At 46.9% G+C, this 68,126-nt stretch overlaps 7 protein-coding genes, 1 long non-coding RNA gene, 1 other non-coding gene and 2 pseudogenes across 14 annotated transcripts in view; 4 read left to right on the plus strand and 7 right to left on the minus strand.

The window, feature by feature from the left end:
- The first annotated feature begins 7,407 nt into the window (after positions 1 to 7,407).
- Positions 7,408 to 11,987, plus strand: LOC117843247 (eukaryotic translation initiation factor 3 subunit C). Its single transcript, XM_034723818.2, has 4 exons — positions 7,408 to 7,552; positions 8,278 to 8,349; positions 8,478 to 10,301; positions 10,792 to 11,987. The coding sequence occupies exons 2-4, from the start codon at positions 8,323 to 8,325 to the stop codon at positions 11,737 to 11,739; spliced, it is 2,799 nt and encodes a 932-aa protein (XP_034579709.1). The 5' UTR covers positions 7,408 to 7,552; positions 8,278 to 8,322; the 3' UTR covers positions 11,740 to 11,987.
- A 1,794-nt stretch (positions 11,988 to 13,781) lies between these two features.
- On the plus strand, positions 13,782 to 26,260 carry LOC117844309 (protein STRICTOSIDINE SYNTHASE-LIKE 10-like; annotated as a pseudogene).
- On the minus strand, positions 22,931 to 25,020 carry LOC140221708 (uncharacterized; annotated as a pseudogene).
- Positions 26,261 to 26,591: 331 nt separating the features above from the next.
- Positions 26,592 to 30,367, minus strand: LOC117845847 (uncharacterized). Of its 3 annotated transcripts, XR_004638166.2 has the most exons (4): positions 30,201 to 30,367; positions 29,723 to 30,117; positions 27,845 to 29,232; positions 26,592 to 26,955 (listed from the first exon to the last, which is right to left on the minus strand). It is a non-coding gene; the product is annotated as an uncharacterized lncRNA (long non-coding RNA). The 3 variants fall into 3 exon arrangements; XR_004638165.2 differs by having other exon boundaries at positions 26,592 to 27,338; positions 29,723 to 30,367; XR_004638164.2 differs by having other exon boundaries at positions 29,723 to 30,365.
- A 4,180-nt stretch (positions 30,368 to 34,547) lies between these two features.
- LOC117846648 (small nucleolar RNA Z247) lies at positions 34,548 to 34,686 on the minus strand. The gene has a single exon (XR_004638377.1). It is a non-coding gene; the product is annotated as a small nucleolar RNA Z247 (small nucleolar RNA).
- A 1,920-nt stretch (positions 34,687 to 36,606) lies between these two features.
- LOC117843049 (large ribosomal subunit protein bL9c) lies at positions 36,607 to 39,410 on the minus strand. 3 transcript variants are annotated; one of them, XR_004637596.2, is made up of 7 exons: positions 39,164 to 39,409; positions 38,461 to 38,588; positions 38,033 to 38,078; positions 37,305 to 37,402; positions 37,175 to 37,222; positions 36,897 to 37,076; positions 36,607 to 36,802 (listed from the first exon to the last, which is right to left on the minus strand). XR_004637596.2 is itself a non-coding variant. In XM_034723610.2 (7 exons), the coding sequence occupies exons 1-6, from the start codon at positions 39,317 to 39,319 to the stop codon at positions 36,956 to 36,958; spliced, it is 597 nt and encodes a 198-aa protein (XP_034579501.1). In that variant the 5' UTR covers positions 39,320 to 39,410; the 3' UTR covers positions 36,607 to 36,802; position 36,955. The 3 variants fall into 3 exon arrangements, 1 of the variants encoding a protein (XP_034579501.1); XR_011897370.1 differs by having other exon boundaries at positions 36,870 to 37,076; XM_034723610.2 differs by having other exon boundaries at positions 36,955 to 37,076; positions 39,164 to 39,410.
- A 2,649-nt stretch (positions 39,411 to 42,059) lies between these two features.
- Positions 42,060 to 42,832, minus strand: LOC117843050 (glucosamine 6-phosphate N-acetyltransferase 1). Its single transcript, XM_034723611.2, has one exon. The coding sequence runs from the start codon at positions 42,806 to 42,808 to the stop codon at positions 42,299 to 42,301; it is 510 nt and encodes a 169-aa protein (XP_034579502.1). The 5' UTR covers positions 42,809 to 42,832; the 3' UTR covers positions 42,060 to 42,298.
- Positions 42,833 to 43,014: 182 nt separating this feature from the next.
- On the plus strand, positions 43,015 to 45,979 carry LOC117843048 (uncharacterized). Its single transcript, XM_034723609.2, has 7 exons — positions 43,015 to 43,441; positions 43,531 to 43,743; positions 43,815 to 43,967; positions 44,201 to 44,320; positions 44,415 to 44,501; positions 44,580 to 45,025; positions 45,682 to 45,979. Exons 1-6 carry the CDS (start codon positions 43,082 to 43,084, stop codon positions 44,991 to 44,993), a joined length of 1,347 nt encoding a protein of 448 aa, XP_034579500.1. The 5' UTR covers positions 43,015 to 43,081; the 3' UTR covers positions 44,994 to 45,025; positions 45,682 to 45,979.
- Positions 45,980 to 46,112: 133 nt separating this feature from the next.
- LOC117843047 (uncharacterized) lies at positions 46,113 to 50,638 on the plus strand. The gene is made up of 4 exons (XM_034723608.2): positions 46,113 to 48,040; positions 49,138 to 49,421; positions 49,610 to 49,834; positions 49,936 to 50,638. Exons 1-4 carry the CDS (start codon positions 47,584 to 47,586, stop codon positions 50,386 to 50,388), a joined length of 1,419 nt encoding a protein of 472 aa, XP_034579499.1. The 5' UTR covers positions 46,113 to 47,583; the 3' UTR covers positions 50,389 to 50,638.
- An 11-nt stretch (positions 50,639 to 50,649) lies between these two features.
- LOC117843046 (IRK-interacting protein) lies at positions 50,650 to 53,267 on the minus strand. Its single transcript, XM_034723607.2, has 2 exons — positions 52,427 to 53,267; positions 50,650 to 52,332 (listed from the first exon to the last, which is right to left on the minus strand). The coding sequence occupies exons 1-2, from the start codon at positions 52,700 to 52,702 to the stop codon at positions 50,818 to 50,820; spliced, it is 1,791 nt and encodes a 596-aa protein (XP_034579498.1). The 5' UTR covers positions 52,703 to 53,267; the 3' UTR covers positions 50,650 to 50,817.
- A 10,843-nt stretch (positions 53,268 to 64,110) lies between these two features.
- LOC117845570 (lysine-specific demethylase JMJ30) overlaps positions 64,111 to 68,126 on the minus strand; it is a 4,158-nt gene continuing 142 nt past the window's right edge. The window contains exons 1-6 of one of the 2 annotated variants that reach the window (XM_034726633.2): positions 67,651 to 68,126; positions 66,936 to 67,158; positions 65,898 to 66,029; positions 65,671 to 65,814; positions 65,076 to 65,168; positions 64,111 to 64,575 (exon numbers count right to left, since the gene is read on the minus strand). The exon at positions 67,651 to 68,126 is cut by the window's right edge and continues 142 nt beyond it. In XM_034726633.2, the coding sequence (XP_034582524.1) occupies positions 64,384 to 64,575; positions 65,076 to 65,168; positions 65,671 to 65,814; positions 65,898 to 66,029; positions 66,936 to 67,158; positions 67,651 to 68,126 (1,260 nt within the window). In that variant the 3' untranslated portion in view covers positions 64,111 to 64,383. The remainder of the gene's footprint in view (positions 64,576 to 65,075; positions 65,169 to 65,670; positions 65,815 to 65,897; positions 66,030 to 66,935; positions 67,159 to 67,650) is intronic. The other variant, XM_034726634.2, reaches the window with a different exon arrangement.

The following is a 68,126-nucleotide window of genomic DNA, read 5'->3' on the forward strand; positions in this document are numbered from 1 at the left end:
CTGCAGTAACCGTAAACCGCCTGCCCATCCGTCTGCACCCGGGGAAAAACCACGGGCGCTTTGCGTGGCGGCTCCAGCCTGTTTCCACGTCGCCGACCCCCGGCGGCCACAGGACCTCTCTGACAACGGCGGCGGAAGTATGGATGAAAGTCGTAGGAAAACGGCGGCGGCCTCGGCCTTCTCGTGGCTTCCGTTCGTCCCTGCTGTCGTCGTCGATCGTGGCCGTGCCGTAACGGTTTCTTCCCGCTGACCGGAGACTCGCCTCATCTCCTTTTCTTGATTTTTTTTTCTAGTTTCTCTTTTATGACTCGTCCCTTTCGAGTTTGGGGTCTGGATGCGCGGCCTTTTGGATTACTAGCTTTCTTTGCTAATCATCAATTCATCATCGTGCAAAGCAAAGCTAAGTATGGCATTAGAGCTTGCGGAAGGGCTCGCTTTCTTTATTTAGATTTTGTATGGGCGCTTTTCGAAAGGATGGTTCACTTTTGGAAGGGGCTGTGTCGACCGTGAACACCAAAAGACACCATGACAGATACTCCACGGCACGGCACTAGTCGCTTTCTTGTACACGTCCATGTATGGCACACAACAGCGCGCTGTCCACAGTGCTTAATTTGATTCAGGAGGGCGGCGTACGCATGGATGGTTGTCAGCAGCTATAGAGGTCGCAAAGCTTAAATTGATCCACACTGTGCTGAACATGAACATGGCTGATCGGTGTGTCCGTTCCGCGCTTGTACAGCTCTATACACATGTACTGCAAGGAATAAGAGGAAACAACAGAGGAGATCGGTAGATAGGTCAGGGGTGGGATCACGTCGATCGTCAGAAATTAAAAGACGCTGCCGCAGACCGACGACGGGCCTTCGCCGCGTTTGCGCTGCAGCTCGCCGGCACGGCGGCACCGACCGTCGACCGACAGGCCGCCCTTTTTCGTCTCGCCCAAGGGGCAACCCAACCCAACCCGGCCGCATCCCGCATCAGCCGTTCGTGCGCGCGCGTCGTCCAAGCTCCAAACTCCAAAGTCAGCTAGCATCGAGTTCGGCCGGCTAGTCAGTGCAGAACCATCGGGGTCAGTCCTGCTCTGCTCCAGCCTCTAGCATCACCGCCAGCAGAAGGAGCGACAGTGACCTCGCACACAGCCAAACGAGCCCACACCCACACGGTAGATTCTGTGTGTTTGGTTGGACTCTGGGCTGTGAAAAAGTTGTTGTGGGCTGTGAGCTATGAAAAAAGTTGCCTGTCCAGGCATCCACTGCTGCTCCGCCGCTCTTGCAACATATCCACTGCTGCTGCTGCTTTGCCGCGCCGCTGCCCATCCATCGTTGTGGCAGCTGCCTGGCCGCAGCTCCTCCGCTTGGCCTGCTCGAGCTGAGCAAGCTCCGCTCACCGGACAAATACTCCGGTCGTACTCCACCATCATCAAATCGCCCACACCCACGCCCACACCCCCTTCACCTCACCATCCACTACCTCGACGCCACCCGAGGCACTACTAAGCACTTTCCTGTCGAGGATTTGAGTTTTCCCCGCCGCCATTGCCCCACGCCTAGAGCTCCTCCGCTGGCCAAATTCCGTCGGCTCCGGCAACCAAAACCAAATCGCCGCCACCCGAAGTTACCTCACCACCTGAGCTCCGGGGTTGTCGCTGGAGAGGGGCGGCCGGCCAGGAGCTGCACCGCCACCGGAGCCCGGGAGGCGCACGGCAAGGTGGCCTTGAAGCGGGCGCCGCAGACCTTGACGGCGAAGTGGTGCCTGCGGCGGCGACCAGCGCCGGTATCCTCCCCCTCCCCCTCCTCCTCGTCCTCTCCTCCGCGGGTGCCGGTACATGACAGAGGAGGAGGAAAAGGGCGGAGGAGTTGCATCACTGCCGGCCTAGGAGAAGGAGAGTGGATGCCGACCTGGGAGGAGGAGAGTGGACGGAGGCGGAGAGGGGCGCTAGAGTGGGGGGCGGGCGCCACCGGAGTGGGAAGCGAGAGCCGCTGGAGAGGCAGCGGGAGCCGCCACGAGAGAGAAACGAGCGAGTGAGAGTTGACGGGGAAGAAAAGAAACGAAGGGGTACATGACTTATGAGTAGCAACGTGGGTAATTTTTTTGAAAAGTTAGAAGTAGCAGCCGGTGGAAGTAAGATCTAAGCTGCTGTCAAAAATACATTAGAAGAAAGCTGCTTTTGACTATGGTTTTAAGTGAAAGCCAACTTTTTTTATTAGCTTTTAACTTTTGAAGAAGCCACAGCAGGTTCAAAATATCAACCAAGGACCCTCTTCTCCAATTAGGCCGTATCGCCGGCAATGCTCTAACGGTTTCCCTTCTCCTTTCCTCTAAAACAGGAGTCTTTCGATCGATGTTGGGACGGGATCTGGATGCGCGGCTTCTTTAACTGTAACTTCTTTTGGTAATCATCACGCAAAGCAAAGTGCAAAGGGAAGGGCAAAAGGTCACGGGCCGTGGACACCGAAAGACACCATGATAGAAGCTTTTCTTTTCGCTCATTTTGTGCTTCGTTCCTGTCGAACTGTGCTCCATCAAGTATCAACTGTTCATCAGCATCGTTACATGTGTGGTCAGCAGGCATCTGAAGCTTAGATCGACGCTATCTTGTAAGCGAATGATGGCGTGTCTCTCCCCCCGTGTGGAACTGAATTTCCAGGCAAGTTAACACGCACAGGATGACAGGAGTCAGCAGAACGGCCAAAACCCCGTGCAGCTTACTACAGGCAGAGTAGCTACCTCAGATGATCTCGGACCTAGCAATGTCAGCATGAAGCCCGTGAAGCGATCAGTAGGAACCTGCAACTTGTCTCGCTAGCTTTAGTTGCTACATGCAATGCAACAGAGTCATGCTGTTGGTTTCCGTTGGCCGTGCGCCCGTGCTCGTGCAGCGACAGCCGACATCAGCCGTCGATCGCCCTCTTTTCTGCACCGCCTGGCTCTACTAGCGAATTAGGTTCGCCCTATATAGAGAAAGAGTGGTGAGGAGACGGACAGAAGAATCATCCATGCAGGCGCGCCGCGCGCGAGCGCGCGCGCGAGAGAGAGACGCAGAGGTCAGAGCTGATATCACGTCACGTCAGAACGATGGAGCCACAGATGCGGTGTGCCGTGCAGGTGCGCGCGGTGGCCGGTGGGGTAATCGGACTCGGGAGTGGAGGGCGGACGCCGCCAGCCTCGTGCGCAATGCCGCGGGCCGCGGCGGAGTGCTCCGAATCATTGCCGTTCCCAGCGTTCCCCTGCTTCCAGGACCACGACGGCACGACAGCGCGCGGCCGTGCAGTGCAGGCCTGCAAGGGGTGCCGGGCGGGCATGAGCTTCCACCGCGCGGCAGACGAGCGCGCGAGAGGGTCGTCGTCGTACGCGTGACCGAAGTGCGTGCCCGTCCAAATGCGATCGATGCGCTCGGGCCGCCGCTTTTGCTTCGCCCCGGTGGTCCGGTCCGGTTTCCAGCCGCGACTACCGGCTCTGGGGCTCGGTACGGCGTGCTACGGATGCGCCGGAGCCCGGTGGCTCCACCTGATCCCGGGACTGAGCGTTCGCTAGCTGGAAGCCACGCCGTACCGGGGAGACCCGGTGACCGGTGTCAGTATTAGGGACCGTATCGAGGGTCCAACTTGCAAGCATCTTGCGAGGGCGTCTCCTAAGGTGAGAAATAATACAGCATCGAGCTCGAGCTGATGACCTACCCTCGAACGGCTTGCTTGTCAGACTGTGAGGCTGATTCTTCGTATGAACGTATCACTACAAGATTGTGCTGTACGCAACGACCTTGCTGCTCTTTTGCCGTGTACAAGGACTTGCACAACTGCACAAGAATCTCACCTTGCCTACCGCCACCAGCCTGACGAAAGTGTGGCAAGCAGTTGAATAGGTTTGGTCGGGTGCAGACGAATAGTGCTAGCTTTGGCTGAGTTGAAATGCACGACGTGGTAAGAGATCACAGGCGTGCCACTAGTGGGCAGAGATGACCCAGAAAACCACTGCAACCGCCGCAGTGGACGCCAGAAAAAAGTACTCGTCTCACATCTCTGCAGCACTTCGGGCAGCAAAGTTGCCACGGCCACGGCGCCACCAACCTTCCAAGACCAAGGCGCATGCAGTGTACAGCTTAAACAGCAGTAGCACGAGAGCCGGTAACAGGAAGGTGACTCAGGCAGTCAGGCTTGCCCGCCCTGATCAGGGAAAGGGACGATGCGGCGGTGATGCGGGTAGCACGAGCGCGATGCGGTGCCTGCAATACCACCAATAATGCCTCCACTCTCCAGTCCTCCACCATGGGGGATTCTGCTGCAGAATTTCTGCATGTGAAAAGGTCGAGGTTCCAGGCCGCTAGGAGATGAAATCTGAAGAAAAGAAGCCACCTTTGATGCCACGACACACCGCACTCGCACCTACGTCGTGACAGAGGCGAGGCTATCTTTCGGAATGGCACCGATCTTTGCAAGTAAGACATGAAAGAGCAGAGTACTATACTCAACTGTAACAGGGACAGGCAGCAGCAACCAGAGCTGTTGATGGAAGAAATGAATTTGGGGGACCTGGAAGAGCACCAGGTAAGGGTACAAGAAGGCAAAAGATGCAGAGTCCAGCACAAGCTGATTCAGGGATCCACTAGATCACTACCACCCAGGCACCCACCATGGCACCATTCGAGTAGTTTGACTTTCACGTATCATTCAGAGATAATTTCACCTTACCCTTCTCTAAGTGAAGGCCAACTCTCAGCGTGTTCTCCCCACGACCCGCTGGTCGCGGATATTCACCCAGATGAGGACTTTTAAAAAATTGCCTGACAATCAGAAAATATTGATTTTTCTGACAATACATAGCGACACTTGAAGAATATTTGATTTAGAGGTACTTCCATCAACCCGTGCGGGAGCACGGGCCAATATCTTTAAAAGCCATTGTATTTGAAAATCATTGAGAGATTAAACTCCTACCTAATAATCAAAATTGTTTACCTACTATGCTCTAATTTTTTCGATACTTCAACAAAATACTCATAGATCTATACTTATCTTTGTCCATTTGTGATTTTTTTAATTAATAATTACTCTATACACCTTTTCATCCACGTTCACACTTTTTCATTTTGTATCGCACCTCCATACATTATGTTTAGCATAAAAATCATTATTTTTTATCACTTACTCACATACATGGGTAAACGTTCTACATGGTGACACTCATCATGCCTATATACCTTAACTTAATATTTCTATATTAACAATAACATACATAAGTAATTTAAAATCATATATTAGTTATCTCTAGACATTCCAGTATGATGCACGTGAAAATAATTAGATCAAGATTTAGGTATTTACTTTAGATTATTTTTAATAACGACATACGTGAGTAACTTAGATACAAATTTAAAATAATATTTTAAGTTATGTTTTATAATCGTATGTATGAGTAAATTGGATGAAGATTATGGTGTTACTTTAGATTACTTTTTATAATGGCAGAGCTTGGTAATTTAGATATAGGTTTAGGGTTTTTCTTTTAGAATATTTTCATAACGACAGTGGTGGGGTGGTGGGTAAGTTTTTAGAAATATAATAGACCATTGACTATGATTATTAGAGTTTACAGGATTGATGTTTGATGTTTCTGATTTTTGTGAGAATTTCTAAGATTTGTATTTCTTTCTAGCGTGTCTCGTAAGAACTAATGCGGAGTCTCCAATGAAAAAAAATGAGACCACATTACTAAAAAACTATTACTTTGAGAAACTTCTTATTCGTTAACTGTTCGAACTCAATACTTATATATATATACTTATTATTTATATTCGAACTCAATACTTATATATATACTTATTATTTATATTCGATTGTGATAAATTTTAATTAGTAATTAGTCTATAACATTTTCATCCACATTTATAATCTTTAACTTTTCACTTTGCATCGCAGATTTGCGCTCGAATTTGTTTAATGGACCCTAAGTTTGAGTTATAATTTTAACATAGAAATACATATTCTCACCACTTCCTCTATATCTTTATAAATGGCAACACACATCATGTCTATATACCTTAATTATTATATCATATACCAATAGATAATTTAGAATCATATATTGATGTATATTTTAGTTTATTTTCATGATGGCATAGGTGGATAATTATTTTAGAAAACATAATAGATCCAATGGCTGTAATGATTCGAGTCTACCGATTGATGGCCAGATGTGTTTTTTCTCTTTTTTCTAGAGTATCCACCTAGGATCCTATGTGGCTTCACCTAGAGGTTTCAAAAGGAGCCTCCACTTAGTAATAGTAAGATGCGTAGCGCAGGGCTCCTATGTTTTTAGGGGGGAGGGAGAGCGGGGCTCTTATGTGGCTTGCGGAAGCCAGTTAAGCCATAGGCCTATCTAGCACAACCGTTGCAGCCCATCAATCTTTCTCCACGAATACTATTCAACATTTTCTTACACTTGATTCAACAATCCGTAAATCTCATGTCAAAATTTTGAATAGGCTAACTCAACATTGCACGGAGATCAGATATTATTTTGACTTGCTCCCACCTCACATTGATTTTCCGACGTGTGATACACGATTCAACATTTTCTTAAGTTATAACTGATTCAACAATCCGCAAACCCTAATACAATATTTCTAATATGCTAATTCAACATGTCACGGGTCAGATATTATTTATAGTTGGCTTAGGGGACGAGGTATTATTTATGGTTGGATTGCTTCCCATATTTTCTTAGCCATATATATGCTATAGCACTGATTTCAAACACCCGAAGCCATGTAAAAAAACTTGTGGAAGTTATATAGGTTTCCCGTGCATAGCGCCGTCTCTGCTCTTGGGCCCAGCAGCAAATCAGGCCTTTGCTTGTGCGCGGCGGGCCCAGAGGCGCCGGCGATGTTTCTAGGCCCCTTATTCGGTCTGGGCTGGCCCAAGCAGGTTGCTTGTCAGGTTTGTTTCTTCTGTGATGATGACTACTTTTTTCTCTTGGAGCTGCAAACACTAACCTTGTTTGAAGATGCGTTTTGGAGTCCCCGAATTTTCTGAAATATGACTTAGCTTGAAGCGTACAGACTTAGCTTGCAACTTGAAACATGACAACGAAAATCTTAGATGTTCGGACCTATCACTCCAAACTTTGTGACAGACGATAAGGCAGCCTCTTTTTTCTTATGAAACTCATGGTTGCTTTGATCGCTCTTTATTCCGCCTGCGCATCAGCCAGGTCACTAATCAAGAGTCTTGATTACAATGATAATTGATAAGATAGCCTGAAGCACACTAACCATATGGGGTGCAAGCAGCAAAAAAGACAAGACAAAATCTCTAACAGGTAACCATGATGTCGGCCGAAAATCATGTATCTGGCCCAGCCATATTTTCTTTAGGCCTGGCCCAAATAGCCTGCCTCACCGCCTCTCGGCCCTCGATCCGCTAAAAGGGGCTCTGCGCCACTCGAATCCAACCCACGCGACGCGACATCGCCATCCGCTCTAGGGTTTCTTCGGTATCCCCTCCCGTCCCGCGACGTCGCCGCCGCCGCCGCCGCCGCTCCCGAACTGCCGGTGAGCGGTCGCCCTCCCTCTCGTCCAATCCCTCCTTCCAGAATTCGTATCCCTCGTCGGGAATCGTCCCGGCCGGATCGGTTGTTCCTGGTGCCTTGCGTCCAGCGAGCCGTTCCCGTTCCCGCATCTCGGTTTCTCCTCGATTGGGGCGAGTAATTCCTTCGTTCCTGGGCCATGTGGTTGTATGTGCCATTTTTATCTGTGCGATTGCCGGTAGATTCTTAGGTTAGACTTGGATCCGCAAGTCCCGGGCTCGTGTGTCGTGTGACATGTTAGAGCTTCTAGGGAGAATTGATTCGTGTTGGTTCTGGCCGGACGTGAGATCGGGAGCTCGGTTTGCTGTTCTCGTTCGTAACTTGTTGGAATTGGTTTTGGGCTACGAATCTGTCGTTCCATTTAATTCTGCGAATATCTCGCAGTGTTATTAGGGCTAAGGGCATATTTTTATTGCCTTTATGGAGATTGGCTAGCGAAAATTGCAGCATTCTTGACAGATCGATATGGTTTTTCAGTTGAGCAAGCCCGCAGTTAATTGTGAAGTGTCTAGTGCTGAGGTTATCTTCTGTTTTGTAGTTATTGCTTCTCTGTACTTTTTTTTAAAGAATCCTTAATTCCTTATATGGGGTCTTACTACAAAGTTTGTACTTAAGAATTGTTTTGCTTTCCTGTTAACCCTGCCTCAAGTTTAAATGCGTTTGCCATATTCCTCATTGTACACTTTGCAGAGCTTGAGCGAAGTAGAAGTAACAGCAGCAGCAGCCGCCGGCGCCATGCAGTCATCCCGTTTCTGGGGACAGGTACTTGCTTTCTCGCCTGCAATGACCCCAGCATGAGGGCATATTCGTTGTGTCAATGCTACAGTATTTGATACTTACTGTGTTGTTACTTATTGCAATATTCACTGCTTGGTTCTTTGCAACTTCAGGGGGACAGTGAATCCGAGGAGGAGGAGGAAGAAGTCGAATCAGAACAGGGCAGTGATAGTGAAGATGATGGAGGTCGTGGTACTGGGGGACGTGGAACCCAAAACCGCTATTTGAAGACCCAAGAAGATGATAGTGATGAGTCTGATTCAGGCCACCGCGTGATTCGCTCTTTGAGGGACAAACGCAATGAGGAGATGAGATCTATTGTTGATCAGATGCGTAATGCCATGAAGATCAATGACTGGGTTAGCCTGCAGGAGAGCTTTGAGAAGCTCAACAAACATCTTGAGAAGGTTGTGCGCGTCAATGAATCTACTGAGATTCCAAAGATGTATATCAAGGCTCTTGTGTTACTGGAGGACTTTCTTGCTGAAGCCCTTGCAAACAAGGAGGCTAAGAAGAAGATGAGCAGCAGCAATGCAAAGGCACTCAATGCGATGAAACAAAAGCTCAAGAAGAACAACAAGCAGTACGAAGAGCAGATCCAGAAGTGCAGGGAGCATCCAGAGAGCTTTGAAGATGAAGCTGCGGATGACAAGGATGATGATGAGACGGATGATGAAGATGGGGATAGTGACGCAGAGATTGAAGATCCTGAGAAGATAGTTATGTCGGAATCAGAAGGGGAAAATTCAGAAGATGATCCTGACAAGGGTGATGGTTGGGTGAGGAAGCAGACCAAGAAAGATAAGATGATGGACAAGCAGTTCTTGAAAAATCCAAGTGAAATCACATGGGATATTGTTGATAAGAAACTCAAGGAGATTGTGGCTTCAAGGGGAAAGAAAGGTACTGGAAGGATCGAGCGTGTTGAGCAGCTTACTTTTTTGACCCGTGTGGCCAAAACACCTGCTCAGAAGCTTGAAATCCTCTTCCATGTGATTTCTGCACAGTTTGATGTCAACCCTAGCTTACTTGGGCATATGCCAGTCAATGTGTGGAAGAAGTGTGTCAATAACATGCTTCTTGTTCTCGATATACTCCAGCAGTATCCGAACATTGTAGTAGATACCTCAGTGGAGCCTGATGAGAAAGAAACTCAGAAGGGTGCAGACTACAATGGAACAATACATGTTACTGGTGACCTGGTTGCATTCCTGGAGAGACTGGACACTGAATTTTTCAAGACCTTACAGTGCACAGATCCGTACACAAAAGATTATGTTCAGAGGCTTAGAGAGGAGCCCCTATTCTTGGTTGTTGCACAGAATGTCCAAGATTACCTGGAAAGGGTTGGGAACCTCAAAGCTGCTGCCAAGGTTGCACTGCGTCGAGTTGAGCTAGTGTACTACAAACCCCAAGAAGTTTATGATGCAATGAGGAAACTGGCAGAGCAGCCTGAGGACAGTGTGGAGGAGGGTGATGCCGAGGCTGGTGATGAGCATCAAGCATTGGATGATAATAGGGGACCACCGCCATTTGTTGTGGTTCCAGAGATCGTGCCCAGGAAGTCGACTTTTCCAGAGAGTGGCAGAGCTCTGATGGATGGATTGATGTCCTTAATTTACAAGTATGGAGACGAAAGGACCAAAGCCCGTGCAATGTTATGTGACATATATCACCATGCAATTTCTGATGAATTTTCAGTGGCTCGTGACTTGCTTTTGATGAGTCATTTGCAAGATGGTGTTCAGCTTATGGACATATCATCGCAGATTTTATTCAATAGAGTCATGGCACAGCTAGGGTTGTGTGCTTTCAGGGCTGGTTTGATAAATGAAGCTCATGGTTGCTTGACTGAGCTCTACTCTACTGGAAGAGTGAAAGAATTGCTTGCACAAGGTGTGCAACAAAGCCGATACCATGAAAAAACTCCCGAACAGGTAAATCTGAACCCTGCTCGCAACTTGCCCTGCTTGTCCGTAATTGCTGAGCACATGGCCAATTCACACATGCAGAACACTTATGTGGAAAAGTTTTAAATATTTTCAGTTGCTAATTACTCACACAGGAGTATTTCAATATCTTGCATTTGCTAACTATCTATGTTTCTGTTGCTCTTTAATATGTTAATATAATACTTAATCCTGTTTTACACAGTAATTCTCTAGTTGTTTCGAACCTTTGGTGGTTTTCCCATATTGGGCTGTGTTTATATATTTTAAAACACAGATGTAGTTGATTTCGGTGCAGTAACTTTTTTTTGAAAATACGGTGCAGTAACTTTTCGCTTTACTAATATTTAGAGTAAACCTCACTTTCATCTATGTTCTGCACATTCATTTAATTGTAGAGCTTAATTGGGATATTTAATACAACAATTAAACATTTTGATTACTGGTGCTAATGATGCAGCCACTCTAATTCCTGCAGGAAAGACTTGAGAGGAGAAGGCAGATGCCTTACCATATGCATATAAACCTGGAGCTTCTGGAAGCCACTCACTTGATTTGTGCGATGCTGATTGAAGTTCCCAATATGGCTGCTAGTACGTATGACAAGCGGAGGCCTATGAGCAAAACATTTCGCAGGCTTCTCGATGTGAGTGAAAGGCAGACTTTTGTTGGGCCTCCAGAAAATGTGAGGGACCATGTAATGGCTGCCACAAGAGCCCTCAACAAGGGTGACCACCAAAGGGCGTTCAGTGTCATAAGTTCGCTGGAGACCTGGAAGCTTCTGAGGAACAGGGAGCATGTACTTGAGATGCTGGAGCTTAAGATAAAGGAGGAAGCCCTTAGAACCTATCTCTTCTCATACTCCTCTTGCTACGAGTCCTTGAGCCTTAACCAGCTCATCACCATGTTTGATCTTAGTGAGCAGCATGCTCACAGCATCGTTAGCAAGATGATGATGCATGAAGAGCTTCATGCTAGCTGGGACCAACCAACAAAGTGTATCGTTTTCCACAGTGTGGATCAAACTAGGCTTCAGGGGCTACTCTTCCAGATGGCAGATAAGCTCTCGGTCCTGGTGGAGAGCAATGAGAGGGCATATGAAGCAAGAACTGGTGGTACTCTTGAGGGTATACCGCCCAGGCGCAGGGGTGACGGTCAGGACTCATCCAATTTGGGGAGGTGGCAGGATAACTTTGTGTCGTCACAAGGGAGGCAGGGTGGTGGCAACCGGTCTGGATATGCTGGCAGAGGTGGAGGTCAGGGTGGTGGATATCAGAGGGACAGGGGAAACCAGGGTTCCCGTGGTGGCTACGGTGGCGGTTCACGGTACCAGGATGGAAGGGGTCGCAACCAGTCTGGTTCCTCGGCAAGAGGTGGTGATGGTGGTGCACGCATGGTGAGCCTTAACAGGGCTGGTAGAGTTTAGTAGTGATAAATTTCAGCTCAAGGTTTCTCGCCTGAAGGTCTTCCATCAAGGTCTCCAGTTTTGAAGCACTGCTTTTTCCATAATTTAGAAACTTGCAGTTCTAAACTCAGGTCGTTGTTTGCTATATTTTGTTGTAGCCTTTTGATTTAAGTATCTGTCAGAAACTCTGAGACTTGTTTGTGTCATGGGAGTGAGGACTATGTATTCGCTCCAATATTTGATATCTATTTGCGACTATTTTGATATTACATGCTATGTTTTCTTATTTATGCTTATGTTCTGATGATTTTGCTTATCGGGTCGGGTGAATTGGTGGCAGAAGGTTACATATATAACATTCAGTTATCTTATCGAGTGGAGACTAAAGATGGCTTATATCACATCTCTGAAGTACTACCTGCACAGGCGTTACAGAAAGTTTTTTCTATTGAAATGTTGATGTAGCCATCTCTTTTGAGTTGAATCAGGTATCAATTTCTGGGCAAACTGCAAATGTTTGATCCAGCGATAATTGTCAAGATGCCGTGTCGAAGCGAAAGGTTTCAAGATCTCGTCGATGCTGGAAAAAACTTGCTGTCGCCTTCCATCTGGGGTACCACGTGTCCTGGACCCACTCGTACCTACATCATTTTTTTTAGAGGAACCTACATCACTTAGTTGTAGTCCGCCCAGCCAGCCGCCCAGGTGCTACGGCCCGCGGGACGCACACTCGGGATAAGGAGCGGCTCTGGGCCTCTCCCCGAAGCATCGGCAGGGGCGGATCAACCACTATGGCGAGCTCTGGCGGCCGCATACCTCACCGCCGGTGAGACCTCTGTCATCCCCTGGCGGACTGCCCATGCCTGACGCCTTAATTACGCCCTTTGCGGTGCTAACAGACTCGACGTAGATGACGTCCGAAGCGACGAACAAAGGAAACACACCGTGATTGAAATTGGAACCTGACGTATTTCCTGGACACCATTGGCCCACATTACCTAAAATGAGCCACGCAACTGGCCTGCTCTGCGTGTGAAAGGTGGCCCACAACTGGCCATGCAAACAGTCAGTTGCCACGCTGAGTCGCTGTCTCGCTGATTGGTTTCCCAGGCGCCGCACTCTCTGATCGATCGCGGTCTCGTGGATCGCGCGATATTGCAGCAACACCGCAAAATAAATGGCGATGCCCGCGGCACAGCCCTGCGCTAAGCCGCTATGGCTAACGGCCGACGGCGACGCCACACGCCTGCGAGTTGTTGTCTAATCGCCGGCACCGCTACAATGCCAACACCGGCGTCCACGACCACGGGTTAGCTGAAGAGGGGAAGAAAAGAAAAGGTTAGTCTGTTGGTGCAAAGGAATCATTACATTAAGAATGTAAGTGCAGATTGTGTCATTGTATACATGAATTGCTATTCTGAAACACAGGCCATCACGTTATTACATCTCGTTCTCTGCGTGCATCACACAAATTAGCAGGTGAAAGGCCGCCATAGGTGAAATTTTATCCTCGATCCGCTAGCCTTGCACACGGCAGCGCCCTCTCCATCCCTCCCATCTTGCCTAGGTTTGTCCAGGTACTTCATTGGACAGATAGTGTTCTTTGCTAATTTATAAATAGAGTAAAAATGAAACGAGTTGGTCAGCTCAATCTATAGCAACAGAAGGATGGAGGATGTGTCTCTCATGATGCCCAGCCCCCACCACCTAAAACTTCGTAGGAGACCGCGGCTCCGTTTTTTCCGCGAACTGTTCCACGCGACGGCGAAGGCGACCGCGATCCTAACCTAGATCTCGTCATCTCCAACGAGGTCTCCTAGCGCTCCAACATGGACACTCCAGTCTACAATGTCCAAGCCCCGCTGGTGACGATTCTATCATTGCGACCACTAGCAAATTGTCGGTTACCTGTTCCTTGCGCCGACGTCCACATAAACCCTAATTTCCTCTTGGGTTATAGCATTGCTTAGGACCCTAGTTGGATCATTTGTGTGACCAATCGTCGTTGGTCGGGGTCACGTTTCGCTGTTTCCTGTTACCTCCGGCCATTTCCATGGCGGCTAATGGTGGCAGGGGATCGGGGTCTAGGGCGGCCCAATCCCGGGGTGGGGGTGGGGGTGGATGAGGTGCATGTTGCGGACCTCCTGGAAAAGCTCAATATCACGCGTGATGAGGCTGATGTTGATGCTCTTAGTGATGATGAAGATGAGAAGGGCAATGGAGGTGTGCAGTGGGCGGTGATTGGCAAGGTTCTGTCACCGTCAACCCTACATATTTCGACTATCAGGAGTGCAATGAGACCGGCGTGGGGTAATCCTTTTGGCCTCAAGTTATGGTCCGTTAGTGATAAACCACATAATCTGTTCATTGCGGAGTTTGGAGGCCCTGATGACAAGAAGAAGGCCCTAGAGGGATCGCCATAGATGGTGGGGCGCCATGCTGTGGTGCTGCAGGAATATGATGAAACCCTCAAGCCGACGGATGTCAATTTTGTCCGGATGGAGATTTTGACCGGATGCCAAACCTTTGTTCAAGGAAAAGGAAGAGAATATGGACTTACATGCGCCGCACAAGAGGAAGTCTGATGGTAAATCTGGGCTGGCACTAGACCTCAACTTACCGATGTTAGAGGCTGCTGCGGTGCCACGCATGGCCTGGTGACTGAACGTATCGCTCATCTTGGGAGTGCCTCGAACCAGGATGAGGAGAATGTTGAGGTGTAGAAGAAACAAAGAACTACAACCAAACTTCATGCAAGATCAACGCGGATCGTGGAGGACGACCCCCTGCGGGCAGCCCCAAGCAGTTCAAGAGCTCCACGAAGTTGTGGAGCAGCATAAGCCCGCGATAGTTTTTTTGTCGGAGACTTAGTTGGACAAGGATCATGTGCTAGCCCTGAGATATCGTCTTGGATTAGCTAATGGCCAAGCAGTTAGGTCAGTAGGACAAAGTGGTGGTGTGGTGCTAAACTAGCATGGTGATGTAACAGTGTTAATCCAGAGTATGTCAAAATCGCACATTGATGTCCTTCTCTCATGTGCGAGGGTGAATGTGCATGAATGGAGGTTTACTGGTTTTTATGGAGAGCCAGGATGGGAGCTACGGAAGGAGAGCTGGTACCTGTTAAGGTTTCTCTGTGCACAATCGACAGCTCCATGACTGTGTGTGGGAGCTTTTAATGAGGTGCTGAATGGAGGGGAGCATTTTGGTGCTAATGACAGGGAGGCGTGGCAGACAAATGCCTTCTAGGATGTGGTCGCCGATTGCGGTTTCACTAATCTTGGGTTCACATGCCTACCTTATACATGGGGCAATAGACAAGAGGGTGGCCGTAATGTTAACGCCCGGTTGGATAGGGATTTTGGAGATGGTCGATTCTTGAATGCCCTGGGTGATACTACGGTGCAGAACATTCAGTTGGCTAAATCTGATCACTGTGGCCTATTGGTGGCTGCCAGACCAGCGGGTGCTATTTTTAGGAGGCAGGGAAGGTGGCACAGGGCTAAACCCTTCTTGTGCGAGGATATGTGGTTTCGTCATGAGGGGTATAAAGAGTTTGTAAAGTAGACTTGAGACCCCGGGTAGGAGGCACATAATTTGGAGGAGGTGGGTGCTTCCCTTTGGGCTATGCAAGGGGCATTGCGAGGATGGGAGCAGAATGTCTTCGGGTCAGTCTGGAAGTAGGTGAGGGAGGCCTGGGAGGAGATTGAAGCAGAAAGAAGCAACACGTTGTATTGTGGGCTGACACCACAAGAACGGGAGTTGGTTGACCGGCTCTCAGAGGTCTTGGCGAGGGAGGAAGCGATAGAGCGGCAACGGTCATGTGTCTCATAGCTGCGGGAGGGTGACCAAAACACTGGTTTCTTCCAAGCCAAGGCATGTGCGAGAGGACGCACAAACCGAATCCATGCGCTGAAGCGAGGGGACGGCACGGAGGTGACGGAGTAGGAGGATCTAGAACAATTAGCTACTGAATTTTATTAACAATTGTTTTTGGCATAGGAAAACTTGGAGCCGGAGTTGGTGTGTCGCCATGTTCCTCATAAGGTAACTGATCAAATGAACGGCTTGCTGGATAGGCCGTTCTCGTCGGAGGAAGTTAAGATGACTTTGTTTCACATGCATTTAGCGAAGGCCCCTCGAGCAGATGGTTTTAATGCGGGTTTCTTTTAATGACACTGGAATTCACTGAAGAGTAGTGTCACATCAGCAGTGCTTGGATTCCTCAGTGGAGGGGAGATGCCGGAGGAGATCAACCGGACACTCCTAGTCTTAATTCCTAAAGTGGCCAATCCGCAAGAATTAACGTAGTATCAACCAATTTTGCTATGCAATGTGTTGTACAAGATTTGCTCAAAGGCAATGGATAATAGGATGGGGGGATTTCTTGATGAAATTATATATGAGGAGCAAAACGCTTTTGTTTCTGAAAAATTAATTACCGATAATGTGCTCATTGCATATGAGTGCATTCATTACCTCAGAAATAAGAAGGGGAAGACGGGAGCGTGTGCAATCAAACTAGATATGGCAAAGGCTTATGATAGTGAGTGGGAGTATCTACAAGCTATCATGGCTGCTCTTGGCTTTTCCACAAGATGGAGGAATCTGGAGATGAAGTGTGTGACGACGGAGTCCTTATTGATGCGAGTTAATGGACAGTTTTCTCCAGTTTTTAAGCCTTCGTGAGGGATTTGACAGGGAGACCCTATCTCTTCGTGTTATGCGCTGAAGACTTATCATGCATGCTGAAGGAAGCTGAAGACTTATCATGCATGATGAAGGAAATTCGTCCAAGATTTATTGCGCGTGGAGTTAGAGTGGGCATACATGCGCCATGGATTTCACATCTAATGTTCATGGATGATTGCATGATCTTTACACAAGCAACGAAAAGAAGTGCTGATTGGGTGTCGCAGATCCTAGAGGAGTACCACTACAGCTTAGGTCAGCTAGTTAATAAACAGAACTCAACAATTTTCTATAGTGCAAATTGTGAGCAGGGAGACAAGGAAGCAGTCTACGCCAGTTTATAGATAACAGTGGAAGCTTTGGGGAAGAAGTACTTGGGATTACCAACCTCGGTTGGGAAAGTTTCAGATGGTGTTTTTGAATATATTCCAGGCAGGATCAGGAATTTAATTTGTCGCTGGAGTGAGAACTTACTGAATTGCACTGGCCAGGAGGTTCATAAAGGCAAATGTGCAAGCGGTGCCAGCCTACCCTATGAGTTATTTCAAGCTGCCAGCCAATATTTGTAAGAGGATGGCAACTTACATCTCAAATTACTGGTGGGGTAGCTTAGTGGACAATTACAAAATTCATTGGTTGAAATGGAACAAGCTCATGGACCCTAAAATGGAGGGGGGGGGGGTATGGGCTTTCGAGATATGTCTCTTTTCAATCAGGCGATGCTAGGGAAGCAGGGATGGCAGCTCTTGATTCATCCGCATGCACTGTGCTCAAGAGTGTTGAAGGGTAAGTACTATCCAAATACTGAATTCCACGGAGCTACAAGGCGGAGGAGGAGCTCAGAGATATGCGGGCTATTTTGTATGGGCGAGATGTGCTAAAAAAAGGGTTGATATACCACATTGGCCCAGTGTCATCGGTGAACATTTGGGAAGATAATTGGATTCCTAGGATACAATCTTTTAAACCTCGAGTCCGGCTGCAGGAAGATACGGTGCATACCGTGGATGAGTTATTTGATGGGGACGATCGGAGATGGAACGTGGAACTCATCCGCCAGGTTTTCATTGGGATTGATGTCAATGAAATCCTGAAAATTCAGCTGAGCCGGACTATGAATGAAGATGTGGTGGCATGGACGCATGAGAAGGGAGGCATGTACTCTGTATGTTCAGCGTACAGGCTGCTGAAAGAGGAGCAAGTGAGACACACCCTAGAGAAAGAAGGAGGTGGTGCGACGTTGGAGGGTAGTAATTTGTGGAAAGTTCTACAGAAGTTGAAGATCCCGCTGAAAGTGCAGATTTTCTGGTGGCGAGTGATTCTTGGCTTTCTTCCATCCAATGCTGAACTAAAAAAGGCGTCATATACAGGAAGAGAGCCATTGTCATGCCTGCGGTAACAAGTCAGAGCTTATACCATGTGATAGTGGATTCATGGGCAAGGTGATTCTGGGAGGTGGTGAAGGAAATCACTTAGAGAAAGCTACCAAATTTACATCCGCTGACGTGGGCGATGGACCTGCTGTTGGGTATGGTGTGCTCTAAGAAGATGCAGCTGTGTTCGTTTGTGGGGGATGGTTGCTGTGGTCGAGCCGCAATGGATGCATGCATGGCAGGAATAGATGGAACCCAATGGCGGCTGTAAAGCATATTGCGCATATGGTGGAAGAGTTGATGTGCTTGGGGCTTCATGAGGAGACAGTGCAGCGGGTGGAGAGGTGGTAGCCGCTAGAGGAAGGGTGGGTGAAGGTGAACTCAGATCGATCCCTTGATGGTCGGATGAGGAATGGTGCAGGCGTGGCGGTGCTACGGGACCATCTTGGTCAGGTTATCGCAGCACAGGCGAGATGGCTTGGCCTGGTGCAGGAAGCTCAAGTGGCGGCAGCAACGACGACGCTGGATGGACTGGTGCTGGCATCACAACTGAGGGTCCCAAAGGTCATCCTGTAATCAAACAGCTCCATTTTAGTGAATGCTCTGACATCCACAATGATGGATATGTCATTCATTGCTAGTTTATGGCATGATATTAGAGAGCTTTGCATGCCGTTCAGGTATTTTAAAGTTTGTTTAGTTAGAAGAGAGGCAAAATCTATAGCAGATAGGTGTGTGAAGGAGGTGTCGGATGACTCCCCCGTTTTGAATTGGCTGGTCTGCATACCACAGTGGTTTCAGAAGCAGCAACCAAAGACTGTAATCCTGCTGTTTGATTGAATGAAGCTCTCATTCTCAAAAAAAGGATGGAGGATGTAGTTGCATGACCATTTGAAAGAGGCGGATAATATTCTGTGAAGTCAGCCTACACATTATTGAAGGATGAACAACAGCTTAATTAAACTGACATCAAGAACTAGTGGAGTGGCTTGCTCATCAAATGGTGGTGTATGGTGGAGAGTCCTCTCGAAAATGAAGGTTCCACCGGAAACTCGAATCTTTTGGTGGCGGGTTATAAACAACTTTATGCCGACAAAAGCGGAACTTAGGAGAAGGCATGTTATCCAAGAGAGCCACTGTGAAGTGTGTGCTATTCTCGTGGAGGATTTGTACCATGTAGTAATGGAGCCAAGTGTTTTTGGGAGGCGGTGAAGAAAGTGATTGGGAAGAAACTTCCTGCTCTCCACCTGACAACATGGGCTACAGACTTTGTTTTCAGGTGATTTTTGCTCAATGAATGAAGAAGCTCTGTTCATATGCGGAGTATGGTCACTAAGAACTGGCAGGAACTCGCAGCATTAGGTGCTTTGCTAGTTTCTTAATTTCTTTTGTAATAACGAATGCCAACTCTTCAACTCATGGCTGTGCGAGGAGGGCCTCCATTGTAAACCCAGAATGTTCTTGGATCGGTTACACTCTTGAATGGATTATAAGGAGATTACTGATCAAGATTGTAATGCCTGCTGTGATGAATGAAACTTTGGTATTTACTCTAAAAAAAGGATGGTGACAAGCAGTTTGTTTTACTAAGAATGTGTTGGCGCTAAAAATCAGCCAATTGAATCTCAGCGTCGGACACACGACCCGGGAGAATCTGCTTAGCTCCTGTTCGGGTAATCGCCCTGGTGCGGTTCATGCGGCGTGCCAGCCAATCTGACCTATTGATTGGCAAGGAAGAAAACGTGTCAGATCCCAGATGCTGCGATCGGCTAAGGTTCCGATCTCGAGGGAGCTTATCAGCGAATTGGCCGATTTGCTATAACAAGGTAATCGGCTATGGTGCAGCCGATAACTAGGTAACGTTTCTGAAGAAAACTACCAAAGTAAACTAGACAACGCTACAAGAGCAACACTTGAAACAGATCTAATCGGCTATACAAAAGCAATAGATAAGCAATAAAGATAAATAAGCCGAAAGCTCTAATTTCAAGCTGGATAACTAGTGATAAAACTAGAACAACAGGTAAAACCTAGAATTCTAGTAAATACCGATAACTGGTGAATAAATCTAAACGAAACGACAGCGATGCACCCGAAATTAAAGCTTAGATATTACTCGATAAACGGAACTTACAGAATCGGCCGGAGATCGTGTCGATGCAGCCCTGCCAACCCGTACGAACTCGTGAAAGAAGAAAAGTATTGGCGAAGTCGCCGACTTGAAAGTAAAGTACGAGGAAATAGTAGATTGTTGTATTGATTTGATGACAATTTTACAGATCTCTAAAGATGGCTATTTATAGCCTGTTACAACCAACTTCTTAATCGACTAGGATTCTATCTCTAATTTTAAATGAAAACGAATATCCACAAGTACAACTCGTATTGGAGTTGGTCATTGCGCTTCTGTGGGTCAATCTTCTCCTTGCAATTCGCTTTAAGCCCATATTGGCTCAATTGCCCCAGAATCTTAATCGGCCGATTTCTACCAACTCCATCCGCCAAAACACTGCAGCGCCAATCGGCCAATCTTCAACTGTAGCACCAATCGGCCGATTCCCAGTCGTGACCTTTTCGACTCACCACATCGGCTAATCCTTTCCCTTCTTGACGCCGATTCCATATGTGTCAAAATTTGATGTCAACAGAATGTACATAGGGGCAGCTGGTGGAATAGAAGCAATTGCTTCTATACAAGTAAGGAATTATTAGTACATTTACAGGGATCATATTTACTTGGTTCCATATTTGAGTTCATTTGCTTGCTGATGTTCTTCACCTTTTTCTTCTATCTTGTAGTGGTCTAGAAGGGTCATCAAAGTAGTTTTTTGTTTGTTTGTTTGAGCAATTATCTTTTCTTCTTCTTCTTTTGGGATAGGCTATCTTGTCTAATCAGGATGCCCTTAAACTGTTTTATTGTGATTCTGAGTATAGGAACCGTGGTGGATTCACAAAATTGCTTGCCAAGACACCGAGTTTGATTCTACATGTGTACCTATACTGACATTCAGGTTGGGTGTCCCTATCCAATTACTGAACCCTGTTTATTACATTTTTACTACTAAACTATGGGTCTGTTTGGTAGAGCTCCATCTGATTCTGATTCTCTATGGAAGTTGATTCTCTGAGAGAAGTGATTCTGTGGCTGAAAGTGATTCTCTTCGATTATCTAGCATAAACTCGTAAAATCAGGATGGAGAATCACTTCAGAGAATCAGAAGAAGCTACTTTTTTCAGCTTCCAGCCTCTTAGTTCATTTCAGAAAATCACTTCATAGAATCAGCAGAGAATCACTTCTCTCTAAAAAAACTGTTTGGCAGAACTCATGCTAGAATCAACAGAGAATCAATTCTGAGAGCTCTGCCAAACGCACCCTATATGATGGAATTTTCTGATTCCTGATTTAGAGTCCTAGCAGGGAACAACCCAACCTACTTAGTATATCATGTTATGTGGGATGAGAACGGATTTAATTAACACTGACGGTGGTTGTAGAACTTAGTCGAAATATGTCTGCAAGTAACGTTCTATAGGTAATTTTCAGCAGCTGGAATCCCCTTAATTTTCAGATGAATTAATTTGTTAATTCCTTTTGCAATCTCTCAGTGTGGCTGCAGTTAATTGGCTATGTAACAATTATAAACTTATATTTTGGATGAACCTGCACTGGACCTTGCCACATGATTGTCAATTAATCTGATGACTTGATTAATTGATTTTCATTATCTGCACCTATTCCCATGGGAGTTGCGCAAACAGTGGCAGCATATTCATGAAATTCACGAAACATATGATTTTATTTTACGTAGGTGTGGCAATAAAAAAACAGTTGAGCGATGAGTTGCTTTGCTCGATCTCTTTGTTCTTTTCTTTGATGGGATTGTGACCAAAACTCTTGGTACCATCAGCAACTCTTCATGCTTCTCTCATGCACAAAAGGTTGACATTTTTAAAGATCTACGGACTCAAGGTTCGTTTGAGTTCCACTAATCCATCTCAAATGGACATTTATCTGCATTTCTACTGTTTTTAGGTGTATGCTTGGAGAAGAGGAGAAATGGGAAGGCTTGAATCAGGAATGGTAAGGGTAGCCACATGGTGCAACTATAGATTCAGTTTCATACTTGTGAGGATATTATTCAGGAAATACACTTTGGCTGGTTAGAGTCTGGTGTGAAGCCACATGCTGTTTCTAGGATTTAGGATGGAAGAATAGTCTTAGTTCAAGTATTGTTTGGATAAGGTCGAGGTTCTATTTTGGGGTCTTAGGAGCATATGCCCTCCTTTACATTATTCTCCCGGACCAGTATTTTGTGCAATATGCTTCTCTTGTATGATTGATGCCTGAAATGTTTTTCCAGTAAGAAAAGATTACATTAGGTCTTTCCTGGACCAGAGTACATTTTATGTCTCATCAATCTGGTCGCGAGAGGCTTAGCATGAGCGTGGGACCAGTAAGAAAAGATTACATACCAGTATACCACGTATGTGTTCATACCAGCATCGTCTAATCCGTATTTCAATCGGAAGAGGTCCAGTAGTAATCGCCTAATCGAAATCGGGAGAAGGTCTCAGACCACCGATTCCGAGGCATCCGATTCTAAGCTGCTCGGTCGGCGATTACCACCTGGCGGATCCGTTTTTACGCGACAACACATCTCCGACGGAGACTCCGATGGTTCGGGGGCAGGCCACCGACTCGGAAAGCAGGCAGCAGCCAGAGCAGAGGCAACCTGCGGTGCTCTCCACCAAAGCCAGAGCTAGCGATCGACGCGTTCGCCAAACGATTCATCAGACAGCGATCATGGGGATCATCACGGGGAAGAAGGCTCTCTTACGCTGGCGATCTCGTTGCTCGCCGTGCTCCTGCCGTGCGCCGCCGCGCGCCCCGTCACCGACACAGCTAGCATCGACGGCAACCGGAACCTGCACCTGCCGCTCCGCGGACCGCTGCTGCGCGGCCCGGAGAGCGTCGCGTTCGACGGCGACGACGCCGGCCCCTACAGCGGCGTCTCCGACGGCCGCGTCCTGAGGTGGAACGGGCAGGCGCTGTTGGCCCAGCTCCCCTCCTCAAACGCCCTGTCAACGCAACACAAGAACAGAAGAACAAAAGCTCACACTTGTAATTGGATGGCACACAACAAGACTCTCTGGAACACTGGAAGTTTTCTTGTTTTCACGGTGCTGCACACCAGCACTCACAAACACTAGTATTCACAAAGAGGCACACACGCACAGCACTTCACACACCCTTTGGCGCTCGCTCACCCCCTGGCTAAATAGCCTACGCAGTTGAGTATCATGCACACCACAACGCCGGAGTTTTTGCCAGCCACACGCACGCACGCAGCTCCTCACGATCCAAAATACTCGGTCGCCGGCATACACGGCACTACTTCTTCATGCATGCAGTCAACAACCCGGCCGAGTCTCCATGCGCAGCTCCACGCCTCCTGAAGAACCGGACATCCATGCAAGCACTATCTCCTAGCATGGACCTTCACCAGTTAATGACCCGGCCACCACTAATCACCCGGCCACTAACCACACACACGATACACTTGGCCTGGACACAAACACCAAACAATTTACTCACACAGATCACACACACGACACTGACGCACACTAAAAAGCAATATGATTAATTCTAACAATCACCCCCTAATCTTGTTGGTTTTTATTCAGCACCCCCACACACTCACAGTAGTGTTGGTTCTTGATCTGCAATGGCAAGTTGTGCCACTGCCTTGGCTGCTTTCACCGCATCACACTCGTCGGCGAAGTGCCCGAACTCACCACACTTGCGGCAATCGATCTTGGACTTGTCAAACTTGCCGCGGTACTTCTTCTCACCAACGTTGCTGCTGCTGGAGCCATTGCCGCTGCGCTTCTCTTCAGCAACTAAGGCCTCCCACTCGGCCCGTGTGAGCCGCTTCTCCGCGCTTGCAACGAGCAGCTGCGGCACCATCTCCTTCTCACGAGACCGCCCCTTTGACGACTCCTCGAACGCCCTCAAGCGCCCGATCGTTTCTGTCACCGACATCTCCTCCACATTCCCCCATTGCTCAATGGTGCTGATGAGGGGTCCAAACTTGTCGGTGACGGAATGTAGGAGCTTCTCCACAATTGTAATGTCTTCCACTTTGGTGCCGAGAGAGCGAATCTCGTTCACCATAGTGGTAACCTTCAAAGCAAAATCACTAATATTTTCAGACTCATTCATGTACATACCATCAAGCCTCCTCTTGAGGGTCTGTACACGCGCCTTCTTGACACGTTCTTCACCAGCATGCATCTCCTCAAGAGCTTTCCACGCCTTCTTCGCTGTCTCCTCCTCAGAAATGGCCAACACCATGGCCTCCGGCACAGCTTGGACAATGGCGGCGAGAGCCATTTGGTCCATCTTCTCATCGACGTCACCCTTGCTCACCACGGCCGCCCACACGCCTTGCGCGCGCATGAAGATCTTCATCTTTACAGCCCACACACCGTAGTTGTTCTCCGTGAGCATGGGTAACGTAGTGTCACCCCCGCCTCCTTCACTTGTTGCACCACCGTCTTGTCGTCGTCGCCGCCGGCAACACCCTTGCTATTGTCGCCGATCTTCCCCATCTCTCAAACGTGGCTCTGGTACCAAATGTTGGCCCAGCTCCCCTCCTCAAACGCCCTGTCAACGCAACACAAGAACAGAAGAACAAAAGCTCACACTTGTAATTGGATGGCACACAACAAGACTCTCTGGAACACTGGAAGTTTTCTTGTTTTCACGGTGCTGCACACCAGCACTCACAAACACTAGTATTCACAAAGAGGCACACACGCACAGCACTTCACACACCCTTTGGCGCTCGCTCACCCCTGGCTAAATAGCCTACGCAGTTGAGTATCATGCACACCACAACGCCGGAGTTTTTGCCAGCCACACGCACGCACGCAGCTCCTCACGATCCAAAATACTCGGTCGCCGGCATACACGGCACTACTTCTTCATGCATGCAGTCAACAACCCGGCCGAGTCTCCATGCGCAGCTCCACGCCTCCTGAAGAACCGGACATCCATGCAAGCACTATCTCCTAGCATGGACCTTCACCAGTTAATGACCCGGCCACCACTAATCACCCGGCCACTAACCACACACACGATACACTTGGCCTGGACACAAACACCAAACAATTTACTCACACAGATCACACACACGACACTGACGCACACTAAAAAGCAATATGATTAATTCTAACAGGCGCGCGGCTGGTCGACCTACGCGTACAGCCCGGGCTACGACGTCAAGGGCTGCACCGCGTCGAGGATCCGGCCGGCGGAAGTCACCGAGAGCAGGTGCGGCCACCCGCTGGGCCTGCGCTTCCACTACGGGTCCGGCAACCTCTACATCGCCGACGCGTACAAGGGGCTGATGCGTGTCGGGCCCGACGGCGGCGAGGCGACGGTGCTGGCCACGAAGGCCGACGGCGTGCCGCTCCGCTTTACCAACGGCGTCGACGTCGACCAGATCACCGGAGAGGTGTTCTTCACAGACAGTAGCATGAACTATCCGCGGTCAAAGCACGAGAGAGTCACGACCACCGGAGACTCGACGGGGGCGCCTCATGAAGTACGTTCCAAAAACGAATCGTGTCACCGTGCTGCAATCCGGCATCACATACCCTAACGGCCTTGCCATCAGCACCGATCGGACGCACCTCTTTGTCGCTTTGACTGGGCCGTGGAAGTTACTAAGATACTGGATCAAGGGTCCCAAGGCGGGTACATCAGAGCCGCTCGCTGATTTGCCGGCACTAGTAGAGAATTGGCCTTTAGTCCCCTAAGAAATCCTAGGCTCCCAGAAGGCCCCCCACACGTCGCAAGTCACGCGATTTTTCACGCGAAATATGCGCGTGCGCGCTGCGTGGGATTTGAACCCACAACCTCCAACCTCGCGCGTAGCTTCCTTGCCATCCCACCTACACACCACATCTGACTATATAGGGGATGCTATCCTTTTATCCCGGTTGGTGAACCTTTAGTCCCGGGCTAACTTTAAACTGGAACAAAAGGGGGCGCATCAAAAGCCAATTCTCTACAAGTGCAGGTTATCATGACAACGTGAGAGCCGATGGCAAAGGTGGATTTTGGGTAGCGCTACATCAGGAAAAGATGGAACTTCCATTTGGTCCAGATAGACCTGCTCGCCGTGAGGATCAATGCCGATGGGAAAGTGGTCCAAGTGATGAGAGGTCCTAAGAGCGTGAGGCCGACCGAGGTGGTGGAGAGGGAAGGAGGCAAGCTATACATGGGTTCTGTGGAACTACCCTATGTCGCTGTTGTTAGTGAATAGGAAGTTCATTTGCATCTTAGTGCTTTGTTTTAGGTTTTTTGATCTTGCTATTTTCTTAGGAGCTTGAATTTTTATTTATACTTTAGTTATTGCACTAGCCAATTAAGATACTTGTTGAATGTATACTTACTGTACTTAAGAGGCTACTACTTACTTTGCATCTTAGTGCTTTGTTTTAGGTTTTTTGATCTTGCTATTTTCTTAGGAGCTTGAATTTTTATTTATACTTTAGTTATTGCACTAGCCAATTAAGATACTTGTTGAATGTATACTTACTGTACTTAAGAGGCTACTACTTACTGTACTTAAGAGGCTAACTAGGTCCGTGCCCATGCGTTGTTACTGGGCAAACAAATTCCCTCGTAGCAAATAAATTCCCTCATTGAGCATAAATTTTCATGCTTTGAAATATTTGTAACGTTAGCACAACCTATGAAAGAAATTAACAAACTCAAATAGGGAAAGTAGAACTAAATAAGCAAACAAATACTAAATTAAGCTACTACACCGTGAATTTTTTCATCAGGTTTATTTAATACCTGCAATTTACAAAACTTGAAATGCTATTGGCAACAGAAGCACTGCATTGCTTCTTTTTGATTCTTACGGTTAGCACCATGAGTAGCATAATCCTCCCCCCTTTTATCCAATACGATTCAGTTCTCTAATGTCAATTTTCTCTAAGAAGCAGTATGCACTATGTCAGTTTTCCATGCTTATCATGATTGGTTACTGGAGCCTAAGTGAACTTCCACTTCCTGCTTCTCTTGATCCTTTCTCTGTCGTATGTACTTCACAAACTTCACAAATCCCTTGCTTTCATCGCCCACTATTTTCTTCTACATGTAAATTGCAAAAAGATTATTTAGCATGACAATAAGAAGCACATAGCTAACTCTGCATCAAAGATAATTTGTTAACAACCGGTGGGGAACATCAACGTTGGGGTCGTTCTCCTCCTAGCACATTGAGCCCTCTTAGCACTAACCTCTACATACACTTACCATAATAGTGCACGTTCAGTCATTTCAGAGAATCAGAACAACGGATAAGAAGCAGAGAATGGCATGACATGCAATTTTGCAGACCACAAGCAAGCAACAAGCTATACAACTCAGTCATTTCAGAGAATCAGAACAACAGAGAAGAAACAGAGAATGGCATGACATGCAATTTTGCAAACCACAAGCAAGCAACGGCTGGTAATCTCAGAGTCCTCAACCTGGCCAGTAGAGAAGAATGAAATAAGATAGAGGAGAATGATCAGTAGCAAAGAATTGGCAAGTACAGAAATCATGCCTTTTGTAGTGTTAAAGTCATCATCCCATGAGAAAACCAAAAAATTTATATATAAACCTTGCTTGTTTTCGAATGAAAATTGTGCAGCTTCACAAAGCTTTCGGCAGAAGACAAAATACTTTGGTAAATATTGGTTTCTTAAAAATTTACAATACACATTATTATAGAAAAAAGAAACCTAGCAACATAGGTTTAGTTTGTTTACTTCAGATTTAGAGTTGCTTTAAGGCAACAGGTTGCAAATTATTGAAATTAGTAAAACAACCTGCAACCTAGAATTAGCTGCAAACTAACACACAATCTGAAATGTGAGAATATTGCTCAACAAAAATAAAAAAATATTAATATGCAACAAATTAACTATTTATGTATAACCAAGAAAATTTCGTAGAGTGACAACAAAGACACAAAGTCCAGAACACTACTTACACAAGAAAGTCTTCAGCACACGCTGAATGGCAGCAGTGAAGAACAATTCCTTGGTCTGTATGCACTTGATTTCTAGAAGGAACAACACTCAATGTTTTTTTCCCAAAATCTGCTATTTCTGAAAGGAAACAATTTACTGAGTTGATAGCCAGCAAGAAGCTAAATTAGACAATATAAACTGTTACGTGATATATGATTCGTTCCAAAACATCATGCTTAGGAATTATGAACGAAAGCATGGCTTCTATCCTCCCCAAGTTGCACTGAGATGATATCTTGACATTCCATAATGTAAATCAAACAATCAAAATGCAGGTCTATATAAAACAAAATGCAGGTTTATACAAAACAAAGCTATGTCTCATATTTGCACAATAATATATAACACAAGGCACTGTTTTCTTAAAGCTATATAGCTCTATATGTGCAGTTCTGTTAGTGAAGCAGTGTGGAAGAAGTATCCATGCACCTTAAAACTGTAAAAGAATACAGAATGAGGATTGAGGTACATATTAACTGGATTAGTGGAACTTGAACCAAACGTGAGGCAGTAGGTTTTTTTTCTAAACTATGGTCGACTCTATATATGGTTCAGACATTGTTCTTAATTACTAATGCCTTATAATATGTATAATACACGAACAATTTCAGGGCTCTCTAATTTTATACTTTTAACACATGCCCTAAATAAATGCCTGTGCCTTTATCTACAGTAATTTAGCCTTCCTAAGCATGCAAAATAGTCCGTTGCACAATAGAATCACTATTTCATCAGGTGCCTTGCCAAAATAATGGTATATCACTTTTGTACACAACTATTGATTAGGCATATACTACCAAAATCTGCTTTGGTTTTGATATCAATGCAATTATTTTAAAAAAGAAGCATTTTAAAATGATGGAGACATGGAGTAGTAGGGGAAATGGCTCCATCTGAAGATTTCAAAGATAAAATGATCATGTAGAGCCTCACCATTCTGCTGATCTGTTCCAATCCTAAGCAACTGGAAATGCCATGTGATGAGGAAAAACAAACCACTACCAAAAAAAACCAACACATGAGGGTGGGCACATGCCACAACTCAGAATTTAGGCCTTTGTGCTCTCGTGCTTCTGAAAAGCTAAAAGCATTTGGAGCTATCAATCAGACTCACAGCCTCGCAACTCTAGTCAAAGTAGCTAGGACATCTGCCATTTGTACACTAAATATCTATATTTATCTTGATACTACATTAGCATGATAAGGGGAAATAAAAGGTGCAGATCGATGGTCACTCCTTGTGCTCAGTGGTTGCAGCAATCTCTGACTCTCCTGCTAACTTATTTCTCAGCCCAGTTAGGGAGTAGCTTCTTGGGTAGGCATAGCACCAAGCTAGCGCCAAGCATTCCTGGCATATTGAGATCACAAATATACATGTTAAACTAAACTGACTTTTCAAAATTAATAAGCACGTGCAGAAAGTAAAGCAAAACAAGAGTAGTACGATGCCAATATAAGAGTAGATATATCAGTTCAAGTGCTTGCTGTTATTCCGAAACACAAAGCGCCAAAGGGATATCTTTCACACTAAAATATTTAAGAATTGCAGAAGAGCTATGCAGTGTGATGATCAGGAGTTCAGGACATGCTCTGGATGCAGAATCAAAGTAAATCCATACTCAGGCGACACAAGAAACAAAAAGACATTATGTAGTGATCTATGCAGCCCAAAAAACATATCTGCAAGCCTCCCAACTAAACCAAGAGCAAGAGCAATGTCAAGCATTCACTGTGCAAATCCCCTTGGTGCACTTGAGCAATCACGGCTAGTGGTAGAGCTGTAAGTGCCACCAAATTAAACACTGTCAAATAAAATTAAATAGTGCAAAGGCACTCACGATTGGAAAGGGATGGGAGGTAGGAGGTGGAGCCCCAGCGCGTGATTGATGAGAGATCAAGAAAGGGCGTGTAGACCTTGCCGGCATGTCCATGGATCACATGAGGCTCTGCAGATGATGCCGACAGCTGCAGCAGGAACGATGGGAACGAGGGTGCAGCGGATGGAGCTCATGGCGGCGCATTCGGCCAGCACCTCTTTGGATCTATCCTCCGCCGCGGATGCTGCGAATCCAGCATCCTCGGGTCGATGACAGTGGGGGACACTGCCCTAGTGCGGGCGATGCGTGGGTGGACCTCATCCTCGGCACCCCTTCTCTGTCTCGGCGTTGAGGTAGATGTAGAAGAGCTCGAACGCTGTGAGGAGGTAGAAGAACATGTCCCGCACGAATGATGCCTGAGCACGGCACACGACGCAGCGATGAGCGCGATGGTGCTAATGACAAACGCGGAGATGAAGGCGCCGGCAGAGAGGATCACCGCGGCGGTGCCCTGGGGATCCCGCAAGGGCCCCTGAGCGCGGCGGCGGAGGCGGAGGCGCACGCGTCGGGCGCGTCAATGCGGGAGGGGATGGAGCGGAGGATGGGCCGACGGTGCGATGGAGGACGCGACGGTGTGGCGATGGTGTGAAAAAGCTTCAGAGGCGCAATGTGGTGGAACGGCAGGGCCTCAAACTTAGAGCTCCTAGCCGGTTACGTGTTAATTATTATGGTTACCAAAACATCCGGCACCGGTAGTTTACATAGGCTCCATCCCTGCTTCCATTCCTCGCATTCAGCTTGAAGAGCCGAGCAGCTCTGCGAAGCTGGGCGTTCTGTGTGATTATGGAGGAACTGTAGTACTCGCCCCAAAATGCAAGTCGGGGATGGAATGGTCAATCGTCAAGTCAAGGATGACTTCTTTGTTGGCGAAACGATGGGGTAGAGAACCGGCTGTGGTTTGTTACAACAAACTCTATCTAATATATTCTAGAAGATTCACCACAGCCGCATAAGTCTAGGAACAGCAAAGGGATAAATACAAAATATATCTTTACATTTAACACTCCCCCTCAATCTAAACTTCTCAAGTTGAGATTGTTCTTAAACATCTCTAATTGTCTTACCGGCAATGGTTTTGTGAAGCCATCAGCAACTTGATCTCTTGTAGATATAAACTCAATGTGAAGTAATCTTCTTACTACCCTTTCTCGCACAAAATGATAATCCACTTCTATATGTTTTGTCCTAGCATGAAAAACTGGGTTAGCAGAGAGATACTTAGCTCCAATATTATCACACCATAATTTGGCAGCTCTGTGCGCCTGTATTCCCAATTCATATAACAGAATTTGTATCCACATAATCTCAGCTGTGGCATTTGCTACAGCCTTGTATTCAGCTTCTGTACTTGATCTGGAGACAGTGGCTTGTTTTCTTGCACTCCATGCTATCATATTAGACCCCAGAAATACTGCAAATCCTCCAGTTGACCGACGATCATCTACATCTCCTGCCCAATCTGCATCTGAAAAGGCACTCACCAAAAGAGAGGAGGTTTTACTAATACGGAGCCCAATCTTCATGGTGTGTTTTAAATACCTCAAGATCCTCTTTACTGCCGCCCAATGAAGTGTTGTAGGAGCATGTAAATACTGACAAACTTTGTTCACAGCAAAAGAAATATCAGGTCGAGTCAAAGTCAAGTATTGTAATGCACCTACTACACTCCTGTATGCTGTAGCATCTTTTGGTCCAAGAGGTGTCCCTTCTTGTGCTGACAATTTTTCTGATGTAGACATAGGAGTACTTACTGGTTTACAATCCTTCATGCCCACACGATGCAATACATCTCTAGCATATTTTTCCTGGATCAACAGAATACCATTCCTCAATTTATTTACCTCTATCCCAAGGAAGTAGTGCAGCTCTCCAAGATCCTTGAGAGCAAATTCCTTCCTCAAGTCCTGCAGCAAACAAGTTGTAGCCTCCTGTGTGGAGCTAGCAACAATGATATCATCAACATATACGAGAATAAATATAGTAACTGGCCCTTTTTGATAGAAGAACAAAGATGTGTCAGCCTTCGAAGCCTTGAAGCCTAAAGAACACAATTTTCTGCTCAACCTCGAGTACCACGCCCTTGGCGCTTGTTTCAAACCATATAGAGCCTTATCTAACTTACAGACATAATTTGGAGTAGCCTTGCTTTCATAACCAGGTGGCTGACGCATGTACACTTCTTCTTCCAAAAAACCATGAAGAAAAGCATTCTGTACATCAAGTTGCCGCAGACTCCATCCTCTAGAAACAGCAATAGATAGAATTGTTCTGATAGTAGCATGCTTAATAACAGGACTAAAAGTATCCTCATAATCGACACCATATCTCTGTTTAAAACCTTTTGCAACTAGACGAGCCTTATACCTATCCAGACTCCCATCCGTTTTTCGCTTTATCTTATAAACCCATTTGCAGTCAATAATATTAATCCCTTTTCTTGGAGGAACTAAATGCCAAGTTTGATTCCTAATTAAAGCCTCATATTCGGCATCCATTGCTGATATCCACTCTTTATTATTTAGTGCTTCATCTAAATTTTGTGGCTCCCCGGAAGCAGTAAAACAACCATACCTGACTGTTCCATCAGTATAAATTTTTGGCTTACGAATACCTGCATTCAGCCGGGTCCGGTGATGTGGTGCTGGGTGATGTGGTGCTGGCACAGAGGATTCATCAACAGGGAGATCGGCATCTTCAGTATTAGGCACAGGCGCTGTTCTCTCAGCCGCATCGTCCGCAGCGTCAGAATCAGGCGCAGGCACAACTCCTGTCTCCCCCTCGCCTGAACCCTGATTCGGCCGCGCGTCAGCACCAGGTGGGGCACCCAGCATGCACGTGGGGTCAGGCAGTGCCGGAGCGCGAACCAGCATCTCCGTGGCGCTGGCGCGTTGGTGGGATGGGCCGGTAGAGTTGGAGAGCCCCGATCCCGGAGCAGATCGCCCAGGAGTCCGTGCCGCATCATTCTCATGTCTCGCACCAGGAGGCAAATCTGAGATCCTGTTATCACATGCACTAGATCCATTCTGGTGAGTAGCATTAGCGGAATTAAACACACGGTCTGCTACAGGTTCCACCCCAGGAATAGATAAAGGAACAAGGTCTGATGGTAATAGATTAATTTCAGCACGGAGACGGGCTCCTGCATTGGAGTGGAGTTCAGAAAAAGGAAAAATAGACTCATCAAAAATAACATCCCGGGAGATAAAAACACGACCGGATGACACATCTAGACACTTGAACCCTTTATGGAGAGGACTATAGCCAATAAAAACGCATCGTCTTGAGCGAAACTCAAGCTTATGTTGATTATATGGACAAAGGTTGGGCCAACAGGCGCAACCAAAAACCCGAAGAGAGGAATATTCAGGCTTTTGATTAAACAAGCGTTCTAAAGGTGTTTCATGCTGGATGGTAGCGCTAGGCATACGGTTAATAAGAAAAACAGCTGTTGCAAAAGCCTCATCCCAAAATTTTAGTGGCATAGAGGCATGAGCGAGGAGGGAAAGCCCAATTTCGACAATGTGTCTATGCTTGCGCTCAACAACTCCATTTTGTTGATGCGCATGGGGACAGGAAACATGATGCACAATCCCACTTTTGGTAAAGAAATTATGCAATTTTTGGTACTCCCCTCCCCAATCAGTTTGCATGGTGAGAATTTTGCGACCAAATTGTCTCTCTACCATGGCCTGAAAATCATGGAATTTCTCAAACACTTCAGACTTGTATTTAATAAAGTAGATCCAGGTGAACTTGCTAAAATCATCAACAAAACTAACATAATATTTCTTTCTCCCGACTGAATCTAGAGCAGGACCCCAGACATCAGAATGCACAAGTTCTAAAGGAAATTTTGAGGAATTAAAGGATCTACTATAAGAAAGTTGATGACTCTTTGCCTGTTGACAGGCATCACAAACTGAATCATTGTTTTTCTCAGAGGAACATGGGAGCTTATTACTGCTGATAATTTTGGAAACAACTGGAAAAGCTGGATGACCCAGGCGGCTATGCCATCTAGATATGGACGGCTTCACTACTCCAAACGCCTGTTTTATTGACTGATCTGATGGAAGAGGGTACAACCCTCGGTGGCATCGTCCTCTAAGAATCGTGTTCTTCGTGGCCTGATCCTTGATAAGAAAATAATCAGGGTGAAATTCAAGGAAAACAGAGTTATCTTTAGCAAGGCGACGAACAGAAACAAGATTTTTGCTAGCTTTTGGAACATGAAGCACATTGTTTAGATGAAGATTACGGGACTGGGTTGGAACAGTAGTATGACCGATGTGCTTAATTTCCATACCTGCACCACTAGATGTGTGGATCTGATCATTCCCGTGATACCTCTCACGGAAGGACAACTTCTCCAATTCGCTGGTGACGTGGTCAGTCGTGCCTGTGTCCGTGTACCAGTTGGTGTCGACGTTGTAGGAGTTCATCGCCGCAGCCACGTGCCGTTCTTCAGGGACATAGGACTCGTCGAAGCGATGCCAACACTTCTCCGCAGTGTGCCCTATTTTTAAGCACACTTGACAAAGAGGACGTTCATCCACGCCTCCAAGGTTGGGGCGCTGTGCCCTTCCCCCGCGTTGCTGTCCGCGACCACGCGCGGGACTGCGCCCACGCGAGCCGCCACGGCCTCCATCACCGCGCCCAGGGGCGCGATTGTTGTTGAAGTAGCGATTGTTGTAGCCGCCCGACCCAGATCCTCCTGATCCAGATCGACCGCCCCTATTGGCGGCGTTTGCAGAGAAGCCCGATCCATCTTGAAGCTCGAGTCGCGTCTCAAAGCTAAGAAGCTGAGAGTACAACTCATGAATTGAGAGCGGTTCAGTCCGGGCAGTAACAGATGTCACCACCGGATTGAATTCAGCGTCCAGCCCGTTACAGATATGGGCCGCCAGCTCCTCGTCGTCCATTGGCTTCCCCGCAGCTGCCATCTCATCTGCATAGCCTTTCATCTTGGTAAAGTATTCAGCAATTGTCTGGTTACCTTTCCTTGTTGTAGCAAGTGCTAATCGCACGTTCATCGTTTTGGCACGGGTTTGAGCGAAGAACATGTTCTCAATCACTCCCCATGCCTCGGCCGCCGTCACTGCAGCGATGACCTGTGGCTGCACTTCCTTCCCGACCGAAGACAAGATCAGCCCAAGGACTTTCTGATCCTCGGCGAACCAATCTGCATAGGCCGGATTAGGCACCTTGATGGTTGTACCATCAGCCTTCTTCTCCTCGATCTCTTGCGCAGGAGCTTGAGTCTTGCCATTGAGGTAACCTTCCATGCGTGCGCCGCGGACGGCTGCAAGCACGAGTGCGCGCCATGGCGCGTGATTCTTCCTTGTCAATTTCTCGGTGATTGGAACACCGAAGAGAGGATGCGGAACGCTTGAACTTGACGACATGGTGACCTAGGCTCTGATACCATGTGAAAAAGCTTCAGAGGCGCAATGTGGTGGAACGGCAGGGCCCCAAACTTAGAGCTCCTGGCCGGTTACGTGTTAATTATTATGGTTACCAAAACGCCTGGCACCGGTGGCTTACATAGGCTCCATCCCTAGAGAACCGGCTGTGGTTTGTTACAACAAACTCTATCTAATCTATTCTGGAAGATTCACCACAGCCGCATAAGTCTAGGAACAGCAAAGGGATAAATACAAAATATATCTTTACATTTAACAGATGGATCACGAACGCGGTCGATGGGACGTGAGGGGCGGCGGCGGAGGGGAAGGATGCGAGGCGCGGTGGCGACGGGGAAGGAGAGAGGCGAGAGGCACAGATGGATTGTAGGGCAGAGGGAGTTCCTGGGCGCTGAGGGACGTTCGAGGGTGCGTGCGGAGGGGAGACCTTCTATCGCATGGTGCACAGACCTCCGATGCCGCATCTGTTGGGCACGGAGGGTTCTGAGAATCCATGGAGCGCGGGAAGATGTGGGCGGAAGGTGAAAACGTACGACGTTTTAATCTCAGTTTTGGTTTTTTTAGCTGTAGAGATGTGACTAATGTTAGCACAGTTGGGTTAAAATGCAAAGTGACTGAAGTCCAAAGCTTAACAGAGCAAAATATACTTCCAGGTTTCTATTTGCAAGTTCAACTTCAATCACGTATGGGAACATGAACACGAGAACACCCGTTTACTTGGAGCACATCGGTATCCAAAGTCGAGAAAAACATGCAGGCATCTGAAGAAATATGCTGATTCAGAGGTTCAAAATTCTAATTCTGAGCACTTCATAGACTGAACAATAAACTCAACCGAACCGAAGCGAGACGTTCTCCAGGAACTACGGTTAATACCGATGCTCCCAACAAAACTTTGGCCGAGTGAATCAATGCGCCACGGAGCTCTCAACAGTCAGGGCAACCCCAGCGATCCGAAGCACGCAATTCTCGAAGATTTTGCTATACCATTCCCACAGTAGGAAGTCACACAAGTTTGTTCACCTCGGCACCTTGCACGGGTCACCGGGAAGTCCTGCTCGTCCTGCCGGCACCACCAGAAAACTTGGCGCCTTGATCCACTCCGGGTTGACGAGAAACTTGTTGTCCCGCGCCCACTGCTCCTTCTGGGTCCCCGGATCCTCTTTGACATCGACCTCGGGAGTTCAACTGAAATTGCTCTAAGAAAACACGTTTGTTCTGAAGGTGTATTCGGATTCGGTGCCAGTGCGGATACACATCCGACCACTGTGAATGACTCACGTCTCAGGCGAATTTTGGGTAGGCGGTGATGAATTTTCTTAATCTCTATATGAAGGCCATGTTCAAAATAACATGCTAGTTAAAATTCCAAAAAAGGGACCAAATCCAGGGGCTGCCTGGACTACCCTTTGGATCCGCCCCTGCAAGTAATGCTCTAGCTTTCAAACCAATTGTGCTTTACAACGTTTTCTATTTTTTACCCCACGAAACAAAACGCACAGAAAATTGTAGAAAATTGACTTTACAGGTAGGATGGGCACTTGATTATGGATAAGAATAAAGAACCATCCCAGGCCTCCATTGTCTACCACAGCGCCTGTCAGTTTCAGCAAAATCTCTGCACGAAACAAAGGCAACTATTTAAGAGAAGACCACGATGACTCCAATAGCCAAAACTCACAGACATGGCGATTGCATCTGTGCTCACAGACCGGCGGAATCAGGCTACACCAGAGCCCACCATCCACTAAAAAGCTTCTGTAACTGCACCTCATTTCGCGTAGACGTTCAGCCTTACTCGAGCTGTCACGTCCGGGTGAAGCTTAATCTCCGCAACATACTCTCCGATTTCACGGATTTCTGGAACTGTCACAAGCCTCTTGTCCACATCCCTACATGATACAGCTTGTCAGCAGTAAGCAAAACCATAACAATATGAGAAGCACTATTAAGCCTGTTTAGCAGACTACCAGTTAGAAGGACACACTACCTGTTAAGTTGCGACTTTATTATGTCAACAATATCTTGTGCCGTGACGCTGTGCACATTAAAGGATTTTGTCAGAAAAATGAAAGTAAGAGAAAACAAGATAGATAGAGGATTATCAACTAAGAACTTGCCTCCCAAAGATTTGTTTTCCTTTTCCACCTTTGCGTGGAATCTTGAAAGCCCCAATGGTTTCAAAAACTTGAGCAAGTTGTTGCGCCTCTTCTTTAACCTAATGTAAGTAGAGAAATTTTGAAGACTATAAATATCAAAAGGATAAGTAGTTAAGTATACTCATTCGCAAATGGCACTCATAATATTTCTGTTATGGTCGGACAGAAATAACAGAAACGGAAAGCTCAGAAGTAGGTGTCAGGTTCACAAGAAGCTGGAGCCAGTGTTGAGTCTGAGTTAGAGTGCAGTCCGAGTCCAGTTTTTGCTAGAAGTATATACTTTAGAGTTTGTTTAGATTACAATTTCCAAATGTGTGTGAGTCTGATTGTAAAATGGCTGGCTATATATGCCAATTGTTCTCTTAAGTTTGAGATCAAGCAAATACAATCAATCTAGTTTTCTCATCCCAAGTTCTCTGTTTCCTTATCCTCTTATTGTCGGCGAGTTTGCTGGCAACAATTACCACACCACAGGTAGGAAGCCGGCCAAGGAGCGGCCACTGACCACCCACAGCTATCCATAAGGTCACTGCCTCAGGGACATGCTCAGGAATTAACTTTTCGAATTTTCTTTTTCAGACAATAAGGACAGTAAGGCTAAACTGCAACTAAAGTTTAGCCTTCACACAACAAAGGACACTGAGTTTAACTGCAACTGCATTTTTTACTGAGTGAAATATTTTTCTTACCCGCTTCTTCTCAGCTTCTATTCTTTCCTGTTCTAGTTGCATTTCCCTGCAGAGAGAAGTAGAATAAAGAAGTTTTTTTCACTTACACATCCAATCAAACATTCGACCACTTAACATATGTTACCAGAATTCTAGTGATAAAGGTGCATGGATTCCTATCTCAATCAAGAACCCTGGGCCCGAACTAAACCCTCAGAGAATCAAAACAAGCATACCACAAAGAAGTTCATAAGGTGCCTACAATGTTACCAGCCACTGAACCATTTGATGGGGAGTGGAATTTGCAGATAAGGAAAAATACGTGAAAAAAACAAACAAATATCATAAGTAAACATCAATTGATTTTCTTGGCAATGCCTATCAGTAAGAAGCAGAGTTCATCAGGAGTGAGAGAAAAAGAAAGGGCTACAATGCAGCGAGAGTGTTACTTGAGGACTTCTGGGGTTAGAAGCGTAGCCTTGCCCTTGGGAAGGAGGAAATTGCGGTAGAATCCAGCTCGCACCTTCAATGTATCCCCTTTCCTCCCCACCTCTTCTATGTCGTCTGTCAGTATGACCTTTGGGGAAGAAAAATTTCAAGAAAAGTAAATTGCATGTAATGCCAAGGGTAGTGACAAAAGACAACAAAATGACCAGGTGAAACACGACGGTGTGCGGTACCACATCGTCAATTTAACTGGATGCAACCATGTTGCATTCTTGTACAATCAGGCAGTCACTACAAAAGGAACTCCAAATTGAGGCACTAGCTTTCCTCCTGCGAAGATTAATTCCCAGTATCTAAATCCCTCACCTAAAAGTCTGATTAGAATACAACTACGTGTCTTAGTTGTGTGAACCAGTAATGTATCTTGCCGGTTGCCACTGAGGCAGCCAAAAGTTTCCTCTAATACCTTTTTATCTACCGATCAGCTAAAAATGCATCACTTTGGAGAAGAAAATCAAAATGTAACGGATCTGGACCTATTAGGTTGGTGGCACTCATCTAACATGAATGCTGAAATTGTTAGAAAAAGATTGGGGACTCGATTTCATGCACTCGGCAATCTGCACGCACTAATTGATGGCGCAATCGGAAGCAACTGTGCGCAGAAGTTACAAGAGGGGTCAGGGGAGGGTTCGGGGAGCCGACCTGGCGGTACTTCTTGACCTTTCCCTGGGCGACGATGACCAGAGACGGAGCCCGGCGAGACGCCGTGAGGAGGCGCCCCGCTAGCGGCCGCGAGGAAGAGCGGGAGGGGAAGGCGGACGTCAGAGGCAGCGTGGAGGCGCACGACGGCGACGCCATTGCTCTCCTCGCTTCGCTTCGCTTCTCTTGGAGCCTGGGGGCAGCTGCGGCGGCGGCTTATTAGTGAGTGATTTCTTATCCGCTTGGGCACCTGGCTCACGCGATAGGGAGATAAGGCGCGACCCCTGTCCCACGTGACCGGTCAAGCAAACGCGCGCTCCCCCGTTGTTTGGAAGATGGTTTGAAGGAAAATAGCAGCGTCCCTTTTCAGTTTACCTCAGAAATCAGAACAAGTGAAAGAAAAAATGGGATTCTGAAATCTGAATGTGAAAAAAAGGACCTAAGTTTCAGGCCTTTAGTGCACTGAAGTCTGTAAAATGAGGGAAAATTCCATTCAGATGCGGCACCACTGGCTGCTCCTGCACTTGCACCTGTGTCATGAAAGAGCCAAAGAAGCATCTTCCAGGATAAAGATAGACCCTTTATGAGCAAAGCATGAAAGGCAGCTAAATTCTACTGTAACACAGTAACAGGGACACCGGGCAAATGATGAAAAATGACCTTTATTAAAAAAAGAAGATGAAATGAAGCTGTCCGTTAGCAGATTTCGAAACAGTAGGCTGCTTCTTATCCATTGGGCTCTCTGAAGTCTTAGGTTGCAGAAAGCATATTCAGAAACAAGACTATATCAGCTGATAGTATTGTGACAAAATAGTGAAAAAGAATCCGATCAACCGAATTTCAGAAACCTAGCAGAGAACTAGGCAAGACAGCAAGAGTAAGATAGGGGAAAATATGCAGTCCAGCACAAGCTGATTCAAGGATCCACTACCATCCTGCATTTGAGCTGTATGACCTTCAGGCACTATTCAGACATCATTTCACCTTGCACTTGTGTAGGAATAGGACAGCTCTCAACCTGTTCTTTCCACTTCCACTACCCACTGGTCGAGTACAGTGCGAGTCAATCACGGAATATTCATCCATCAAGAGGACTTCGTAAAAATTGCCTACTGACAATCAGAAAATAACCATTTTTTTTGTCCTGATCTGACAGTAGATGGCTACCTTATTTGAATGACAATTGACATAGTGCACACGAAATCCAAGAGGTTACTAGATAATACTGCAGTTCTGAGCCATGTGACACATGAATAATATCCATTGACCAAAGGCTGGAGGAAAAGGAGATATCAAAGTGTGTCTCAAGCAATATAAGGTAAAATCAGGTATTCAGGTTATACTTTGGTGAATCATATGAGAAGTCTTTCAAAATTCTGGTACTAGCATCTATAAAGGTTACAGAACTTTGAGAAGCTCTTACAAACAATCCATATATTGCTCTTTTCTGAGTGTGGTTGAACTACTCTGCAGGGCTGAGTGCTGAATTTTGCAAATTTAGATCATTATCAAAATCTGCAGCCAACAATTTCCTAGAAAACCGTTACGTAAGAGACAGCTAGCTGCCAAACTGGCATTTCAATGAGATGTATTCATTTGCAATGGGGCAGAAAGTATTGGTCCTTTTGTTTTTTTTAATGTGGATTGCAGCTTGCTATCTTTTGGGCTTTGATTAGACCTATGCATTGGAGCAGTAAGCTCTACAACTTCATGCTGCATGGGCTGGGAAATCGCCCAAGCCTATGTTAATGTTACTTGCCTTTGCAGTAATAATATGCATTGGGAGAACTCGGGATATGATCTGTTGCTGGGAATATTGATTACTCATCCTACTGGACCTTCTTTTCTGTGAGTGGGTGGACAGACTGTTTCATAGGTAGTGAATGCTAAGATGATGAGATAGCTGAACTAGAGGATTTTCTAGGAGGTATAGTTTGTTTTCTGTGATTAAATAACTTACTTTGTTCTCAAGGCCTGCGAGCAATGGTCTAAAACATGCACAATATTCAAAGCCATGCTCAATTGTTCAAAAAAAAAAACTCGACCTGCGGGGGGTTAGACAGCGCCCGGGCATTTTGCTAAGAAGAAGAAGACCTTCTCACGTAGGTTGAGAAAACCCCCGAACCCCTACCCCACCCTTACATAGCGGCACCGTAGCCCGTGTGAGACGACCAACGACCTGGGCCGGGCCTTAGACCTATGCTTTGGCGTGGGACAAACGAGAGGATTTTTTTAACCCCAGCCTGAAATTCGCTCCCACGGGGAGTCGAACCCAGGACCTGAGAAGTGCTACTAGAGCCACCTAACCAACTCAGCTAGAGGCACATTCACAAACAAAAAGGACATGATTATAGTAAAGATTGCTATTCATTATGAAATGTCCTACTTGATGATTGAATCTTGCTAAGTTTCAAATTTTGCCAAGGTGAGTCACGTAAATGAAGAAAAAGACTAAATCTAAGCAAGGGTAAGCTCGTTTTCCCCTCGAACACGTCAGATATTTTGTTTCAATGAATAGTTGATAGTTGGAACTCTCTCCATATGACATGATAATCTATTTATAAGAGAATAAGGATTAAGGAGTGCTCATTTTGCAGCAGCTGGATTTTTCTGCACAACCACTCTAGCATACCTCTAATCTAAACATACTGCTTATAACACACAAGGTTGGACAAGTACATTTCTGTTAAAGAATTGCTGAAATGTAAAAGTGATCCTAAAAGGAACATTAGCTTAATGCACTATTCGCTTTTAATCCCACATTAGCTGGTTAGGTCTGCTTAACATAGCTTTAGCAGTAGTAAATACACAAAATCGTTTATAACCCATCTGCATCTTGAAGATCAGTATTACTTTGTCAAGGAAATCATTTTGCAAGCCTGGTAACTGGTAAGAGATCTACAATAACTTCTGATAACATTCTATTATAATTGGATTGAATAAACGTGCCACACATCAAATAATTATGTTGAGGCAATGTGTTACAAGCAGCATTGATCACTAGCTCACAGGCAACTACAAACAGTTATTCAAAGAAACAGGCAAACATACAGATCTTCCCCATCGCACTTCATGAATTCAGTAATCAATTGAAGAAAACATAAACAGGGAGTGTGATCCGATAAAGTGGAACCTAGATCAGAAGTAGAGCCCCATCTGGACATTCTTCTCCTCGAAGCCGCACTTGGCGTAGAACCCCTTCAGCTCGGTCGTGCAGTTCAGTATGACCTTGTAGCACCCCCTCCCTCTTGCGTGTTCCACGAGGCGGCGCACGAGTCGCTCCCCGAGCCCCCGCCCCCTCGCAGCAGCGTCCACCACCACGTCTTCGAGGTGGCCCACGAGGCCGCAGCGCCGGATGAACTTGCGCTCCACCAGCATCGCCCCCGCGGCGGCGAGGCGGCCCGTCGCGGCTTCCTCCGCGACGAGAACCAGGTGGTCGGCACCCAGCGCTGCGAGCTCCGCGAAGCGCGCGCGGAAGGCTTCCTCTGAGAGCGGCGGGGAAGGGGAAAGCTGCGCGAGAAGGTCGAAGAAGCCCTTGGAGAGGTCGGCGAGATCGAGCGGCCGGATAATGTAGGAGTCGCCGGCGGCCTCCGCGCCGGCGCCGGCGCCGGCCTCCGCCGCGACGGGAGCGTGTGGTGACTCTTCCATGTGTGTATCCGTGGAGTGATGGGCCTGACGGATCGGAGTATCCAATAATTAGATGGGCCGGCAGATCGCACGATTTTCAAATGGGCCGAGACGTTGCGGATGAGATCCAAAATCAACAGTTAAAATAAAACAATTTTCATTTTTTTGAACGCCTAAAAAATAAGAAATTCGGAACCCCGCCCAAACGCACAAAAATCCCCAACTCAAAATTCCAATCTCCAAACGGCCAAACCCTCTGCAATCTGCAGTCAGCCAGTCTCGTCGGTCGTCGCCATGGTCGCCGTCGCCGCCGCCGGCGAGGCGACCCCGCCCCCGGAACTCCCACCCTCCCGCGTGTCCGTCTCCTCGCCCTCTCCCTACTCCCGCCGCCGCTGCGCCCTCGCGAGCCGCTTCCGGGAGCCGGCGGCCCCGCGGCGGCACGCGTGGGTCTCCCTCCAAGGCCGCCTCGTCGGGGCGGAGGAGGCGTCGTCTGCCGCTTCGGCCGCACCGGGCCTTCCCCCGGACGAGGCGGTAGCGTGGGAGCTCTTCAGCCCACTCCACCGCGTTCTTCTCGTCGCTACCGTCGCTGCCGCATCCTCCCGCTCCCACGCCGCCCGCCGCATCGAGCAGCTACAACGATCGATTAATCTTAGGGTTTGCCTCTATTGATCTCCTCGATTTTGTCCATGTTTTGATTGAATATTTGGTGACCACTCCCCGCGAATAATGTTTTTGGTGTGCAGGATGAGGTGCTGGAAGGCATGCAGCAGAAGCTGGATGATCTGCTCGTCGAGATGAACTGCTTGCAACAGCAATACGTTAAGTGTGACAGTTACATTTCCACCGAAAGGGAGAAGGATGAGATTGCAGGCAGCAAGAAGATAGGAGATGAAGAGGAATCTGGATGCTGTATGTGCGTGAGGCCAGATGCTGCTGCCACTCCTCAGAAGGCAAAGGTAAAACCTGTTTACATATTCCTATTAAAAAGGAGTACATGGTTAATGAAGAGTATGCACCCACTGTGCAGGATCTCTGTGGAATGGATGATGCTAGGAGTGATGTGGTTGGTAGGCCTAGTCTTTCTTTCGTGGATCATGAAGAGCGCCGTATGTCAGACCTCTCAGACTTCTGCTGGAGTGTTGCATCATCAGTTGATAACCACATAAATGGGGATAATCAGGTAGATAAGCCTGCACTTTTCTGTGGCTAAAGCATCTTTTTTTTATCTGTGAAATTTTGTTTCCAAGCATCTATTGTTTGCATATACCTGATTGTATCCATATCATAATTCTTGACAATGCATTCCTTTTATGCCTACTTTTAAGTTACAAGGAATTATTTGACCAAAGTTTGACACTCTTTTTCTTACCTTCAATTGTGTTGTGTGGTGACACCATGTTACATTGTTTCCAGCTAAGTTTCCTGGCAGCAGATCAACAACTGTACAATCTTCAGAAGGAATGTGAAGAGAAGGATGCAACCATCAAGGAACTAGCTGCAGCTGCACATGCATCTAGTACTGCTGATGCCAAGGTAAATAGACTCTAGTTGCTTGCCATTATTTCAGGTAATAATGTAATATACTATTAGAGTATTATTAAATTCCTTGTTCCTTGTTTGTATGTAGAGAATTGCAGAGTTGCAGGATGTTCTTAAAAGGAAAAACATGGTTATCTCTAAATTGAAGAAAGATATGGCTGCTCTGAAGCAGATGGTAAGCAGTTCTTCCAAGTCATTGCTGATTGTTTGTGGTCAGGCGAAGTGCTAATTAACTTCTTATGTTCTTTGGTAGGTTGTTGAATTATCAAGGGCTAAGAGAGCATCTTCTGCCATAAGTCCAATCTGCACTGATTTGCCAGTGATGTCAAACAATGTTCTGTATGATATGAGCAGTTCTAGCCCATCATCATCAGATTCTGAATCTCCTGTTACACCAAGATACCTTGATGAGTGTCTTGTTGATAGCATTCCAGGAGACGACGATTCCAAGGAGTCTATAGCAAAAACATCTCTTCCTTTAAAAAAATCGTTCCCTCACAAGCTGCGCTCAACTAGCCCTTTGAAAGAGATCCGGATTAATCCAAAAGCTGAAACAAATGCATTTGGTGGACAGAAGCAACCTACATCCTCTATTGGAGATTTTAAAAAGATTAGACGACAAAGCCAGCAAGATTCAAGGAATAAAGCTACAAGGAGATGGGTGTAGAGTTTAGCCATCAAGAAGTCACTACTTGATAGGTACACCATACACTTCTTGCATCATTAAACTTATCTGCTGTTCTTGTCCTAGCAAAGCAATCAATCACGTTGGCTGTTCGCTTCAGTTAATCTTGGTGGAACTACTCTACCTATTTATTAAGATTTTTCTGCTAGGCTTCCTTCATCATTGACATTGCTGCTAATATTCACCACAAGTTTAATCAACATAAACTTCTTTTTAAAAGAAAAAGGAACATGATAAACAGAAGCTAATATCTGGAGATTTTTTGACTTGTAGGAATCTGAAATAAGAGCAAACTATGTGCTGAGATTCAGTTCCCTGATGTGCTATCGATCTTTGTTCGTCCCTGATGTCTCCCCCCATCCCCATCCCCAAACCCATCCCATGTTTCCCAAAAACTTTTATGGAACATATTAGGAAACATCTAGTGTGCATCAATGCACACAGCTATTTTGTTTGCTAGTTATTAGTGATCAATCATATTTCGGTTGTTTGCTAGTAATTGATACTGATATGATTGCAGATTGCCTTTTTTTCCTTATAAAAAATATATGTTGCGACAGTCAGAAGCTTCATTTCCCCCCTTGCTGCAACAGCTCTATCTTCTGTTTTTTTTTAAAAAAAATGGCTCGCAATAATGAGTAACGACCAAACTATTCTCTTGACATTTCAGGTTGGAAGAGATGGAGCTGATAGATGTTATCGATCTTGATCGATGAACTGTCCGAATGATGCTTCCTGGCTTCTGGCTCTTTCTGGTAAAACAGCATGGCTGTAGGCTGTTACATACTTCATTAGTCTTTAAGTTATGTCTGTCATGACTCATGAGATGGACCATGTCGTGGTACCTAGCTTCATCGTTGGTATCTTCTCCGTTGTATAGTATGTCATTTGGATCTGAACAGTCAGCGTCTCCCCTCCCTTGAATCTATCGGTTATATTTAATCAGTGGACTAATTTATCCGGTGGAATCTCGGAGTTCATACTTCTGAAATAGTTAAGCATTCCTTTCGTTTATTTTTTGATGACCTAGCATGGTCCCGCCTGCTTCCGTTCCCGCAGAAAATTTCCCATGGTGAAATCATCTGCTTATCAGCTGTCCAGAACCACCTCTGAACTGCCGCCCTGCAGGGTTTCTGCTTCTCTGTCCAGGAGATCACCATCTTACAGACATTAACCAGTTGGGCACAGTGGAGACCAAAGCATCTAATTTGTCTCTCGATTCATCGTGAGGTTCAAGCTGTTACTGTCTGATGGTGACTGGAGAAACTTTCGGGTCTCCTCGGATTCACGATGGAGGGGGCACCGAATCTGCAGTTCATCCACCCTTGTTTACCCGAGCCCAGGCCAGCGTGAAGTTGAGGTTGTCCAGAACCAGAACCGTTGTGTGAAGTTGGGAGGGATTCTTTTGAACGCAGCAAATTTTTCATGGGACCTTTCATAGGAGCTTCAAGCTTCAAGAGTCAACACCTGTACGTTTGCAGTTTGTACGGATGGTTGCCGCATGCCGGCGCTGAAAGCCTGGTGCCTGGAAACTAAAGATAGGATCAGTGATACACCTGTACGGTCCTGAAGAAATAAGAATCAATGCAAGGTGGAAATGGAACTGTTTGACCAGCGCTCTGCCGGCCAAAGCTATTCCAAAAATTTTCAAGTTCCAAACAGGACGCTGTGTCCGCGGCAAGTACAAAGCGACCTTCATTTTTAAGACCAGCAAACTGTGTGTTTTTGCTGAAATGTTTGGAAGGTTTTATTTTTCTCGATTCACTCTGCAGTGTTCATCTGAACCAAATTTATCTTTCCTTGACAAAAAAAAAAGGTGACTTAAAGTCCTGTTTGGTAGGGATATGTTTTGTCAATAAAAGCAACGTGTTTTTGGAGAAACGATTCTGGTTCTAATGAAAAACAGTTTTTTCCTTTTGAATTCGAGAATTTTTTTTGTTTTTACTAATTGCTTGGTAAGTCCCTTGCACGAGCACGATTTGCGCGACCGACGTGAAAAGGACCCAAGATCGTGAAAAATCCATTCACCGCGCACGTAACTGCAGGTTGCCGTCCACAGGCGGGGCCCGCATGGCAGCCGGACGCCGCGCGCGCGGTTCGGCTCGGCTGGTAGCCGCGCGCCACTGGACCCCACGCGATTGGCCGGCTTCGTCCACCGCGACGGCGACTTGCCCGCCGCCCCCCCTTCTTTAAACCTCCCGCTCCGTGCAGCGAGGAAGCGAGGCTCTCCAGCCATTTGCCAGCGCCGTGAACCGAGGAGAATAGAGTACGAGGAGAGGAGGCCGAGGAAGCTCAGAACGTGCGCGCTCGCTGCCGGTGCCGATCGATCGGGGGCTCGGCTCGAAGTCGAATCCGCCGGGCCGTTTTTCTAATTCGCCCCCGCCGCGGCGCGTCCGAGATCCCCGTCACGAGCGGAGTCTCCAGCCGGCACGCGGATCCCCGCGCGTCTCCTCCGCGGTGTCACGAGCGGCACGTGGGGTGGGGGCGCGTCCCGCGGCCGCCGCCCAGGCCACTCGATAAAGCGAGCCACCACGAGAGGGTGATCCTGGGCCGCTGGGACTGGGAGGGAGCCATGGCAGAGCAGGAGGACGGGAACAGGAGGCGGCGGGAGGCCGAGGCGCCGGTCGTGGCGCTGGAGTGCGTGGCGGGGAGCTCCAAGGCGGAGGAGTGGGGCGGCGGCGGGGGCGTCGTGCAGGAGGGGGACGTGGTGGAGGCCGTCCGCGTGGGCCGCGGCTCCCGTGGCGGGGGCACCGCAACCGCGCTGGAGCTGGAGGCGCCGTTCAAGGGCGGGCGCGCGGGGCTGCACAAGGCGCTGCACGCGGCGTTCAAGCGCGGGGACACCTCCGTCGAGGTGCGCGTGCGGGGAGGCAGGGAGCTGCAGGCCTGCATCGTGCCGCACCATGCCAGCCCCGGCGGGGGCGGAGGAGGAGGAGGGGGGAGGAAGCAGTACGTGCTGCGGTCGATGCACGACCCCAACTACGTGCTCGGATTCGTCGACCGCCTCGAGAGCGAGTGCCTCGTCTTGCAAGGTAACCAAGCACGGCCTGCTCTGTCCACCACTCTGAACAATTGCTTCTTCATTGTTGCTGCATCCGCATGAAAGGAGGGGCGCCTCGGCCTCGGCCATGTCCATCTTTTTCTCACCTTCTGATTCGAATCGAATGCTCCGGGCGGTGGCTGCGCGGTCGGAGACCGAGCCGAGCGTCGAGGCGGATGCTGAGGAGTCGAGGTCTACGGTGATGACGAGTGTGGAGAGGGAGAGGCCGCAGTGAGCCAGAGAAGCGAGAGGGATTCGGGGGCTCTTGGCCGCGTGGCCATGCCGTGGTGGCCTCTGGGAGGCTGACCGTCCTGAGGGCACGCGTTTTAGTATGACTGTATGAAAGAGGCAGACAGACTACGCATATGCCTCTACGCATGTCCTGTACCACATGTGAAAAGGAAAGTTTCCTGTCAAATCTGATGTTCAAATTACAATGAGAATATTCTGATAACCTGATGTCTCAATGCGTGATCGCAGGCCATCATTCATAGCTAGTTTCCGCATATATGCTTATTTCTTTTTTGTCTGCACCCTGAGAAAACTAAGTAGCTTATGGTTATCAGTTGTCAGGCTGACAGGTACATAACGAAATTTAAAGGTAGCAAAGGAATGGAAACATTCATAAACTAGGGAGAATAGAAAGACATCTCCGTAACAATGCCAAGTGTATTGCTGTCATAGAAACTGGCGGTCAATTCTTCATTTCTTCCACACATAGGGATGTTCACTCGTTTTCTTGTCTTTCCTGGGGAATATGGCGTTGTTTAGTTTGGTAGACTATTGACCTCACCCAACGGACGCTAGAAACATCATGCATTGCTCCAATTTTGTCTTAACTTTCTTCTGCAATCCTAAAACTTGTGTGCAGAATCGGCATCTCGATTAAAGTCATGAACTGTTCGCCTCACACACAATTGAAGTCATGTATTTCAGTCTTTTGGCCATGCTTCTGATCACAGATGATGAGGCTTATTTCTGAATGTTATTTTCACGTACAGTATGGTATGAGCACGTTGTTTCTTTTATCAACTCTGAACTTTCTACATAAACACAACGTGGCATCTGTATGTCTGTATCTGCGTTTAGGCACGAGGAGCACAAGAGTTGCATCAGCATTGAGCAAGGCACAACTCCAAGACGGATACGTGGCATATCCATGGGAGAAGAAGATGCGCGACACTCTGCGCATGCCCAACTCTAGCTGCTACCTCTCGATGCTCGTCCTTCCCAAGGCTCTGGACTCGAACGCTTGTCGCTACGAGTCCTTTGACGACACACTGGCGCGTGCCAATGCATGGATCTGCTCAGCGCAGGCCTCGGGCATCCCCGTTGATTACAGGAATGTGCAGAGTGAAGCTCTTCTCACCAAGGTGCAGATACAAGCTCTCTAATTCAAACATGTCACAGTGTAGGAGCCAATTACTAGAATGAACCTTCAGTTAGTTTGACTTTACCTACAAACCTAAGCCTAGAAAATGGACATTCAGTTTGTTGTACTTCATTCTGAAAGATCCTACTAAAAGTTTCCCTTCACATTGTCACATTCTGAAATGTGCAGATATCCGGCGAGACAGCGTCTGCAACTGTCAATTCAGGTTCGTTATCTGATCTGTCGAACGTCACTAATGCGACGCTCTACGGTTTCGAGGATTACCATGGGGTGGACATTGGTGTGGTAAAGGCAGCACGGCTTTGGTACAGCTCCATAGGAGAACTGCTGCTGGAGATCCCACTTGAAGAAGGTGACACGAGGCTTGGCTTTGCCATCAGCCGAACTGAAGAGGTCCCTTTTCACTAGCAACTCTGCACAATGCTCTGCAATTACGTTCTACTTGAGCCATTAGAACTATCATTCGAGCCTGCTGGCATATTTCTCTCTGTCAGGGTTTTATCTACATATCCTCAGTGGTTGATGACGAAGAATGCAAGGGTCCGTCATCCCGATCAGGGCTCCGTGATCTGTTCAACCGGGCCAAAGAGGCGTCCAAGCTGCTGGTCATCTCAAGAGTGTCCAATGAAAAAGTCCTCCCCTGGATGATCTCCAGCTCAGGGTCAGTTCGTTGCTTCGACACCATCTCCCTCAGCCAGAAGCTCTCCTTGCACCGCCTCGCGGTGCGCCCCATCGAGCTGCATCTGCTCGCGTGGGAGAAGCCAGCTGGTCCAGTGGAGAGGATCTTCCACTCGCCGAAGCTGCCCCTGCCTTCAACGCTGCTCCCTCAGCCACACCAAAACGTCGTGACGGAGAGCGTTGAGCCTAGAGTAGATGCTGAACAAGACTATGTGGGGGATCTGTCTTTTCGGCTCGATGATATCTCATTTGAGAGCAGTTGGGTGTGATTCCAGGTTTCAGTTTTGTCATACAGGCATCTGATGTGCATATGTATATTTTGGTCTTCTCTAGTTCTCTGGAGCGGCATGCTCAGTTTTGTGCTGCAGGAATGCAGACGCCTCCTTGAAAATGTTCAGAACCTTTCCGGGTTTCTGGCCGAATCAGGGATAAGGCTTTCATAGCATCTGAAAATTATGTTGTGATGGAACATTTTTTGTTGATCATAACATAACAATGGAGTAATCAATCACTTTCACATTTCTCTGGGGAATCTCACAACTTCACTTTGTTAGTTGTTTACTGCAAATCTACGGCAAACATATGGTTCAGCATATCTGAAAGTACTGTACCTTGGGCTCAAGACAAAAAGAAGTTACACTTGGGAAGTTGACACCACACAAGCTGTTGGTCAAAGAAAGCTAAGATTTGAGACACAATTATGCTGCTGATCTGGTTGTGAGGACCCTGCACTTAAGAACCCTATCTTGGACATAAAACCCTGGCATCACCATGATCTTCACTTGACAAGGACCCTGCACCTGTTGCCTGTCTTGCAGGATGTCCTCCATGTACATCTGATCGAACGCGCGGCCGTCTTCGACGCGCATGATCGTCAGCGGCGGGCCGAAGGAGAAGGCCAGCAGGTGGAGCAGCCAGACGCACTTGGCAGCGACGAAGAAGCACTGCAGCAGCTGCTCGGGCCACGGCCGGGACCAGCCCATCGTCGCCACGACGCCGCTCATCTTCCGGTCGCAGAACCGGCTGAAGTCCTCGCTGTAGTACTTGGTGCCCTTCCTCAGCACCTCGTTCCAGCTCAGGTTGCGCAGCGCCACGAAGGCCGCAAAGCTCTGCCGGCGGCCCTCCGCCGGGTCGAGGCACCTCGGTGAGCCGCTCCGCTGGAACGCCGGGTTCTCGAAGTCCTGGTACATGGCTTGGTTCATGATCGCCTCGAGATGGTAGAGGACAGCCTTCGAGCAGTGCTTGCCATTGCCATTGCTGCCGGTGAGCGCGAGCTGGTACGGCCGCAGGAGCAGGTTCAGCTTGTCGGAGAGGCCGTCGCCGCCGGCTTCTTCGTTCGCCTGCTGGACCAGAGCCTTGCAGAGCTGCTTCACCGAGAGCCGGGCCTCCGACGCGATCTGCAGGAAGCCTTCCACCATGACGTCGTGGCTCACCGGCATCGGGAGCCCCCGGCTTGCTTCGATCGACCTCGTCGATCTCCGGGAGACGGACGGCGAGGTGGTCGCCTGCCGGAGCGCCTTCTTGAGCTCCGAGCAGTAGGCCTCCACGCTCACAAGCTTGGTGGCCAGCTCCCCCAGCGACGACCTCACCTCCGCGGCTTCCCGGAGCGCGGCGTCACGGTGGGCGTTGGCCTCCGCGAGCTCTCTCTTGAGGGAGTCGAGGGACAGCGCGCCCCATTCTGTCAGGAGCTGCGACACGTTGCCGCGCTCGATGGCGGTCGGCGACGTCGCCGTCTCCGGCGGCCTCGCTTTCTTCCTCGACTTGGGGAAGAGCCACGAGAGGATCTGCGGCGCCCTGGTCTTCGACCGGGAGTGCGCCGACGGCGGCGGCACCCTGCTGGTGCTGCCGATCGTCGTCGCGGGCCGGATCGCGTTGTTGCATGTCGCCGGCGGCAGCTTGAGCTCCGACGTCGTGTAGCCCGCCCGGCCGACGGAGAGGAGGAAGCGGTCGGCGGAGGGGGCCGAGTGCATGAAGGCGGGGTGGATCTTGTACGCCGCGCCCCTGTTTCGTGGGCAGGGGTCGTTGGAGGAAGGGAAGAGCACCTCGCTGTTGGAGGAGGAGAAGGCGTTGAGGCCGTCGTAGTCGGACAGGGCGGCGTCGTCGCAGCCGCCGTGGTCCAGGGCGACGCCGGCCCAGTTCTCCGACCGGCTCCGGTTGTCCTGGCAAATGTGGTTCAGCGCTGCCGCGGCCACGCACTCGTCGTCGTCGTAGGCCTGGCCGAGAGCACGGCAACCAAGCAATAAGAGACGCCATTGTCAGTGACGGTGAGCTTGAGAGTAGTCAGTGCGTGGCAAGAATGTAGCTCACCGGGGTAAACACGGGGTACTCCTCGTCTGCCGTCCTGGAGCGCGCGGGGGACGCGACCGGCGGGAGGCCGATGACGGCCGGGCTGCGGCTGGCGCCGGTCCCGGCCCCGGCGCGGGCATTGGGCGCACCGCGCTGGAGGAGGGTGGCGTGGAGCTGGCGCAGCTCGACGGCCTTGGCGATGGCCGCCTGGACGTCCTGGCGCGAGGCCGGGGCGCGGGACGGGGACGGCGCCGCGGGGTCGAAGCGCTGTGCGGCGCCGGCGGCGGCCACGGCCATGCCGGCGGTGGCGGGTCAAAGGCTGACCCTTTTGGCTCCCTCCAAGGCTGCCGCTGCTGCTGGAGGTCCGGAAGGGAGGCCTTGGGATTCTGGAAACTTACTGGGACTGTGGGAGGCGGAGTGGAGGCAGCAGAGGCACGGGTAGGAGTGAGGAGAAGGAATGGGCGAAGAGCAGTAGGAGAGAATTCTTGCGAGAGGAGAGAGGTGGGTGTTGAAGTAGTGGAGGGAACAGCACATTTGAAGAGATTGACAGTGCCCGCAGCGCCTTTTGTGTATTTTCTATTCGTTTACCTTTTGTGCTACGACCTGCTGTTGCTAGAATTGTAAACTCTGGTCTCGGACACTTTACTTTTGGTTAGTGGCAGGAAGTTTTGTTTAAAAAACCGAAACACCACAAAGCTGCTACCTGAATCTGTGGAAATCCAACTTCTCTTAAATGAAATGTCATCATTACAAACTACTAGCCATATATCGAGGGTTAGCATTTCCATAACTTTTGGAGTAGTTGGCAGTTGGGGTGGGCCAAACAATGGTCATGCTCTCTCTTCCCCATTGGTTAATGAACCTGCTGTAGTGATGCCCTGCAGACTTTCCTGCGTTGCTGCCTGCCTGGCTGGCCTGTTTTGCTGATGCAGGGCGTCGGCCAGTTACGGTTGCCGAAGCCTCAGAAGTTCTGGACATCATTTTAAAAGGCCTAGATTAAGGTCCAACATACTCTTGCTTAGAGAACTTGCAAGCCGTTTGCTTCAAATTTGGCACCTGGAGAAGCTCACCGCCGATGGTGTGTTCACTACTTCACTAGTATTTGAGACGCCCCTGCAAATTGCAATCACCTGCCACACTACAATACTCCACTGCACAAAAAGAGGTCCACTGCACAAAAACATTCTTATTGTTCCTCATCAATCGAAAAGAGGTCCAAAGTTCCTTTTTTTTTCTTGGTTATCTAATGCAGGGGAGGATCTCTAGGAGCCTGTTCTTCCTGACACTTTCTTGAGCCTAGTGAATTAGTCAAAAAGGTTACCGCGGAAAGTTAACAAGATCCCAAGCCAGTAAGTTAAATTAGAACCTTGGAACAAGGTTAGTTCGTAGCAGATGCAGAGCTCAAGGTCCTAGCTACATACATGGCGCGGCCAATAATGCAAAGAAGTTTCACGGATCACAAGTCAGGATAAGTTAAAGGGGTAGGTTAATCATGCATGCCTTTGGTCCTTTACCAGCCATTTGGAAAACTCTGGGCAGTTCTACTAGGCAACATTATCAGAGATCAGCGATTTGGGAAAAAGGCTCGGTTAGAGACGGCACAACCAACAAAAAGGCGATCTATCCTTTCGCTTTCGCTTTGCAACTTTGAGAGCTTTTCCAATGGCGCCTAGCTAGATGGATCTTACTAGCGTGCATGGGGAGAACAGGATGGGACGTCTCTTTGCCAAGCCACAGCCCGTAGGGCTCTGGCACTGGTAAAGCCTAGATACGGTCCTTAACCAAACACTTACAATTATTTGAGCATATCTTGAAACGCAATTCACATCGTGTAGTAAGTAACAGTTACACCTGTTTTTATATATGAAGATTTTTAAAAAGTTACACGTATACACCATCTTAAAATTTTTCTCCGGCAAATTAAAGATTAAGTGAAATATGTTTACATATCATTGTAAGTGCCAAAATGGGTAGATAATTCTTCTTTGGCAAAAAGATATAAGCCTTAGGGGCCTAACCAAAGACCTTTGAGCGAATCCTCCTCACTTTAAACTTTGGTATGTACCTTTTTCTTTGTCTTTACGTCCCTTTTCTATTCTCCATTTTGCTCTTTTTTTAAAGGTATGTGCAAAGAGGCCAATGTGCAAGAAAACGAAACCAGGTAGGCACCCCCAAGGATGCCTTTGTCTCGGCACAAGGCAAGGAACAAAATAACAGCTTGGAGAGCATCAGGCAGAGCCATGCAGGGCTGCAGAATGTTCAGAGCCTTCATATACCCTGGCTGGGAGGATGTCCGTCTGTTCTAAGCCTTATAGGACGATGCACGCTTGTTTAATACAATCCAATTGGCCTCCGATCCTGTTATACCACCGTCTAACCCATCCACTACACACTTATTGGGTCCTGTGTTTGAATCCCTTGTCTTGGATGCATGCAGCTAGGGGTGGTGATGCTTTTGCTAGTCTTTTACCAAATCACAACAGGGACATGTATGCCTAGAATGATAATTTTATTCTAGGCTGTTGTTCAGGATCACAAAGGTGGTATTAGAAAGCTGATTAGCCCCTTAAATTAATTGAGCATGTCAACAGAAACATGTGAACTCCTAGTACTTTCTGTCTACTGCCGGTTGGGTTAGGTTACGTTAACCTGCTCCTTCCTTCAAGTACCAATCATCATTCATCAGTGTTGCTGCTGCTGCTGCTGCTGCTGAAGCTACAACTGCTAATGAAGGGGTAAATAAGAAATCAGCGTCCATATTGCATGAGTCACACACAAAACAAGCTAGGAACCAAACCAAGTGCTGAGCGGCCTGTCATAGCAGAAACTTGTAACGCTGCACGGCTGGGTTGGACCAGATGGAACAAAGCCTAGTGCTAATACTGCAAGAAATGGTACCAACGAATGGGTACTTTTGTCCAAAACCGAATGGGCAAAACAATTTTATTTCAAAAAGAATAGGCAACAACATGTGTTGGAACGTGCGAGTTTTGCAGAAGTTTAGCAGGACCGAATACAGCTCGGCTCGATCTCACAGGGAACCCTACGGAATCGCCACGCTCGGCAAGCCACTCTCGCACAAGAGTTGAAAACTTGCCGAGCAGCGTGACCTGAACCTGAGCAGCCGCTGCAGACACTGCTCCACGCAGCCACACACAGTGACACTGTTGCGCATGCAGTCGAAGAAGCGAAAGCTGCGGTGGCGCGTGCGAAGCCAAGCCGGCCGCAGCCCGCAGGTGACAAGCACAACAACGCCCTACGGCACACGGACACAGGCATCGGCATCGCCGCCGCACCAGGTGCATCAGACCGACCAGGACGGTGGCGCCGCGCCGTGCGGTACCGTGCCATGGTCAGCTGGGCACGCAGCTTCTTTTCCGTGGCGCCATCCGCGGCTGGCTGGTCCAGCGGATGCAGCGGCGAGCCAGCGACCGACGCAGAGCGCACACCCGCGGGAAGTTGCTGGGAGAATCTGACGCCAAAAGAATTTGACGTAGGTGCCTGTCTTTTTGCAGCCACATAAAGCCTAAGCTGCCGCTATTGCGCTGCGTGCAAAGTACTGCTAGCCTTTTGTTTTGGTATATGGTATGGACCTCGATTCCATGTGTGCGCGGCCCACACACTGACACAGCATCTCCCTCCGTCTTCTCTCTCGCAGTGGTTGCGTGTCTCAAGGACGAAGGTTCAGTGCTTTATTGAGAGCGGTGAGGTGAGGCGGGTAACGCCGGAATGTCTGTCTTGCCGTTGAGGCGTTGACTGCTGCTGCTTCCCAGGCTTAGAGGTCACCAACCAAGATTTGCTCCTGACCTACCTCAAGAAAACCGGCATTATCTAGCTCAAAATTTTGGACATATGTTACGCAGTTTCCTTTACCCCATGCTAGCCATGCCACGAACTCATAGGCGATCCTGTACGGCACACAAGTAACTTCAGGCACAGGTACGTTGCTTATAATAAGCAACTCAAACCAAACAGATCTTAATGCTGCCCGCAAATGGTGCACATTAGGTGGAAAGGGAAAATGAGAGCTGAGGCGGCTCCCCGCCGGTGACCACCCGGTCCCGGCGTCCACCCCCTTGACGGTGAGTTTCTTCTCTCCTCTCCCTGGTCGTCTCCATGGACATCTCCAATGTGGATCTTCGTCCAGGGCTCAATTTTTCAAGCAAGGTACGGTCCCTTTTGGGTGCTCGAATTTCGACTCGTCCTTCTTCTACTTCTCCGAGTTTTTGGCTCTTGGCTTCCTTCTCTCGTTCAAAGATCAAACTTTCTGTAACCAATGTGGGCTTCCTGCTCCAATCGGTCATTGGAGGATCAGCGGACCTCTTTTGAAGTTTCTGAAATGGAAGATTGGATCTTCAAGTTTTGTGTTTCTTGCAAAGAAGTTGGGCTCTTGATCTATCAGATGGGGTCTTCTCAATGTGATATTTTTAAAGTGGATTTCAACTTGTTTAATGATCGTGGTTTGCACTTTGCCAAATTGGTTATAGCAAATTCTCAAGGAACTCACTTCCCCTGGATCTCTGTCTCTTCTAAGAAGACTCCTTCACCTTTAACTGGAGCCAATTCTTTGCCTCTTGGACGATCTATGTTCCGTCAGCGCTCTTCATCATCACAAGGTTTTCATGGTGCTCACATTTCGGCTTCGGATCTTTCTGGTAATCGTTGGAACCGGATCAATTCTCTTGATTTGCGTACCAGGGCTCATGAACAGAGAACCCCTGAGATTCGAAATTCAAATCGGTCTTCTCTTGGCATTAATTTAGACCTTAATTTGGGTCAAGCAGGCCAGTCTTTTAAGTCTGTCTTAATTGGTAGCCCTGGTCCTTTGGCAACGGCTCCTTCGGTTGCAAATTGGGGAGTGAGACTGGGCCGAAATCAGTGCTCAAGATGTCTATCTACTACCCATTCCAGAGCTTCTTGTTTGAGGCCCATTCGTTGTGGCTCATGTTTTCGCTTAGGCCATTTTGCGGCAACTTGCAGATATCATCCACGATTTCCTGGGCTCTCCAAAGATACAACCTCCTTTCTGCCACCCCGCCCAGATGACTGGTCATCTTTTTCGGTGAGCACCTGGTTTCGGAATGTGGCTCCTATGACTAGTGGGTCCTCCAATGCCAAAGATGTGACAGTTGGTACTTTTCAAGAGTTGGGTCTCTCTCTGTTGGGTATACCGGCAACTGCTCCTACGGAAACAATTTTTTGGAAACGTCCTCTCAGTGGTGTGGTTCCAGCGGCGTCCCTTCGTCTTCCTTCCCGGCCTTGAAGCCTTCGCAAAAAGCTCCGCCGCCTCCGCCGCCTTTCGCAAACAGTGCATCCCTCACTCGCCCTACCCTCCCGCATTGTCCCCAAAACTGCACAGAAGAGAATCTTTCGCCTTCATTTGGACCATCGCTGGTTTTGGCTGACCTCCAAGAAGCATTCATGGCTTACAAGTTCGTTAATCCAGCACCCTTTATGCCGCGGGGGTGTCAACGTCAGATGGTGGGATTCCGCAAACCAATGTCACGGGTGGTTCTTGGTGGAGCGCGTCGGAATCAAAGTGATGTGGCCATTGCAAAGATTGAACCTCTCCCTCAACTTCAGGTATCCTTTCAGTCCATACGGGAGCTTCTAGATGATTTTCTGAGAAACCATAAGGGTCTTGCTATTCACTCAATTCAACCCTGTCCCTATGGTTAAGCATATGTTCGATTTCACTTTGTGCATGATAAAGATTTTCTCATTGGGGGTGGTCAGCATCAATATGGTCAATACCGGATTTCTTTTTCGGATCACAATAGGGGTTGGAATAATCGACTCACCACTATGAATTATGAGGCTTGGGTTATGCTTTTGGGCCTCAATATTGATTATTGGACAAAATCAGATATAGAAAAGGCAGTGGCGGTTTTTGGTAGATTGCTAGTCTGGGAAGAAGACCCAAATAATTTGGCTCGTGTTATTGTTGAAGTCAGAGTAGTGGACTTAACTGAGATCCCCTGGTTCTTAGTATGTTCAGAGGGTGAAGACTTTGAAGGTAATTCGTGAACTGTTCAATATGAAATTCTGCAGTACAGATTGTTAGGTGTGGGCCATGAAGATGAAAGTCAACCACCTGATGAAGTTGACCGACATATGTTTGATTTCTTTGGGTATGGTCAGCCTTCCAATGCTGTTGGACACAATGCTCAAGGTGCTGGTAATGGTGCAGTGGCTGAGCATGGACCGGCTCAACAATGGGGTCTCTGGCCCGAGGGGCCACAAGGACAGAATAATGCCCCTTTTATTGGGCCCCAGCCGCCCCCAGAAGTACCTATTGTGCAAGCTCTCCCAGCTAATCAGGAGCAGAATGTTCCACCACAAGACGCTAATCTAGATGGTTTGGGTCAGGATGCTAATCCTAATGGCTTGGATTTTGATCTAAACATGGCTGTGGATGATGATTTAGGAGGCATTGACAATTTAATACAGGCAGCTGATAATCAGGGTGCCAAATATCCAATGGAGGATAATATGCAAATTATTGACGGGACAGACTCTTCAGGCAGTGATGACATTCCTCCTCATAACTTTAACAATGAACCCGTGCAGGTTGACGTGTGCATTCCCCAGAATGATGGTCAGCCCCTACACATGGTCCAAGATGATATCAATGAAAATGAGCTTCTGGGAGAAAATCAAGCTCAGGAAGGACATCATGGGCTTCAAAACAACCCAATGCATTTGGGCTTTGTACAAACTTTTGGGCCCTGCCAGGATCCTGTCTTCCTTCAGATGGAGAGGGTTAAACAAACACAAGTCTTTCAGCCATCTGCAGAAATCTATAATTAGTGGGCAAAGCACTTTTCTTCAGGAAATCCGGATTCTCAGGTACAAGTCCCACTGGCATGGTCTCATTTTTTTATGGCTCAACTTATGAACCCTATGAGCTTTGTCTGGGCCAAGAGCTTTTTATCTTCACCAGCCATGCAGTTCCTCCAGTCTGAGCCGGCTCTACAACTCAGTCTACCCAATAAATGTCCCAATGACAGACCTCTTGTCTGCCCTTCTAAGGATTCCTCTAATCAGGGCAAGGGGCTCAAAGCCAAGGACATCATGTTTGAAGGGGAATCTTCATGGTGATATTGCAAGTTCTTGAGCTGCTCCTTTCATCCCTGAAGGTTTGGAGCAAACCATATCTGATCATGACTCCATCAGCCCTGAGATCACAAACTCACCTTCTACACCACTAGAAAAGATCATACAAAAGGTCTCTTCAACCTCTGGTCCTTGGTCCAAAGCCCTGCTCAAGAAAGCACATCACATGAATGCGTTAGACAGGGTTGATATGGGCTGCACTGTTAATGATGAGGAACTTCGTAGGAGCAGTAGGAATTTAAACTACAATCAGGGATTCAAAAGTTCTCGTTGTAAAGATAAGAATTGCATTGGTTGTTCAGCAGCTCCTCCTACCTTGTCAAAAGAGGTTATCCGTAACTTGGGTGAATCATTCTGTAAGGTGGATGCCTCCAAGCTAACTTCTGTTACTTTAGTCAAGAAGAAGCCCACAGCTCCGGTTACAAGGAAGCTGGTAAAGAAGAAATCTGCTGCAGATGCTGATGATGCACAAGAGGCACCAAGAAGTAACAAGAAGAAGCCCAAGAAGCAGTAGTTTTGGTTGGGGCTTGTGGAACTCTTTTTTGCTCCTGGTCTCTTATGCACAGGCACCTTCTTTTGTTATATGTCTAGCTTACCTTGGTTATGTTTGGAACTTGTGTCTATCTTCAGATACTTCTTTTATCTCTGTTTGCTCAGAAGTGGTACAGGCAATGTTTGCCTACTTTTATGGTTGCTCTCTTTCCATAATTTACTATGAACCATACTGTTAATACAAGATTATGAAATGTCATGTGCTGGAATGTCAGAGGTATTAACTCTGACAAGAAGTGGAATTCAATTAGGGACAAAATTATTGAAAGCAACTGTGATGTTATATGCTTGTAAGAAACTAAGAGAGCATCTTGACAATAATTATATCAGAAAATTTTGCCCCCGAGTATTTGATAAGTTTGAATACCGGCCTTCCGTGGGAGCTTCAGGGGTATAGCAATCCTATGGAAATCCAAACTTTTTGATGGGGAACTAGTTTTCTCTAATGAGTATGCTTTGTCAGTGAAATTTCTGTCCACCCTGTCTGAGAATGAATGGGTACTTACAAATGTTTATGGTCCATGTACGACTGAAGGGAAACGTGACTTTGTCCACTGGCTAAAACATATTCAGATGCCTGATAATGTTGATTGGTTACTTTTAGGGGACTTTAATCTTATGAGAAGTCCAGAGGATAGAAATAAACTAGGAGGAAATGTTGCAGATATGCTTTTGTTCAATGAAGCTATTAGCTGCCTTGGTCTTGTTGAGATCCCTTTCAAATCTAAAAAATTCACCTGGTCAAATAAACAACAATCACCCTTGCTGGAGAGGCTAGATTGGTTTTTCTCCACCCGATCCTGGTCTTTATCCTACCCTAACACTTTTGCTTACCCTCTTGTGATGGAGACTTCTGACCACTCGCCATGTATTATAACCATTGGAACAGACATATCGAGAGGGAAAGTTTTTCGCTTTGAAAATCATTGGCTTCAGCATGAACAGGTTATGGACATTATCAAACATGGCTGGTCGATCCCTGTACAGGCAACAAATAAAGCTAAGATTATTACTGAGAAGTTCAAAAACCTTAGAAGGGTGCTCAGAGCTTGGCAAGCTCAACTCTCCAGCCTGAAAACAGTCATCTCCAATGTGAAGCTTATTTTATCTTTCTTGGAACGAATAGAGGAATGCAGGGATCTGCTGTTAATTGAATGGAATTTCAAAGACATTCTACAACAACATTTACAATTCCTCCTAAGACAGCAAAACACATATTGGAAGCAGCGTGGAGCCATCAAGTGGGTAAAATTTGGGGATGAATCTACAAAATTCTTTCATGTCAATGCAACAATTAAGCACAAAAAAAACTTTATCAGATCCATTGAGGATAATAACGGTACTCCCCAAACTAGTCACAAGAACAAAGAATCCATTCTCTGGGAGGCTTATAAAGAAAGATTGGGAACTTCTAATTCTCAACCAATGGATTTTGATCTAAACCAAAGTTACTGCATGTGGATGATGACTTATCCTGTCTGGAAGTACCTTTCTCTATGGAAGAAATTGATGTAGTCATTACCAATATGCCAAATGACAAGTCCCCAGGGCCTGATGGGTTCAATACTGACTTTATCAAAAAAGCATGGCCTGTTATCAAGCAAGATTTCTATGCTCTCTGCCAAGCCTTCCATGAAGAAGATTTATGCCTACAAAGTATCAATGGCTCCTACATTACACTAATTGCTAAAGTTGATGGAGCTGCACTGTTTCAGATTATAGGCCCATATCTCTGTTGAATACTTCAATCAAATTGCTCACAAAATTACTTGCCAATAGACTGCAGGGGGCAATAACAAGGTTAGTGCATACCAATCAGTATGGTTTTATTAAAACAAGAACTATCCAGGATTGCCTTGCTTGGGCTTTTGAATACCTTCACTTATGCCATAAGTCAAGAAAAGAAATTGTTATCCTAAAATTGGACTTTGAAAAGGCTTTTGATCGAATTGAGCACACTGCCATGTTAGACATTATGAGGCATAAAGGCTTTGGACCACGGTGGATCAAATGGATGAAACAAATTTTCAGCTCAGGGACATCATCCATCTTACTAAATGGAGTTTCAGGAAAACGATTCACTTGTAAAAGGGGAGTAAGGCAGGGAGATCCTCTATCCCCCCTTCTTTTTGTCCTTGGGGCTGATTTGCTACAGTCAATACTAAATAATGCAAAGGAGCAGGGCCACTTGCAACTGCCAATTCAGATTAATCACAATCAGGATTTTCCAATAATACAATATGCTGATGACACACTTATTATTATGGAAGGATGCCCATTGCAACTGCTCCACCTAAAAAACCTTTTACAGTCCTTTGCCAACTCAACTGGGCTGAAGGTAAACTTTAGCAAATCCATGATGGTGCCAATTAATATCTCAGAGGAAAGGATACAGCAGCTAGCTCAGACTTTTGGCTGTTCAATAGGAAAAATGCCCTTCACATACTTAGGACTACCACTGGGATTGACTAAGCCAAGAATTGAGGAATTTCTCCCTATGGTGACTCGGTGTGAAACAAGATTGCTGTCCACCTCAAACCTCCTATCTGAAGCAGGGAGATTACAATTAACAAATTCAATATTCACTGCCCTGCCGATGTTTCACATGAGTACCTTTCTGCTACCTAAGTCAGTATATAAACAAGTGGATAAATACAGAAAGCTCTGCTTTTGGGGAGGATCAGACATCAATAACAAAAAACCGCCTAAAGCAGCACGGGACATGGTGATTTTGCCAAAAAAAGGAAGGTGGCCTAGGTGTCCTGAATCTGCAAACACAAAATGAAGCTTTGTTGCTTAAATTCCTACATAAATTCTATAATAGAGCAGACATCCCGTGGGTTCATCTTATATGGAAAAAATACTATGGGAATGGTAAACTGCCAGGCACTGTATCTAAAGGATCCTTCTGGTGGAGAGACATCATTAAACTTTTGGACAAATTCAAAGGAATAGCTTCAGTGTCAGTGAAAGATGGCAGTACTTGCTTCTTATGGCATGACTTATGGAATAATCAGGTGCCAGCGCAAGTATACCTGCATCTCTTTTCATTTGTTCGGGATAAAAATTTATCTTTGAAGCGGGCTTACTCGATCACAGAACTACAACAACTCTTCTTTTTGCCCTTGCCGGCACAAGCGTATAATCAATTGATCCATCTTGCTGAAGAACTAGAAAGATTGGACCTTTCGCCTGATCCGGACTTTTGGGTATATATCTGGGGTAATGCAAACTTCTCTTCATCAAAGGCATATAAGTCCCTCATTGGGCATAGAGACATTCATCCAGTGTATGATTGGCTATGGAAGTCGAGATGTCAAAATAAACATAAAGTCTTCTTTTGGTTGGTTTTGAAAGATAGACTTAGTACAAGAGATATCATGCGTCGAAAACATATGGCTCTGCCCTTATATAACTATGTCCTTTGTCACTACAACAAAATTGAGACACTCTTCCATCTTCTATTGGAATGCCCGTTTGCTCAAGACTGTTGGATCCATTTAGGTGGATCCTTTTTCCATTATGAATACCTTCAAAACTCAACTTCAAGTTCCCTTCTTCATGGAAATTATCATAATTATGAGCTGGTACATATGGATGGCAAGAAATGATTCAATCTTTCATGACATACCACCAACAACTCAAGGGGCCATCGCACGCTTTAAGACTATTTATTCTTTAGTTCTGCATAGAGTTAAAGAGGTCTGGAAAGAATCAATGGTGGAATGGCTAGAGCTTATGTTGTAATCTTCATAATTTTCTTCTTAACCTTTTTTGTCTCTTAGTTACAAACTGCTTTGCATTCGTCTCCTTTCCTTTTAATATATAACCAGCAGGGATAAAACCCTCCTATTTCATCAAAAAAAAAACTTCAGGCACAGGTCAGGCCACCGTGTACAAGCAGTGGTTGTAATTACAGGCAACGGACAGAGCTCTTCGTTTCTTTTTCAAAAACAAAAAGACAGCTCTTCGTACAGAAAGTCAGAAACGGTATGTGGTAGGTAGCGGTACTGACTACAACCTTTAGTTTGAAGAAATGACGCGGGGAGTGGGGACTACTGCACCCCTTCGACCTCAACTTTCATGAATCAGATGGTAGCGGGTAGCGCGACGAACGTCGCATTGTTACAAGTGGCATACAGGCAACAATTTCAATATCTGAATCACTGTGGTAAAACTAACAATGCACAGCTGTGATGGTGTGCCTACATCCATTCAAAAGCGGATGTCACCTGAATCGAAGGGTCCTGTCAGGTTTCTTTAGTCTTCTGCAATCTGATTCCAATAATATGGGAGAGAAAGAATCGATGCTATGAACCGCCTGAAGGTTCAACCGTGGCACGCCACCAAAAGCTAACCGAGAAACTTGTGGAGAGAGATCGGACGTAGTGCCACCATTTTGGTGGGATGTAAAGCAGCTCACCCTCCTCCAGTACACAATCCATGAATTCCAGGTTTTCAGCCCTAGGGAACTCCTTCAAATCCATGTTGTCAAGATCTACCTGCATAGACAATTATTAGCACAATAGCACTGCATTCTAACTACATTGAGCAAAGCCCAACGAGATCTGGAAACAAGAATTTATGTAGTTAATTGGACAATACAGAAGAATTAGAATGAGCAGTCCCAGAAAGTAATCACTTATCACTGGTGGCAGCCAAACATACCATGTTTCTAGTAACCTACAATAACTACCTGAACGAAAAAAATGTCAGAATGCTAATAAGCGCAAAGAGAAAAATAATGGCCTAGAGATTGGAAAGTGGAAGCCTTTTTTATGCAAAGATATCAAACAGCATTAGCATGTTGGTCCATTTTGTAATACCATCATTTTAGATTTTAGAGTCATGAAAAGAGTAATAACAATGAAAATCTAGAAATTCAGTATTTCAAACTTATAGCTGCCACAACTATATGTAAGATAACGACGATCTGCAATGGTATCTCTGTCTGTCCTCAAAATACATATCTTTGAATAGAATCATAGATACTAGGTAGTACCTGACTGGTGTTGCTTAGCATAGTTTCTGTGTGTGGATACAAGTCCTCAGATATGGAAGCAGGATAAAGTCTAATGTACTTCCTGCCCAAGACCTGTAAAAACATGTGTTAGCCATTGCTGATAAAATTTACCTAATGGAACAGATACAATTTTGAGAAAATGTTAAGGTACAAACATCTTGAACCACTCAAACAGGCAGTTGCAAGCAAAAGACACTTGCCAAGATCTTTACCAGGTATTTAAGTGAACATAACCAGTGGTTATGACCAACTTAATGATGTATTCATTATGAGCACTCAAAGATGTCACATTGAGATAGCATCTACATTCCAATACATGAAAGATGAAGTGGGCATAGCTAACTGATAACTAAAACAGAACATGGTTCACTTGTTAGCATAGTAACATAACAGAATACTGCCATATTATTACAAGATATTTTTCAACATAGCCAAGCAAATAATTGGAGATATATCCTTTCAAACTACAGCTTAAAAAGTTGACATTTGTTCATTACACAATTTTGGAATCACAGGTACATCAGTTATAAACTGACGCTGGAAAACAACAAGGGAAAAGAAGCATGTGCTTTACCTGAGCTAAGATGTTGTGGTGCGGGTCATGGTGCAATGGTGTTACTGTCCCATGTGGGCCAAACCAAGCATTGAGTGATTGTAGTTCACCTCCGCCAGCATAACAGTAGTCAGGAACCATTAAGTCTTCACTAAGCTCTTTTATCTGCCCAAGCCCAATCCAATGAAGTAAAATCCACAACTGAACAAAGCCAATCTACTAGAGATCAACAGTGACAGATTGGATACCTGCTCAAACAATGGATGCTGAGCTAGATATGTCAAGTTTGATGGACAACCAGTTGACCACATCCTCTCAAGGAACTGAGAAAATGTGATAAGCTCCTGCTTCCAATCACTACACACATAATTTTTTCCAACCTGACGAGAATCAACTTCATAAGTGGACCAAAAAATAATCATTACATACAATGAAAATGAAAAATGTTTTGGCTGTAATTTCTTCAGCTAACCAGCAGTCCTAAATCAGTAAGAAGCAAGCAAATGTTATAAGATTCATGAAAACATGAGTTTCTTGTGAGTTCGAATATCTCAGTACATTGCAGTTTGAGATACTTTCTCCGGTCACAAATACTTGACTATTTGGCCAAGATCTGGTCAAACTTTTGGAATTTTGACCACCAATAGCTTCTGAAACATTTAGGTTGGGAAAAACCATGTGTAGATTACTAGATTTGAATGAAAAAGTACTTTTATAGCCTCAAGACATCTATCATTAGCTATATTCTAATAGCAAACACTGGTCAAAGTTGCATCTCAAAGACAGACCGTGAAAAGTCAACATTGTGTTAGGTATTTTTAACCGGAGCTATTAGTATTTTCAGTCGGATATTACGTTATGTAGAGACAGTTTAAAAGAGGTGCAATTTACCAAGTGTTTTGACTCATTGACTGCCATGTCAAAAGATCAACGTTACACATATACGGGGATAGACTCTGTTTCACTGTTAGTTAATGCTACTTGATGACAAGGCTGATTGAGATAAAAGGTCCGACTTAAACAGTACAAACAAATATCGAGCACCATGTTTAATACACTTATTTATACCACATTGCTTAAAAGGGCATTGAAATGAGTTCTACTTGTACAGTTTGTTTCCTTGTTCTTTTAAATGCATTTGTTTTCCCAAATACCTTTAAATGCATTTGTGATTTGTCAAGCAGAAAAATGGCAAATGCATACTCAGTGACACTGAATTAAGTTAATGGAATAAAATTAGTCTGTTTCCAAAGTCTTTCAGCATTTAGTATAAGAGAAGCATTTACTTCAACAGGAACAGTCCGATCTCCAGCAATTTTCTTGAGGTATTTAATGTCCTTCCATTTTGTCCTTGCAGGCCAATGGTCAATGGTGCCACCGATTATGACAGGGGACTCACATAAAAAGTAATTACATATAAACTCCTCCAAGGAAATGTGTGATCGCCTCTCGACTTTCTTACTGGATAAAGACTTTGCTGGGAGAATTTTGAGTGCCTGAAACAAATTACTGTTAACAGCATTACAAGATGCGGAACAAGAGTTGAATTAGAAATCTTTCTATCAGCCACAACAAATTCAGGATCAACTATGCGTTCCAATTCAGTTAACTAGAGGAGATATTTCCATACAATATAGCCTGCAATTAACCTTTCCTGAAAAATAGCCTCACAAAATATGAATGATCCTAGGTACCTTAACCCCCAAAACAGTATAACAGGATTCACTGTAGCTTTGTCTAAACTACCAGAACATAGATGTAACCTCTCATTTCCAACAGTTCTAAAATTGTCACGTGCCTGATCTAGTTACACTGAGTTCTAAAGAATCAGTGAATAATCCAATCAAGTATTCTAATTGTAGTTCCCAGCACTGTAGTTCCCAAGTCCAGTTTCATCCCAAGCTCCCAGCACTGTAGTTCCAGTGTTAGAAATGTAAAAAACGGTTCATAGTAGTACAACAAGCCTCTGAAATAAGCCCATACACAAACACGAAATCTTACAAAGGCAATAGCGATCTCACATCAGCGATGTCTCGGTTCCTGTCGAGCCCCTCCCTCCACCTCCGGTCCTCCTCATCGACGGCCCCCGCGCCCTCTTCGCGGCCGCCGCCGCCGCAGCCGCACGGCTCGGCGGAGGAGATGCGTGCCAGGGCGGCCTCGAGGTCGGCGCGGAGCAGGTTGCCCCCCATGATGAGCCCCATGTCGAGCGCCTTGACCGCGGCGGGGCGGTCGCCGCCAGCGCGGAGCCGGGCGACGTGGAGGCAGGCGAGCGCGTATGCGTCCCGCCAGGCGGCGCCCACCTCGTTCCAGGGGCCCGAGTGGAGCTGCTCCCACGCCATCTCCCGCGCCGCCTCCGCCGCGCGGAGGTCCCCGGCCCCCGCCCCCGCCTTCTCCGCCGAGGCGACGAACGCGAACCCGCCCTCACCCGTTATCTCCCGCAGCAGCGCCGCCACCCGGTCCGCCTCGCCCTCGACGCC

This window comes from Setaria viridis, chromosome 2 (genome assembly GCF_005286985.2).
Source record: "Setaria viridis chromosome 2, Setaria_viridis_v4.0, whole genome shotgun sequence".
In the NCBI taxonomy this organism is placed as follows: Eukaryota; Viridiplantae; Streptophyta; class Magnoliopsida; order Poales; family Poaceae; genus Setaria; species Setaria viridis.

Excerpts from the sequence above, each read along its gene's own strand:
- LOC117843049 (XM_034723610.2), bottom strand. The coding sequence starts at position 39,319 with ATGGCGTCGCCGTCGTGCGCCTCCACGCTGCCTCTGACGTCCGCCTTC. Across the intron at positions 38,589-39,163 it reads AGGTCAAGAAGTACCGCCAG|GTCATACTGACAGACGACAT; the intron begins GTCGGCTCCCCG and ends TCTTCCCCAAAG. Across the intron at positions 37,223-37,304 it reads GGAAAACAAATCTTTGGGAG|CGTCACGGCACAAGATATTG; the intron begins GCAAGTTCTTAG and ends TAATGTGCACAG.
- LOC117843247 (XM_034723818.2), top strand. The coding sequence starts at position 8,323 with ATGCAGTCATCCCGTTTCTGGGGACAG. Across the intron at positions 8,350-8,477 it reads CATCCCGTTTCTGGGGACAG|GGGGACAGTGAATCCGAGGA; the intron begins GTACTTGCTTTC and ends TTGCAACTTCAG. Across the intron at positions 10,302-10,791 it reads ATGAAAAAACTCCCGAACAG|GAAAGACTTGAGAGGAGAAG; the intron begins GTAAATCTGAAC and ends TAATTCCTGCAG.
- LOC117843048 (XM_034723609.2), top strand. The coding sequence starts at position 43,082 with ATGGTCGCCGTCGCCGCCGCCGGCGAGGCGACCCCGCCCCCGGAACTC. Across the intron at positions 43,442-43,530 it reads AACGATCGATTAATCTTAGG|GATGAGGTGCTGGAAGGCAT; the intron begins GTTTGCCTCTAT and ends TTTGGTGTGCAG. Across the intron at positions 44,502-44,579 it reads TGGCTGCTCTGAAGCAGATG|GTTGTTGAATTATCAAGGGC; the intron begins GTAAGCAGTTCT and ends GTTCTTTGGTAG.
- LOC117843047 (XM_034723608.2), top strand. The coding sequence starts at position 47,584 with ATGGCAGAGCAGGAGGACGGGAACAGGAGGCGGCGGGAGGCCGAGGCG. Across the intron at positions 49,422-49,609 it reads GTGAAGCTCTTCTCACCAAG|ATATCCGGCGAGACAGCGTC; the intron begins GTGCAGATACAA and ends TGAAATGTGCAG. Across the intron at positions 49,835-49,935 it reads CCATCAGCCGAACTGAAGAG|GGTTTTATCTACATATCCTC; the intron begins GTCCCTTTTCAC and ends TCTCTCTGTCAG.
- LOC117843050 (XM_034723611.2), bottom strand. The coding sequence starts at position 42,808 with ATGGAAGAGTCACCACACGCTCCCGTCGCGGCGGAGGCCGGCGCCGGC.
- LOC117843046 (XM_034723607.2), bottom strand. The coding sequence starts at position 52,702 with ATGGCCGTGGCCGCCGCCGGCGCCGCACAGCGCTTCGACCCCGCGGCG. Across the intron at positions 52,333-52,426 it reads AGTACCCCGTGTTTACCCCG|GCCTACGACGACGACGAGTG; the intron begins GTGAGCTACATT and ends GCTCTCGGCCAG.